The following is a 72,089-nucleotide window of genomic DNA, read 5'->3' as shown; positions in this document are numbered from 1 at the left end:
AGGCACAGGGTCAGACTGATTTGCATATAGCCATGTCTGAACTGGGGTGGCAGAGTGGGCTAAAGAACGGTGATGGATCAAACCCAGATCTTTTGACTGGGTGTGAGTGTTTGATTGGTTCAGATGCTCCATCCATCACCACCCCCTTTTGTACCGCTTTGGCCGCCATAAGTGTGGCAGGGTATGCTCAGACGTGAGTCCCTTGCTCACTTTGCCACTGGGTTCAAGCAAGCCGGGCTGAAGACGGCTGTAATGCCAGAAACCGGTCCTCGGAAGCTTGTTTCCGGTCCAGGGAAGGCATGGCTTGGCAGTTCGGGCTGGACTGTTCCCATGAGGCACAGGGTCAGACTGATTTGCATATAGCCATGTCTGAACTGGGGTGGCAGAGTGGGCTAAAGAACGGTGATGGATCAAACCCAGATCTTTTGACTGGGTGTGAGTGTTTGATTGGATCAGATGCTCCGTCCAACACCACCCCCTTTTGTACCGCTTTGGCCGCCATAAGTGTGACAGGGTATGCTCAGACGTGAGTCCCTTGCTCACTTTGCCACTGGATTCAAGCAAGCCGGGCTGAAGACGGCTGTAATGCGAGAAACTGGTCCTTGGAAGCTTGTTTCCGGTCCAGGGAAGGCATGGCTTGGCAGTTTGGGATGGACTGTTCCCATGAGGCACAGGGTCAGACTGATTTGCATATAGCCATGTCTGAACTGGGGTGGCAGAGTGGGCTAAAGAACGGTGATGGATCCAACCCAGATCTTTTGACTGGGTGTGAGTGTTTGATTGGTTCAGATGCTCCGTCCATCACCACCCCCTTTTGTACCGCTTTGGCCGCCATAAGTGTGGCAGGGTATGCTCAGACGCGAGTCCCTTGCTCACTTTGCCACTGGATTCAAGCAAGCCGGGCTGAAGACGGCTGTAATGCCAGAAAACGGTCCTCGGAAGCTTATTTCCGGTCCAGGGAAGGTATGGCTTGGCAGTTCGGGCTGGACTGTTCCCATGAGGCACAGGGTCAGACTGATTTGCATATAGCCATGTCTGAACTGGAGTGGCAGAGTGGGCTAAAGAACGGTGATGGATCAAACCCAGATCTTTTGACTGGGTGTGAGTGTTTGATTGGTTCAGATGCTCCGTCCATCACCACCCCCTTTTGTACCGCTTTGGCCGCCATAAGTGTGGCAGGGTATGCTCAGACATGAGTCCCTTGCTCACTTTGCCACTGGATTCAAGCAAGCCGGGCTGAAGACGGCTGTAATGCCAGAAACCGGTCCTTGGAAGCTTGTTTCCGGTCCAGGGAAGGCATGGCTTGGCAGTTCGGGCTGGACTGTTCCCATGAGGCACAGGGTCAGACTGATTTGCATATAGCCATGTCTGAACTGGGGTGGCAGAGTGGGCTAAAGAACGGTGATGGATCAAACCCAGATCTTTTGACTGGGTGTGAGTGTTTGATTCGTTCAGATGCTCCGTCCATCACCACCCCCTTTTGTACCGCTTTGGCCACCATAAGTGTGGCAGGGTATGCTCAGACGAGAGTCCCTTGCTCACTTTGCCACTGGATACAAGGAAGCCGGGCTGAAGACGGCTGTAATGCCAGAAACCGGTCCTCGGAAGTTTGTTTCTGGTCCAGGGAAGGCATGGCTTGGCAGTTTGGGCTGGACTGTTCCCATGAGGCACAGGGTCAGACTGATTTGCATATAGCCATGTCTGAACTGGGGTGGCAGAGTGGGCTAAAGAACGGTGATGGATCCAACCCAGATCTTTTGACTGGGTGTTAGTGTTTGATTGGTTCAGATGCTCCGTCCATCACCACCCCCTTTTGTACTGCTTTGGCCGCCATAAGTGTGGCAGGGTATGCTCAGACGTGAGTCCCTTGCTCACTTTGCCACTGGATTCAAGCAAGCCGGGCTGAAGACGGCTGTAATGCCAGAAACCGGTCCTCGGAAGCTTATTTCCGGTCCAGGGAAGGCATGGCTTGGCAGTTCGGGCTGGACTGTTCCCATGAGGCACAGGGTCAGACTGATTTGCATATAGCCATGTCTGAACTGGGGTGGCAGAGTGGGCTAAAGAACGGTGATAGATCAAACCCAGATCTTTTGACTGGGTGTGAGTGTTTGATTGGTTCAGATGCTCCGTCCATCACCACCCCCTTTTGTACCGCTTTGGCCGCCCTTAGTGTGGCAGGGTATGCTCAGACGTGAGTCCCTTGCTCACTTTGCCACTGGATTCAAGCAAGCCGGGCTGAAGACGGCTGTATTGCCAGAAACCGGTCCTCGGAAGCTTGTTTCCGGTCCAGGGAAGGCATGGCTAGGCAGTTCGGGCAGGACTGTTCCCATGAGGCACAGGGTCAGACTGATTTGCATATAGCCATGTCTGAACTGGGGTGGCAGAGTGGGCTAAAGAACGGTGATGGATCAAACCCAGATCTTTTGACTGGGTGTGAGTGTTTGGTTGGTTCAGATGCTCCGTCCATCACCACCCCCTTTTGTACCGCTTTGGCCGCTATAAGTGTGGCAGGGTATGCTCAGACGTGAGTCCCTTGCTCACTTTGCCACTGGATTCAAGCAAGCCGGGCTGAAGACGGCTGTAATGCCAGAAACCGGTCCTCGGAAGCTTGGTTCCGGTCCAGGGAAGGCATGGCTTGGCAGTTTGGGCTGGACTGTTCCCATGAGGCACAGGGTCAGACTGATTTGCATATAGCCATGTCTGAACTGGGGTGGCAGAGTGGGCTAAAGAACGGTGATGGATCCAACCCAGATCTTTTGACTGGGTGTGAGTGTTTGATTGGTTCAGATGCTCCGTCCATCACCACCCCCTTTTGTACCGCTTTGGCCGCCATAAGTGTGGCAGGGTATGCTCAGACGCGAGTCCCTTGCTCACTTTGCCACTGGATTCAAGCAAGCCGGGTTGAAGACGGCTGTAATGCCAGAAAACGGTCCTCGGAAGCTTATTTCCGGTCCAGGGAAGGCATGGCTTGGCAGTTCGGGCTGGACTGTTCCCATGAGGCACAGGGTCAGACTGATTTGCATATAGCCATGTCTGAACTGGAGTGGCAGAGTGGGCTAAAGAACGGTGATGGATCAAACCCAGATCTTTTGACTGGGTGTGAGTGTTTGATTGGTTCAGATGCTCCGTCCATCACCACCCCCTTTTGTACCGCTTTGGCCACCATAAGTGTGGCAGGGTATGCTCAGACATGAGTCCCTTGCTCACTTTGCCACTGGATTCAAGCAAGCCGGGCTGAAGACGGCTGTAATGCCAGAAACCGGTCCTCGGAAGCTTGGTTCCGGTCCAGGGAAGGCATGGCTTGGCAGTTTGGGCTGGACTGTTCCCATGAGGCACAGGGTAAGTCTGATTTGCATATAGCCATGTCTGAACTGGGGTGGCAGAGTGGGCTAAAGAACGGTGATGGATCCAACCCAGATCTTTTGACTGGGTGTGAGTGTTTGATTGGTTCAGATGCTCCGTCCATCACCACCCCCTTTTGTACCGCTTTGGCCGCCATAAGTGTGGCAGGGTATGCTCAGACGCGAGTCCCTTGCTCACTTTGCCACTGGATTCAAGCAAGCCGGGTTGAAGACGGCTGTAATGCCAGAAAACGGTCCTCGGAAGCTTATTTCCGGTCCAGGGAAGGCATGGCTTGGCAGTTCGGGCTGGACTGTTCCCATGAGGCACAGGGTCAGACTGATTTGCATATAGCCATGTCTGAACTGGAGTGGCAGAGTGGGCTAAAGAACGGTGATGGATCAAACCCAGATCTTTTGACTGGGTGTGAGTGTTTGATTGGTTCAGATGCTCCTTCCATCACCATCCCCTTTTGTACCGCTTTGGCCGCCATAAGTGTGGCAGGGTATGCTCAGACGTGAGTCCCTTGCTCACTTTGCCACTGGATTCAAGCAAGCCGGGCTGAAGACGGCTGTAATGCCAGAAACCGGTCCTCGGAAGCTTGTTTCCGGTCCAGGGAAGGCATGGCTTGGCAGTTTGGGCTGGACTGTTCCCATGAGGCACAGGGTCAGACTGATTTGCATATAGCCATGTCTGAACTGGGGTGGCAGAGTGGACTAAAGAACGGTGATGGATCCAACCCAGATCTTTTGACTGGGTGTGAGTGTTTGATTGGTTCAGATGCTCCGTCCATCACCACCCCCTTTTGTACCGCTTTGGCCGCCATAAGTGTGGCAGGGTATGCTCAGACGTGAGTCCCTTGCTCACTTTGCCACTGGATTCAAGCAAGCCGGGCTGAAGACGGCTGTTATGCCAGAAACCGGTCCTCGGAAGCTTGTTTCCGGTCCAGGGAAGGCATGGCTTGGCAGTTCGGGCTGGACTGTTCCCATGAGGCACAGGGTCAGACTGATTTGCATATAGCCATGTCTGAACTGGGGTGGCAGAGTGGGCTAAAGAACGGTGATGGATCAAACCCAGATCTTTTGACTGGGTGTGAGTGTTTGATTGGTTCAGATGCTCCGTCCAACACCACCCCCTTTTGTACCGCTTTGGCCGCCATAAGTGTGGCAGGGTATGCTCAGACGTGAGTCTCTTGCTCACTTTGCCACTGGATTCAAGCAAGCCGGGCTGAAGACGGCTGTAATGCGAGAAACCGGTCCTCGGAAGCTTGTTTCCGGTCCAGGGAAGGCATGGCTTGGCAGTTTGGGCTGGACTGTTCCCATGAGGCACAGGGTCAGACTGATTTGCATATAGCCATGTCTGAACTGGGGTGGCAGAGTGGGCTAAAGAACGGTGATGGATCCAACCCAGATCTTTTGACTGGGTGTGAGTGTTTGATTGGTTCAGATGCTCCGTCCATCACCACCCCCTTTTGTACCGCTTTGGCCGCCATAAGTGTGGCAGGGTATGCTCAGACGCGAGTCCCTTGCTCACTTTGCCACTGGATTCAAGCAAGCCGGGCTGAAGACGGCTGTAATGCCAGAAAACGGTCCTCGGAAGCTTATTTCCGGTCCAGGGAAGGTATGGCTTGGCAGTTCGGGCTGGACTGTTCCCATGAGGCACAGGGTCAGACTGATTTGCATATAGCCATGTCTGAACTGGAGTGGCAGAGTGGGCTAAAGAACGGTGATGGATCAAACCCAGATCTTTTGACTGGGTGTGAGTGTTTGATTGGTTCAGATGCTCCGTCCATCACCACCCCCTTTTGTACCGCTTTGGCCGCCATAAGTGTGGCAGGGTATGCTCAGACATGAGTCCCTTGCTCACTTTGCCACTGGATTCAAGCAAGCCGGGCTGAAGACGGCTGTAATGCCAGAAACCGGTCCTTGGAAGCTTGTTTCCGGTCCAGGGAAGGCATGGCTTGGCAGTTCGGGCTGGACTGTTCCCATGAGGCACAGGGTCAGACTGATTTGCATATAGCCATGTCTGAACTGGGGTGGCAGAGTGGGCTAAAGAACGGTGATGGATCAAACCCAGATCTTTTGACTGGGTGTGAGTGTTTGATTCGTTCAGATGCTCCGTCCATCACCACCCCCTTTTGTACCGCTTTGGCCACCATAAGTGTGGCAGGGTATGCTCAGACGAGAGTCCCTTGCTCACTTTGCCACTGGATACAAGGAAGCCGGGCTGAAGACGGCTGTAATGCCAGAAACCGGTCCTCGGAAGTTTGTTTCTGGTCCAGGGAAGGCATGGCTTGGCAGTTTGGGCTGGACTGTTCCCATGAGGCACAGGGTCAGACTGATTTGCATATAGCCATGTCTGAACTGGGGTGGCAGAGTGGGCTAAAGAACGGTGATGGATCCAACCCAGATCTTTGGACTGGGTGTGAGTGTTTGATTGGTTCAGATGCTCCGTCCATCACCACCCCCTTTTGTACCGCTTTGGCCGCCATAAGTGTGGCAGGGTATGCTCAGACGTGAGTCCCTTGCTCACTTTGCCACTGGATTCAAGCAAGCCGGGCTGAAGACGGCTGTAATGCCAGAAACCGGTCCTCGGAAGCTTATTTCCGGTCCAGGGAAGGCATGGCTTGGCAGTTCGGGCTGGACTGTTCCCATGAGGCACAGGGTCAGACTGATTTGCATATAGCCATGTCTGAACTGGGGTGGCAGAGTGGGCTAAAGAACGGTGATGGATCAAACCCAGATCTTTTGACTGGGTGTGAGTGTTTGATTGGTTCAGATGCTCCGTCCATCACCACCCCCTTTTGTACCGCTTTGGCCGCCCTTAGTGTGGCAGGGTATGCTCAGACGTGAGTCCCTTGCTCACTTTGCCACTGGATTCAAGCAAGCCGGGCTGAAAACGGCTGTAATGCCAGAAACCGGTCCTCGGAAGCTTGTTTCCGGTCCAGGGAAGGCATGGCTAGGCAGTTCGGGCAGGACTGTTCCCATGAGGCACAGGGTCAGACTGATTTGCATATAGCCATGTCTGAACTGGGGTGGCAGAGTGGGCTAAAGAACGGTGATGGATCAAACCCAGATCTTTTGACTGGGTGTGAGTGTTTGATTGGTTCAGATGCTCCATCCATCACCACCCCCTTTTGTACCGCTTTGGCCGCCATAAGTGTGGCAGGGTATGCTCAGACGTGAGTCCCTTGCTCACTTTGCCACTGGGTTCAAGCAAGCCGGGCTGAAGACGGCTGTAATGCCAGAAACCGGTCCTCGGAAGCTTGTTTCCGGTCCAGGGAAGGCATGGCTTGGCAGTTCGGGCTGGACTGTTCCCATGAGGCACAGGGTCAGACTGATTTGCATATAGCCATGTCTGAACTGGGGTGGCAGAGTGGGCTAAAGAACGGTGATGGATCAAACCCAGATCTTTTGACTGGGTGTGAGTGTTTGATTGGATCAGATGCTCCGTCCAACACCACCCCCTTTTGTACCGCTTTGGCCGCCATAAGTGTGACAGGGTATGCTCAGACGTGAGTCCCTTGCTCACTTTGCCACTGGATTCAAGCAAGCCGGGCTGAAGACGGCTGTAATGCGAGAAACTGGTCCTTGGAAGCTTGTTTCCGGTCCAGGGAAGGCATGGCTTGGCAGTTTGGGATGGACTGTTCCCATGAGGCACAGGGTCAGACTGATTTGCATATAGCCATGTCTGAACTGGGGTGGCAGAGTGGGCTAAAGAACGGTGATGGATCCAACCCAGATCTTTTGACTGGGTGTGAGTGTTTGATTGGTTCAGATGCTCCGTCCATCACCACCCCCTTTTGTACCGCTTTGGCCGCCATAAGTGTGGCAGGGTATGCTCAGACGCGAGTCCCTTGCTCACTTTGCCACTGGATTCAAGCAAGCCGGGCTGAAGACGGCTGTAATGCCAGAAAACGGTCCTCGGAAGCTTATTTCCGGTCCAGGGAAGGTATGGCTTGGCAGTTCGGGCTGGACTGTTCCCATGAGGCACAGGGTCAGACTGATTTGCATATAGCCATGTCTGAACTGGAGTGGCAGAGTGGGCTAAAGAACGGTGATGGATCAAACCCAGATCTTTTGACTGGGTGTGAGTGTTTGATTGGTTCAGATGCTCCGTCCATCACCACCCCCTTTTGTACCGCTTTGGCCGCCATAAGTGTGGCAGGGTATGCTCAGACATGAGTCCCTTGCTCACTTTGCCACTGGATTCAAGCAAGCCGGGCTGAAGACGGCTGTAATGCCAGAAACCGGTCCTTGGAAGCTTGTTTCCGGTCCAGGGAAGGCATGGCTTGGCAGTTCGGGCTGGACTGTTCCCATGAGGCACAGGGTCAGACTGATTTGCATATAGCCATGTCTGAACTGGGGTGGCAGAGTGGGCTAAAGAACGGTGATGGATCAAACCCAGATCTTTTGACTGGGTGTGAGTGTTTGATTCGTTCAGATGCTCCGTCCATCACCACCCCCTTTTGTACCGCTTTGGCCACCATAAGTGTGGCAGGGTATGCTCAGACGAGAGTCCCTTGCTCACTTTGCCACTGGATACAAGGAAGCCGGGCTGAAGACGGCTGTAATGCCAGAAACCGGTCCTCGGAAGTTTGTTTCTGGTCCAGGGAAGGCATGGCTTGGCAGTTTGGGCTGGACTGTTCCCATGAGGCACAGGGTCAGACTGATTTGCATATAGCCATGTCTGAACTGGGGTGGCAGAGTGGGCTAAAGAACGGTGATGGATCCAACCCAGATCTTTTGACTGGGTGTTAGTGTTTGATTGGTTCAGATGCTCCGTCCATCACCACCCCCTTTTGTACTGCTTTGGCCGCCATAAGTGTGGCAGGGTATGCTCAGACGTGAGTCCCTTGCTCACTTTGCCACTGGATTCAAGCAAGCCGGGCTGAAGACGGCTGTAATGCCAGAAACCGGTCCTCGGAAGCTTATTTCCGGTCCAGGGAAGGCATGGCTTGGCAGTTCGGGCTGGACTGTTCCCATGAGGCACAGGGTCAGACTGATTTGCATATAGCCATGTCTGAACTGGGGTGGCAGAGTGGGCTAAAGAACGGTGATAGATCAAACCCAGATCTTTTGACTGGGTGTGAGTGTTTGATTGGTTCAGATGCTCCGTCCATCACCACCCCCTTTTGTACCGCTTTGGCCGCCCTTAGTGTGGCAGGGTATGCTCAGACGTGAGTCCCTTGCTCACTTTGCCACTGGATTCAAGCAAGCCGGGCTGAAGACGGCTGTATTGCCAGAAACCGGTCCTCGGAAGCTTGTTTCCGGTCCAGGGAAGGCATGGCTAGGCAGTTCGGGCAGGACTGTTCCCATGAGGCACAGGGTCAGACTGATTTGCATATAGCCATGTCTGAACTGGGGTGGCAGAGTGGGCTAAAGAACGGTGATGGATCAAACCCAGATCTTTTGACTGGGTGTGAGTGTTTGGTTGGTTCAGATGCTCCGTCCATCACCACCCCCTTTTGTACCGCTTTGGCCGCTATAAGTGTGGCAGGGTATGCTCAGACGTGAGTCCCTTGCTCACTTTGCCACTGGATTCAAGCAAGCCGGGCTGAAGACGGCTGTAATGCCAGAAACCGGTCCTCGGAAGCTTGGTTCCGGTCCAGGGAAGGCATGGCTTGGCAGTTTGGGCTGGACTGTTCCCATGAGGCACAGGGTCAGACTGATTTGCATATAGCCATGTCTGAACTGGGGTGGCAGAGTGGGCTAAAGAACGGTGATGGATCCAACCCAGATCTTTTGACTGGGTGTGAGTGTTTGATTGGTTCAGATGCTCCGTCCATCACCACCCCCTTTTGTACCGCTTTGGCCGCCATAAGTGTGGCAGGGTATGCTCAGACGCGAGTCCCTTGCTCACTTTGCCACTGGATTCAAGCAAGCCGGGTTGAAGACGGCTGTAATGCCAGAAAACGGTCCTCGGAAGCTTATTTCCGGTCCAGGGAAGGCATGGCTTGGCAGTTCGGGCTGGACTGTTCCCATGAGGCACAGGGTCAGACTGATTTGCATATAGCCATGTCTGAACTGGAGTGGCAGAGTGGGCTAAAGAACGGTGATGGATCAAACCCAGATCTTTTGACTGGGTGTGAGTGTTTGATTGGTTCAGATGCTCCGTCCATCACCACCCCCTTTTGTACCGCTTTGGCCACCATAAGTGTGGCAGGGTATGCTCAGACATGAGTCCCTTGCTCACTTTGCCACTGGATTCAAGCAAGCCGGGCTGAAGACGGCTGTAATGCCAGAAACCGGTCCTCGGAAGCTTGGTTCCGGTCCAGGGAAGGCATGGCTTGGCAGTTTGGGCTGGACTGTTCCCATGAGGCACAGGGTAAGTCTGATTTGCATATAGCCATGTCTGAACTGGGGTGGCAGAGTGGGCTAAAGAACGGTGATGGATCCAACCCAGATCTTTTGACTGGGTGTGAGTGTTTGATTGGTTCAGATGCTCCGTCCATCACCACCCCCTTTTGTACCGCTTTGGCCGCCATAAGTGTGGCAGGGTATGCTCAGACGCGAGTCCCTTGCTCACTTTGCCACTGGATTCAAGCAAGCCGGGTTGAAGACGGCTGTAATGCCAGAAAACGGTCCTCGGAAGCTTATTTCCGGTCCAGGGAAGGCATGGCTTGGCAGTTCGGGCTGGACTGTTCCCATGAGGCACAGGGTCAGACTGATTTGCATATAGCCATGTCTGAACTGGAGTGGCAGAGTGGGCTAAAGAACGGTGATGGATCAAACCCAGATCTTTTGACTGGGTGTGAGTGTTTGATTGGTTCAGATGCTCCGTCCATCACCACCCCCTTTTGTACCGCTTTGGCCACCATAAGTGTGGCAGGGTATGCTCAGACATGAGTCCCTTGCTCACTTTGCCACTGGATTCAAGCAAGCCGGGCTGAAGACGGCTGTAATGCCAGAAACTGGTCCTTGGAAGCTTGTTTCCGGTCCAGGGAAGGCATGGCTTGGCAGTTCGGGCTGGACTGTTCCCATGAGGCACAGGGTCAGACTGATTTGCATATAGCCATGTCTGAACTGGGGTGGCAGAGTGGGCTAAAGAACGGTGATGGATCAAACCCAGATCTTTTGACTGGGTGTGAGTGTTTGATTGGTTCAGATGCTCCGTCCATCACCACCCCCTTTTGTACCGCTTTGGCCGCCATAAGTGTGGCAGGGTATGCTCAGACGTGAGTCCCTTGCTCACTTTGCCACTGGATTCAAGCAAGCCGGGCTGAAGACGGCTGTAATGCCAGAAACCGGTCCTCGGAAGCTTGTTTCCGGTCCAGGGAAGGCATGGCTTGGCAGTTCGGGCTGGACTGTTCCCATGAGGCACAGGGTCAGACTGATTTGCATATAGCCATGTCTGAACTGGGGTGGCAGAGTGGGCTAAAGAACGGTGATGGATCAAACCCAGATCTTTTGACTGGGTGTGAGTGTTTGATTGGTTCAGATGCTCCGTCCATCACCACCCCCTTTTGTACCTCTTTGGCCGCCATAAGTGTGGCAGGGTATGCTCAGACATGAGTCCCTTGCTCACTTTGCCACTGGATTCAAGCAAGCCGGGCTGAAGACGGCTGTAATGCCAGAAACCGGTCCTCGGAAGCTTGTTTCCGGTCCAGGGAAGGCATGGCTTGGCAGTTTGGGCTGGACTGTTCCCATGAGGCACAGGGTCAGACTGATTTGCATATAGCCATGTCTGAACTGGGGTGGCAGAGTGGACTAAAGAACGGTGATGGATCCAACCCAGATCTTTTGACTGGGTGTGAGTGTTTGATTGGTTCAGATGCTCCGTCCATCACCACCCCCTTTTGTACCGCTTTGGCCGCCATAAGTGTGGCAGGGTATGCTCAGACGTGAGTCCCTTGCTCACTTTGCCACTGGATTCAAGCAAGCCGGGCTGAAGACGGCTGTTATGCCAGAAACCGGTCCTCGGAAGCTTGTTTCCGGTCCAGGGAAGGCATGGCTTGGCAGTTCGGGCTGGACTGTTCCCATGAGGCACAGGGTCAGACTGATTTGCATATAGCCATGTCTGAACTGGGGTGGCAGAGTGGGCTAAAGAACGGTGATGGATCAAACCCAGATCTTTTGACTGGGTGTGAGTGTTTGATTGGTTCAGATGCTCCGTCCATCACCACCCCCTTTTGTACCGCTTTGGCCGCCCTTAGTGTGGCAGGGTATGCTCAGACGTGAGTCCCATGCTCACTTTGCCACTGGATTCAAGCAAGCCGGGCTGAAGACGGCTGTAATGCCAGAAACCGGTCCTTGGAAGCTTGTTTCCGGTCCAGGGAAGGCATGGCTTGGCAGTTCGGGCTGGACTGTTCCCATGAGGCACAGGGTCAGACTGATTTGCATATAGCCATGTCTGAACTGGGGTGGCAGAGTGGGCTAAAGAACGGTGATGGATCAAACCCAGATCTTTTGACTGGGTGTGAGTGTTTGATTGGATCAGATGCTCCGTCCAACACCACCCACTTTTGTACCGCTTTGGCCGCCATAAGTGTGGCAGGGTATGCTCAGACGTGAGTCCCTTGCTCACTTTGCCACTGGATTCAAGCAAGCCGGGCTGAAGACGGCTGTAATGCGAGAAACTGGTCCTTGGAAGCTTGTTTCCGGTCCAGGGAAGGCATGGCTTGGCAGTTTGGGATGGACTGTTCCCATGAGGCACAGGGTCAGACTGATTTGCATATAGCCATGTCTGAACTGGGGTGGCAGAGTGGGCTAAAGAACGGTGATGGATCCAACCCAGATCTTTTGACTGGGTGTGAGTGTTTGATTGGTTCAGATGCTCCGTCCATCACCACCCCCTTTTGTACCGCTTTGGCCGCCATAAGTGTGGCAGGGTATGCTCAGACGCGAGTCCCTTGCTCACTTTGCCACTGGATTCAAGCAAGCCGGGCTGAAGACGGCTGTAATGCCAGAAAACGGTCCTCGGAAGCTTATTTCCGGTCCAGGGAAGGTATGGCTTGGCAGTTCGGGCTGGACTGTTCCCATGAGGCACAGGGTCAGACTGATTTGCATATAGCCATGTCTGAACTGGAGTGGCAGAGTGGGCTAAAGAACGGTGATGGATCAAACCCAGATCTTTTGACTGGGTGTGAGTGTTTGATTGGTTCAGATGCTCCGTCCATCACCACCCCCTTTTGTACCGCTTTGGCCGCCATAAGTGTGGCAGGGTATGCTCAGACATGAGTCCCTTGCTCACTTTGCCACTGGATTCAACAAGCCGGGCTGAAGACGGCTGTAATGCCAGAAACCGGTCCTTGGAAGCTTGTTTCCGGTCCAGGGAAGGCATGGCTTGGCAGTTCGGGCTGGACTGTTCCCATGAGGCACAGGGTCAGACTGATTTGCATATAGCCATGTCTGAACTGGGGTGGCAGAGTGGGCTAAAGAACGGTGATGGATCCAACCCAGATCTTTTGACTGGGTGTTAGTGTTTGATTGGTTCAGATGCTCCGTCCATCACCACCCCCTTTTGTACCGCTTTGGCCACCATAAGTGTGGCAGGGTATGCTCAGACGAGAGTCCCTTGCTCACTTTGCCACTGGATACAAGGAAGCCGGGCTGAAGACGGCTGTAATGCCAGAAACCGGTCCTCGGAAGTTTGTTTCTGGTCCAGGGAAGGCATGGCTTGGCAGTTCGGGCTGGACTGTTCCCATGAGGCACAGGGTCAGACTGATTTGCATATAGCCATGTCTGAACTGGGGTGGCAGAGTGGGCTAAAGAACGGTGATGGATCCAACCCAGATCTTTTGACTGGGTGTTAGTGTTTGATTGGTTCAGATGCTCCGTCCATCACCACCCCCTTTTGTACTGCTTTGGCCGCCATAAGTGTGGCAGGGTATGCTCAGACGTGAGTCCCTTGCTCACTTTGCCACTGGATTCAAGCAAGCCGGGCTGAAGACGGCTGTAATGCCAGAAACCGGTCCTCGGAAGCTTATTTCCGGTCCAGGGAAGGCATGGCTTGGCAGTTCGGGCTGGACTGTTCCCATGAGGCACAGGGTCAGACTGATTTGCATATAGCCATGTCTGAACTGGGGTGGCAGAGTGGGCTAAAGAACGGTGATAGATCAAACCCAGATCTTTTGACTGGGTGTGAGTGTTTGATTGGTTCAGATGCTCCGTCCATCACCACCCCCTTTTGTACCGCTTTGGCCGCCCTTAGTGTGGCAGGGTATGCTCAGACGTGAGTCCCTTGCTCACTTTGCCACTGGATTCAAGCAAGCCGGGCTGAAGACGGCTGTAATGCCAGAAACCGGTCCTCGGAAGCTTGTTTCCGGTCCAGGGAAGGCATGGCTAGGCAGTTCGGGCAGGACTGTTCCCATGAGGCACAGGGTCAGACTGATTTGCATATAGCCATGTCTGAACTGGGGTGGCAGAGTGGGCTAAAGAACGGTGATGGATCAAACCCAGATCTTTTGACTGGGTGTGAGTGTTTGATTGGTTCAGATGCTCCGTCCATCACCACCCCCTTTTGTACCGCTTTGGCCGCTATAAGTGTGGCAGGGTATGCTCAGACGTGAGTCCCTTGCTCACTTTGCCACTGGATTCAAGCAAGCCGGGCTGAAGACGGCTGTAATGCCAGAAACCGGTCCTCGGAAGCTTGGTTCCGGTCCAGGGAAGGCATGGCTTGGCAGTTTGGGCTGGACTGTTCCCATGAGGCACAGGGTCAGACTGATTTGCATATAGCCATGTCTGAACTGGGGTGGCAGAGTGGGCTAAAGAACGGTGATGGATCCAACCCAGATCTTTTGACTGGGTGTGAGTGTTTGATTGGTTCAGATGCTCCGTCCATCACCACCCCCTTTTGTACCGCTTTGGCCGCCATAAGTGTGGCAGGGTATGCTCAGACGCGAGTCCCTTGCTCACTTTGCCACTGGATTCAAGCAAGCCGGGTTGAAGACGGCTGTAATGCCAGAAAACGGTCCTTGGAAGCTTATTTCCGGTCCAGGGAAGGCATGGCTTGGCAGTTCGGGCTGGACTGTTCCCATGAGGCACAGGGTCAGACTGATTTGCATATAGCCATGTCTGAACTGGAGTGGCAGAGTGGGCTAAAGAACGGTGATGGATCAAACCCAGATCTTTTGACTGGGTGTGAGTGTTTGATTGGTTCAGATGCTCCGTCCATCACCACCCCCTTTTGTACCGCTTTGGCCACCATAAGTGTGGCAGGGTATGCTCAGACATGAGTCCCTTGCTCACTTTGCCACTGGATTCAAGCAAGCCGGGCTGAAGACGGCTGTAATGCCAGAAACCGGTCCTCGGAAGCTTGGTTCCGGTCCAGGGAAGGCATGGCTTGGCAGTTTGGGCTGGACTGTTCCCATGAGGCACAGGGTAAGACTGATTTGCATATAGCCATGTCTGAACTGGGGTGGCAGAGTGGGCTAAAGAACGGTGATGGATCCAACCCAGATCTTTTGACTGGGTGTGAGTGTTTGATTGGTTCAGATGCTCCGTCCATCACCACCCCCTTTTGTACCGCTTTGGCCGCCATAAGTGTGGCAGGGTATGCTCAGACGCGAGTCCCTTGCTCACTTTGCCACTGGATTCAAGCAAGCCGGGTTGAAGACGGCTGTAATGCCAGAAAACGGTCCTCGGAAGCTTATTTCCGGTCCAGGGAAGGCATGGCTTGGCAGTTCGGGCTGGACTGTTCCCATGAGGCACAGGGTCAGACTGATTTGCATATAGCCATGTCTGAACTGGAGTGGCAGAGTGGGCTAAAGAACGGTGATGGATCAAACCCAGATCTTTTGACTGGGTGTGAGTGTTTGATTGGTTCAGATGCTCCGTCCATCACCACCCCCTTTTGTACCGCTTTGGCCACCATAAGTGTGGCAGGGTATGCTCAGACATGAGTCCCTTGCTCACTTTGCCACTGGATTCAAGCAAGCCGGGCTGAAGACGGCTGTAATGCCAGAAACTGGTCCTTGGAAGCTTGTTTCCGGTCCAGGGAAGGCATGGCTTGGCAGTTCGGGCTGGACTGTTCCCATGAGGCACAGGGTCAGACTGATTTGCATATAGCCATGTCTGAACTGGGGTGGCAGAGTGGGCTAAAGAACGGTGATGGATCAAACCCAGATCTTTTGACTGGGTGTGAGTGTTTGATTGGTTCAGATGCTCCGTCCATCACCACCCCCTTTTGTACCGCTTTGGCCGCCATAAGTGTGGCAGGGTATGCTCAGACGTGAGTCCCTTGCTCACTTTGCCACTGGATTCAAGCAAGCCGGGCTGAAGACGGCTGTAATGCCAGAAACCGGTCCTCGGAAGCTTGTTTCCGGTCCAGGGAAGGCATGGCTTGGCAGTTCGGGCTGGACTGTTCCCATGAGGCACAGGGTCAGACTGATTTGCATATAGCCATGTCTGAACTGGGGTGGCAGAGTGGGCTAAAGAACGGTGATGGATCAAACCCAGATCTTTTGACTGGGTGTGAGTGTTTGATTGGTTCAGATGCTCCGTCCATCACCACCCCCTTTTGTACCTCTTTGGCCGCCATAAGTGTGGCAGGGTATGCTCAGACATGAGTCCCTTGCTCACTTTGCCACTGGATTCAAGCAAGCCGGGCTGAAGACGGCTGTAATGCCAGAAACCGGTCCTCGGAAGCTTGTTTCCGGTCCAGGGAAGGCATGGCTTGGCAGTTTGGGCTGGACTGTTCCCATGAGGCACAGGGTCAGACTGATTTGCATATAGCCATGTCTGAACTGGGGTGGCAGAGTGGACTAAAGAACGGTGATGGATCCAACCCAGATCTTTTGACTGGGTGTGAGTGTTTGATTGGTTCAGATGCTCCGTCCATCACCACCCCCTTTTGTACCGCTTTGGCCGCCATAAGTGTGGCAGGGTATGCTCAGACGTGAGTCCCTTGCTCACTTTGCCACTGGATTCAAGCAAGCCGGGCTGAAGACGGCTGTTATGCCAGAAACCGGTCCTCGGAAGCTTGTTTCCGGTCCAGGGAAGGCATGGCTTGGCAGTTCGGGCTGGACTGTTCCCATGAGGCACAGGGTCAGACTGATTTGCATATAGCCATGTCTGAACTGGGGTGGCAGAGTGGGCTAAAGAACGGTGATGGATCAAACCCAGATCTTTTGACTGGGTGTGAGTGTTTGATTGGTTCAGATGCTCCGTCCATCACCACCCCCTTTTGTACCGCTTTGGCCGCCCTTAGTGTGGCAGGGTATGCTCAGACGTGAGTCCCATGCTCACTTTGCCACTGGATTCAAGCAAGCCGGGCTGAAGACGGCTGTAATGCCAGAAACCGGTCCTTGGAAGCTTGTTTCCGGTCCAGGGAAGGCATGGCTTGGCAGTTCGGGCTGGACTGTTCCCATGAGGCACAGGGTCAGACTGATTTGCATATAGCCATGTCTGAACTGGGGTGGCAGAGTGGGCTAAAGAACGGTGATGGATCAAACCCAGATCTTTTGACTGGGTGTGAGTGTTTGATTGGATCAGATGCTCCGTCCAACACCACCCACTTTTGTACCGCTTTGGCCGCCATAAGTGTGGCAGGGTATGCTCAGACGTGAGTCCCTTGCTCACTTTGCCACTGGATTCAAGCAAGCCGGGCTGAAGACGGCTGTAATGCGAGAAACTGGTCCTTGGAAGCTTGTTTCCGGTCCAGGGAAGGCATGGCTTGGCAGTTTGGGATGGACTGTTCCCATGAGGCACAGGGTCAGACTGATTTGCATATAGCCATGTCTGAACTGGGGTGGCAGAGTGGGCTAAAGAACGGTGATGGATCCAACCCAGATCTTTTGACTGGGTGTGAGTGTTTGATTGGTTCAGATGCTCCGTCCATCACCACCCCCTTTTGTACCGCTTTGGCCGCCATAAGTGTGGCAGGGTATGCTCAGACGCGAGTCCCTTGCTCACTTTGCCACTGGATTCAAGCAAGCCGGGCTGAAGACGGCTGTAATGCCAGAAAACGGTCCTCGGAAGCTTATTTCCGGTCCAGGGAAGGTATGGCTTGGCAGTTCGGGCTGGACTGTTCCCATGAGGCACAGGGTCAGACTGATTTGCATATAGCCATGTCTGAACTGGAGTGGCAGAGTGGGCTAAAGAACGGTGATGGATCAAACCCAGATCTTTTGACTGGGTGTGAGTGTTTGATTGGTTCAGATGCTCCGTCCATCACCACCCCCTTTTGTACCGCTTTGGCCGCCATAAGTGTGGCAGGGTATGCTCAGACGTGAGTCCCTTGCTCACTTTGCCACTGGATTCAAGCAAGCCGGGCTGAAGACGGCTGTAATGCCAGAAACCGGTCCTTGGAAGCTTGTTTCCGGTCCAGGGAAGGCATGGCTTGGCAGTTCGGGCTGGACTGTTCCCATGAGGCACAGGGTCAGACTGATTTGCATATAGCCATGTCTGAACTGGGGTGGCAGAGTGGGCTAAAGAACGGTGATGGATCCAACCCAGATCTTTTGACTGGGTGTGAGTGTTTGATTGGTTCAGATGCTCCGTCCATCACCACCCCCTTTTGTACCGCTTTGGCCGCCATAAGTGTGGCAGGGTATGCTCAGACGTGAGTCCCTTGCTCACTTTGCCACTGGATTCAAGCAAGCCGGGCTGAAGACGGCTGTAATGCCAGAAACCGGTCCTCGGAAGCTTGTTTCCGGTCCAGGGAAGGCATGGCTTGGCAGTTTGGGCTGGACTGTTCCCATGAGGCACAGGGTCAGACTGATTTGCATATAGCCATGTCTGAACTGGGGTGGCAGAGTGGGCTAAAGAACGGTGATGGATCCAACCCAGATCTTTTGACTGGGTGTGAGTGTTTGATTGGTTCAGATGCTCCGTCCATCACCACCCCCTTTTGTACCGCTTTGGCCGCCCTTAGTGTGGCAGGGTATGCTCAGACGTGAGTCCCTTGCTCACTTTGCCACTGGATTTAAGCAAGCCGGGCTGAAGACGGCTGTAATGCCAGAAACCGGTCCTCGGAAGCTTATTTCCGGTCCAGGGAAGGCATGGCTTGGCAGTTCGGGCTGGACTGTTCCCATGAGGCACAGGGTCAGACTGATTTGCATATAGCCATGTCTGAACTGGGGTGGCAGAGTGGGCTAAAGAACGGTGATGGATCAAACCCAGATCTTTTGACTGGGTGTGAGTGTTTGATTGGATCAGATGCTCCGTCCAACACCACCCACTTTTGTACCGCTTTGGCCGCCATAAGTGTGGCAGGGTATGCTCAGACGTGAGTCCCTTGCTCACTTTGCCACTGGATTCAAGCAAGCCGGGCTGAAGACGGCTGTAATGCGAGAAACCGGTCCTCGGAAGCTTGTTTCCGGTCCAGGGAAGGCATGGCTAGGCAGTTCGGGCAGGACTGTTCCCATGAGGCACAGGGTCAGACTGATTTGCATATAGCCATGTCTGAACTGGGGTGGCAGAGTGGGCTAAAGAACGGTGATGGATCAAACCCAGATCTTTTGACTGGGTGTGAGTGTTTGATTGGTTCAGATGCTCCGTCCATCACCACCCCCTTTTGTACCGCTTTGGCCGCTATAAGTGTGGCAGGGTATGCTCAGACGTGAGTCCCTTGCTCACTTTGCCACTGGATTCAAGCAAGCCGGGCTGAAGACGGCTGTAATGCCAGAAACCGGTCCTCGGAAGCTTGGTTCCGGTCCAGGGAAGGCATGGCTTGGCAGTTTGGGCTGGACTGTTCCCATGAGGCACAGGGTCAGACTGATTTGCATATAGCCATGTCTGAACTGGGGTGGCAGAGTGGGCTAAAGAATGGTGATGGATCCAACCCAGATCTTTTGACTGGGTGTGAGTGTTTGATTGGTTCAGATGCTCCGTCCATCACCACCCCCTTTTGTACCGCTTTGGCCGCCATAAGTGTGGCAGGGTATGCTCAGACGCGAGTCCCTTGCTCACTTTGCCACTGGATTCAAGCAAGCCGGGTTGAAGACGGCTGTAATGCCAGAAAACGGTCCTCGGAAGCTTATTTCCGGTCCAGGGAAGGCATGGCTTGGCAGTTCGGGCTGGACTGTTCCCATGAGGCACAGGGTCAGACTGATTTGCATATAGCCATGTCTGAACTGGAGTGGCAGAGTGGGCTAAAGAACGGTGATGGATCAAACCCAGATCTTTTGACTGGGTGTGAGTGTTTGATTGGTTCAGATGCTCCGTCCATCACCACCCCCTTTTGTACCGCTTTGGCCACCATAAGTGTGGCAGGGTATGCTCAGACGCGAGTCCCTTGCTCACTTTGCCACTGGATTCAAGCAAGCCGGGCTGAAGACGGCTGTAATGCCAGAAACCGGTCCTCGGAAGCTTGTTTCCGGTCCAGGGAAGGCATGGCTTGGCAGTTCGGGCTGGACTGTTCCCATGAGGCACAGGGTCAGACTGATTTGCATATAGCCATGTCTGAACTGGGGTGGCAGAGTGGGCTAAAGAACGGTGATGGATCAAACCCAGATCTTTTGACTGGGTGTGAGTGTTTGATTGGTTCAGATGCTCCGTCCATCACCACCCCCTTTTGTACCGCTTTGGCCGCCATAAGTGTGGCAGGGTATGCTCAGACGTGAGTCCCTTGCTCACTTTGCCACTGGATTCAAGCAAGCCGGGCTGAAGACGGCTGTAATGCCAGAAACCGGTCCTCGGAAGCTTGTTTCCGGTCCAGGGAAGGCATGGCTTGGCAGTTTGGGCTGGACTGTTCCCATGAGGCACAGGGTCAGACTGATTTGCATATAGCCATGTCTGAACTGGGGTGGCAGAGTGGACTAAAGAACGGTGATGGATCCAACCCAGATCTTTTGACTGGGTGTGAGTGTTTGATTGGTTCAGATGCTCCGTCCATCACCACCCCCTTTTGTACCGCTTTGGCCGCCATAAGTGTGGCAGGGTATGCTCAGACGTGAGTCCCTTGCTCACTTTGCCACTGGATTCAAGCAAGCCGGGCTGAAGACGGCTGTTATGCCAGAAACCGGTCCTCGGAAGCTTGTTTCCGGTCCAGGGAAGGCATGGCTTGGCAGTTCGGGCTGGACTGTTCCCATGAGGCACAGGGTCAGACTGATTTGCATATAGCCATGTCTGAACTGGGGTGGCAGAGTGGGCTAAAGAACGGTGATGGATCAAACCCAGATCTTTTGACTGGGTGTGAGTGTTTGATTGGTTCAGATGCTCCGTCCATCACCACCCCCTTTTGTACCGCTTTGGCCGCCATAAGTGTGGCAGGGTATGCTCAGACGTGAGTCCCTTGCTCACTTTGCCACTGGATTCAAGCAAGCCGGGCTGAAGACGGCTGTAATGCCAGAAACCGGTCCTCGGAAGCTTGTTTCCGGTCCAGGGATGGCATGGCTTGGCAGTTCGTGCTGGACTGTTCCCATGAGGCACAGGGTCAGACTGATTTGCATATAGCCATGTCTGAACTGGGGTGGCAGAGTGGGCTAAAGAACGGTGATGGATCCAACCCAGATCTTTTGACTGGGTGTGAGTGTTTGATTGGTTCAGATGCTCCGTCCATCACCACCCCCTTTTGTACCGCTTTGGCCGCCATAAGTGTGGCAGGGTATGCTCAGACGTGAGTCCCTTGCTCACTTTGCCACTGGATTCAAGCAAGCCGGGCTGAAGACGGCTGTAATGCCAGAAACCGGTCCTCGGAAGCTTGTTTCCGGTCCAGGGAAGGCATGGCTTGGCAGTTTGGGCTGGACTGTTCCCATGAGGCACAGGGTCAGACTGATTTGCATATAGCCATGTCTGAACTGGGGTGGCAGAGTGGGCTAAAGAACGGTGATGGATACAACCCAGATCTTTTGACTGGGTGTGAGTGTTTGATTGGTTCAGATGCTCCGTCCATCACCACCCCCTTTTGTACCGCTTTGGCCGCCATAAGTGTGGCAGGGTATGCTCAGACGCGAGTCCCTTGCTCACTTTGCCACTGGATTCAAGCAAGCCGGGCTGAAGACGACTGTAATGCCAGAAAACGGTCCTCGGAAGCTTATTTCTGGTCCAGGGAAGGCATGGCTTGGCAGTTCGGGCTGGACTGTTCCCATGAGGCACAGGGTCAGACTGATTTAAATATAGCCATGTCTGAACTGGAGTGGCAGAGTGGGCTAAAGAACGGTGATGGATCAAACCCAGATCTTTTGACTGGGTGTGAGTGTTTGATTGGTTCAGATGCTCCGTCCATCACCACCCCCTTTTGTACCGCTTTGGCCGCCATAAGTGTGGCAGGGTATGCTCAGACATGAGTCCCTTGCTCACTTTGCCACTGGATTCAAGCAAGCCGGGCTGAAGACGGCTGTAATGCCAGAAACCGGTCCTCGGAAGCTTGTTTCCGGTCCAGGGAAGGCATGGCTTGGCAGTTCGGGCTGGACTGTTCCCATGAGGCACAGGGTCAGACTGATTTGCATATAGCCATGTCTGAACTGGGGTGGCAGAGTGGGCTAAAGAACGGTGATGGATCAAACCCAGATCTTTTGACTGGGTGTGAGTGTTTGATTGGTTCAGATGCTCTGTCCATCACCACCCCCTTTTGTACCCCTATATGAGAGCCGATTCAGAAAAGGGGGTGGTGATGAACAGAGTATCTGAATTAAGCAGACCACTCTTACCCAGTCCAAAGATCAGGGCTTGATCCATCACCGTTATTTAGCTCACTGCCCCATCCCAGCTCAGAACCTGGCTATATGCAAATTAGTCTGTCCCTGGCCCAGTGCATCATGGGAACAGGGCAGACTAAACTACCAAGCCAATTCTTCACCAGAAAGGAGACAAGCTACCGGGGACCGGTTTCTGGCATTTCAGCCTCGTCGGCCCGGCTTGCTTGAATCCTGATGGAGCAGTGAGCAAGGGACTCATGTCTGAGTATACCCTGCCACACCTATAGTGGCCAAAAACGATTCAGAAAAGGGGGTGGTGATGAACAGAGTATCTGAATTAAGCAGACCACTCTTACCCAGTCCAAAGATCAGGGCTTGATCCATCACCGTTATTTAGCTCACTGCCCCATCCCAGCTCAGAACCTGGCTATATGCAAATTAGTCTGTCCCTGGCCCAGTGCATCATGGGAACAGGGCAGACTAAACTACCAAGCCAATTCTTCACCAGAAAGGAGACAAGCTACCGGGGACCGGTTTCTGGCATTTCAGCCTCGTCGGCCCGGCTTGCTTGAATCCTGATGGAGCAGTGAGCAAGGGACTCATGTCTGAGTATACCCTGCCACACCTATAGTGGCCAAAAACGATTCAGAAAAGGGGGTGGTGATGAACAGAGTATCTGAATTAAGCAGACCACTCTTACCCAGTCCAAAGATCAGGGCTTGATCCATCACCGTTATTTAGCTCACTGCCCCATCCCAGCTCAGAACCTGGCTATATGCAAATTAGTCTGTCCCTGGCCCAGTGCATCATGGGAACAGGGCAGACTAAACTACCAAGCCAATTCTTCACCAGAAAGGAGACAAGCTACCGGGGACCGGTTTCTGGCATTTCAGCCTCGTCGGCCCGGCTTGCTTGAATCCTGATGGAGCAGTGAGCAAGGGACTCATGTCTGAGTATACCCTGCCACACCTATAGTGGCCAAAAACGATTCAGAAAAGGGGGTGGTGATGAACAGAGTATCTGAATTAAGCAGACCACTCTTACCCAGTCCAAAGATCAGGGCTTGATCCATCACCGTTATTTAGCTCACTGCCCCATCCCAGCTCAGAACCTGGCTATATGCAAATTAGTCTGTCCCTTCAGGATTCAAGCAAGCCGGGCCGAAGACGGCTGTAATGCCAGAAACCGGTCCCCGGAAGCTTGTTTCCTTTCTGGTAAAGAATTGGCTTGGTAGTTTGGTCTGCCCTGTTCCCATGATGCACTGGGCCAGGGACAGACTAATTTGCATATAGCCAGGTTCTGAACTGGGATGGTGCAGTGAGCTAAAAAACGGTGATGGATCAAGCCCTGATCTGTGGACTGGGTAGGAGTGTTCTGCTTAATTCAGAATACTCTGTCCATCACCACCCCCTTTGTAAATAATTTTGGCCACCATAAGCGTGGAAGGGTATGCTCGGATGCGAGTCCCTTGCTCACTGCACCATCAGGATTCAAGCAAGCCGGGCCGAAGACGGCTGTAATGCCAGAAACCGGTCCCCGGAAGCTTGTTTCCTTTCTGGTAAAGAATTGGCTTGGTAGTTTGGTCTGCCCTGTTCCCATGATGCACTGGGCCAGGGACAGACTAATTTGCATATAGCCAGGTTCTGAACTGGGATGGTGCAGTGAGCTAAAAAACGGTGATGGATCAAGCCCTGATCTGTGGACTGGGTAGGAGTGTTCTGCTTAATTCAGAATACTCTGTCCATCACCACCCCCTTTGTAAATAATTTTGGCCACCATAAGCGTGGAAGGGTATGCTCGGATGCGAGTCCCTTGCTCACTGCACCATCAGGATTCAAGCAAGCCGGGCCGAAGACGGCTGTAATGCCAGAAACCGGTCCCCGGAAGCTTGTTTCCTTTCTGGTAAAGAATTGGCTTGGTAGTTTGGTCTGCCCTGTTCCCATGATGCACTGGGCCAGGGACAGACTAATTTGCATATAGCCAGGTTCTGAACTGGGATGGTGCAGTGAGCTAAAAAACGGTGATGGATCAAGCCCTGATCTGTGGACTGGGTAGGAGTGTTCTGCTTAATTCAGAATACTCTGTCCATCACCACCCCCTTTGTAAATAATTTTGGCCACCATAAGCGTGGAAGGGTATGCTCGGATGCGAGTCCCTTGCTCACTGCACCATCAGGATTCAAGCAAGCCGGGCCGAAGACGGCTGTAATGCCAGAAACCGGTCCCCGGAAGCTTGTTTCCTTTCTGGTAAAGAATTGGCTTGGTAGTTTGGTCTGCCCTGTTCCCATGATGCACTGGGCCAGGGACAGACTAATTTGCATATAGCCAGGTTCTGAACTGGGATGGTGCAGTGAGCTAAAAAACGGTGATGGATCAAGCCCTGATCTGTGGACTGGGTAGGAGTGTTCTGCTTAATTCAGAATACTCTGTCCATCACCACCCCCTTTGTAAATAATTTTGGCCACCATAAGCGTGGAAGGGTATGCTCGGATGCGAGTCCCTTGCTCACTGCACCATCAGGATTCAAGCAAGCCGGGCCGAAGACGGCTGTAATGCCAGAAACCGGTCCCCGGAAGCTTGTTTCCTTTCTGGTAAAGAATTGGCTTGGTAGTTTGGTCTGCCCTGTTCCCATGATGCACTGGGCCAGGGACAGACTAATTTGCATATAGCCAGGTTCTGAACTGGGATGGTGCAGTGAGCTAAAAAACGGTGATGGATCAAGCCCTGATCTGTGGACTGGGTAGGAGTGTTCTGCTTAATTCAGAATACTCTGTCCATCACCACCCCCTTTGTAAATAATTTTGGCCACCATAAGCGTGGAAGGGTATGCTCGGATGCGAGTCCCTTGCTCACTGCACCATCAGGATTCAAGCAAGCCGGGCCGAAGACGGCTGTAATGCCAGAAACCGGTCCCCGGAAGCTTGTTTCCTTTCTGGTAAAGAATTGGCTTGGTAGTTTGGTCTGCCCTGTTCCCATGATGCACTGGGCCAGGGACAGACTAATTTGCATATAGCCAGGTTCTGAACTGGGATGGTGCAGTGAGCTAAAAAACGGTGATGGATCAAGCCCTGATCTGTGGACTGGGTAGGAGTGTTCTGCTTAATTCAGAATACTCTGTCCATCACCACCCCCTTTGTAAATAATTTTGGCCACCATAAGCGTGGAAGGGTATGCTCGGATGCGAGTCCCTTGCTCACTGCACCATCAGGATTCAAGCAAGCCGGGCCGAAGACGGCTGTAATGCCAGAAACCGGTCCCCGGAAGCTTGTTTCCTTTCTGGTAAAGAATTGGCTTGGTAGTTTGGTCTGCCCTGTTCCCATGATGCACTGGGCCAGGGACAGACTAATTTGCATATAGCCAGGTTCTGAACTGGGATGGTGCAGTGAGCTAAAAAACGGTGATGGATCAAGCCCTGATCTGTGGACTGGGTAGGAGTGTTCTGCTTAATTCAGAATACTCTGTCCATCACCACCCCCTTTGTAAATAATTTTGGCCACCATAAGCGTGGAAGGGTATGCTCGGATGCGAGTCCCTTGCTCACTGCACCATCAGGATTCAAGCAAGCCGGGCCGAAGACGGCTGTAATGCCAGAAACCGGTCCCCGGAAGCTTGTTTCCTTTCTGGTAAAGAATTGGCTTGGTAGTTTGGTCTGCCCTGTTCCCATGATGCACTGGGCCAGGGACAGACTAATTTGCATATAGCCAGGTTCTGAACTGGGATGGTGCAGTGAGCTAAAAAACGGTGATGGATCAAGCCCTGATCTGTGGACTGGGTAGGAGTGTTCTGCTTAATTCAGAATACTCTGTCCATCACCACCCCCTTTGTAAATAATTTTGGCCACCATAAGCGTGGAAGGGTATGCTCGGATGCGAGTCCCTTGCTCACTGCACCATCAGGATTCAAGCAAGCCGGGCCGAAGACGGCTGTAATGCCAGAAACCGGTCCCCGGAAGCTTGTTTCCTTTCTGGTAAAGAATTGGCTTGGTAGTTTGGTCTGCCCTGTTCCCATGATGCACTGGGCCAGGGACAGACTAATTTGCATATAGCCAGGTTCTGAACTGGGATGGTGCAGTGAGCTAAAAAACGGTGATGGATCAAGCCCTGATCTGTGGACTGGGTAGGAGTGTTCTGCTTAATTCAGAATACTCTGTCCATCACCACCCCCTTTGTAAATAATTTTGGCCACCATAAGCGTGGAAGGGTATGCTCGGATGCGAGTCCCTTGCTCACTGCACCATCAGGATTCAAGCAAGCCGGGCCGAAGACGGCTGTAATGCCAGAAACCGGTCCCCGGAAGCTTGTTTCCTTTCTGGTAAAGAATTGGCTTGGTAGTTTGGTCTGCCCTGTTCCCATGATGCACTGGGCCAGGGACAGACTAATTTGCATATAGCCAGGTTCTGAACTGGGATGGTGCAGTGAGCTAAAAAACGGTGATGGATCAAGCCCTGATCTGTGGACTGGGTAGGAGTGTTCTGCTTAATTCAGAATACTCTGTCCATCACCACCCCCTTTGTAAATAATTTTGGCCACCATAAGCGTGGAAGGGTATGCTCGGATGCGAGTCCCTTACTCACTGCACCATCAGGATTCAAGCAAGCCGGGCCGAAGACGGCTGTAATGCCAGAAACCGGTCCCCGGAAGCTTGTTTCCTTTCTGGTAAAGAATTGGCTTGTTAGTGTGGTCTGCCCTGTTCCCATGATGCACTGGGCCAGGGACAGACTAATTTGCATATAGCCAGGTTCTGAACTGGGATGGTGCAGTGAGCTAAAAAACGGTGATGGATCAAGCCCTGATCTGTGGACTGGGTAGGAGTGTTCTGCTTAATTCAGAATACTCTGTCCATCACCACCCCCTTTGTAAATAATTTTGGCCACCATAAGCGTGGAAGGGTATGCTCGGATGCGAGTCCCTTGCTCACTGCACCATCAGGATTCAAGCAAGCCGGGCCGAAGACGGCTGTAATGCCAGAAACCGGTCCCCGGAAGCTTGTTTCCTTTCTGGTAAAGAATTGGCTTGGTAGTTTGGTCTGCCCTGTTCCCATGATGCACTGGGCCAGGGACAGACTAATTTGCATATAGCCAGGTTCTGAACTGGGATGGTGCAGTGAGCTAAAAAACGGTGATGGATCAAGCCCTGATCTGTGGACTGGGTAGGAGTGTTCTGCTTAATTCAGAATACTCTGTCCATCACCACCCCCTTTGTAAATAATTTTGGCCACCATAAGCGTGGAAGGGTATGCTCGGATGCGAGTCCCTTGCTCACTGCACCATCAGGATTCAAGCAAGCCGGGCCAAAGACGGCTGTAATGCCAGAAACCGGTCCCCGGAAGCTTGTTTCCTTTCTGGTAAAGAATTGGCTTGGTAGTTTGGTCTGCCCTGTTCCCATGATGCACTGGGCCAGGGACAGACTAATTTGCATATAGCCAGGTTCTGAACTGGGATGGTGCAGTGAGCTAAAAAACGGTGATGGATCAAGCCCTGATCTGTGGACTGGGTAGGAGTGTTCTGCTTAATTCAGAATACTCTGTCCATCACCACCCCCTTTGTAAATAATTTTGGCCACCATAAGCGTGGAAGGGTATGCTCGGATGCGAGTCCCTTGCTCACTGCACCATCAGGATTCAAGCAAGCCGGGCCGAAGACGGCTGTAATGCCAGAAACCGGTCCCCGGAAGCTTGTTTCCTTTCTGGTAAAGAATTGGCTTGGTAGTTTGGTCTGCCCTGTTCCCATGATGCACTGGGCCAGGGACAGACTAATTTGCATATAGCCAGGTTCTGAACTGGGATGGTGCAGTGAGCTAAAAAACGGTGATGGATCAAGCCCTGATCTGTGGACTGGGTAGGAGTGTTCTGCTTAATTCAGAATACTCTGTCCATCACCACCCCCTTTGTAAATAATTTTGGCCACCATAAGCGTGGAAGGGTATGCTCGGATGCGAGTCCCTTGCTCACTGCACCATCAGGATTCAAGCAAGCCGGGCCGAAGACGGCTGTAATGCCAGAAACCGGTCCCCGGAAGCTTGTTTCCTTTCTGGTAAAGAATTGGCTTGGTAGTTTGGTCTGCCCTGTTCCCATGATGCACTGGGCCAGGGACAGACTAATTTGCATATAGCCAGGTTCTGAACTGGGATGGTGCAGTGAGCTAAAAAACGGTGATGGATCAAGCCCTGATCTGTGGACTGGGTAGGAGTGTTCTGCTTAATTCAGAATACTCTGTCCATCACCACCCCCTTTGTAAATAATTTTGGCCACCATAAGCGTGGAAGGGTATGCTCGGATGCGAGTCCCTTGCTCACTGCACCATCAGGATTCAAGCAAGCCGGGCCGAAGACGGCTGTAATGCCAGAAACCGGTCCCCGGAAGCTTGTTTCCTTTCTGGTAAAGAATTGGCTTGGTAGTTTGGTCTGCCCTGTTCCCATGATGCACTGGGCCAGGGACAGACTAATTTGCATATAGCCAGGTTCTGAACTGGGATGGTGCAGTGAGCTAAAAAACGGTGATGGATCAAGCCCTGATCTGTGGACTGGGTAGGAGTGTTCTGTTTAATTCAGAATACTCTGTCCATCACCACCCCCTTTGTGAATAATTTTGGCCACCATAAGCGTGGAAGGGTATGCTCGGATGCGAGTCCCTTGCTCACTGCACCATCAGGATTCAAGCAAGCCGGGCCGAAGACGGCTGTAATGCCAGAAACCGGTCCCCGGAAGCTTGTTTCCTTTCTGGTAAAGAATTGGCTTGGTAGTTTGGTCTGCCCTGTTCCCATGATGCACTGGGCCAGGGACAGACTAATTTGCATATAGCCAGGTTCTGAACTGGGATGGTGCAGTGAGCTAAAAAACGGTGATGGATCAAGCCCTGATCTGTGGACTGGGTAGGAGTGTTCTGCTTAATTCAGAATACTCTGTCCATCACCACCCCCTTTGCAAATAATTTTGGCCACCATAAGCGTGGAAGGGTATGCTCGGATGCGAGTCCCTTGCTCACTGCACCATCAGGATTCAAGCAAGCCGGGCCGAAGACGGCTGTAATGCCAGAAACCGGTCCCCGGAAGCTTGTTTCCTTTCTGGTAAAGAATTGGCTTGGTAGTTTGGTCTGCCCTGTTCCCATGATGCACTGGGCCAGGGACAGACTAATTTGCATATAGCCAGGTTCTGAACTGGGATGGTGCAGTGAGCTAAAAAACGGTGATGGATCAAGCCCTGATCTGTGGACTGGGTAGGAGTGTTCTGCTTAATTCAGAATACTCTGTCCATCACCACCCCCTTTGTAAATAATTTTGGCCACCATAAGCGTGGAAGGGTATGCTCGGATGCGAGTCCCTTGCTCACTGCACCATCAGGATTCAAGCAAGCCGGGCCGAAGACGGCTGTAATGCCAGAAACCGGTCCCCGGAAGCTTGTTTCCTTTCTGGTAAAGAATTGGCTTGGTAGTTTGGTCTGCCCTGTTCCCATGATGCACTGGGCCAGGGACAGACTAATTTGCATATAGCCAGGTTCTGAACTGGGATGGTGCAGTGAGCTAAAAAACGGTGATGGATCAAGCCCTGATCTGTGGACTGGGTAGGAGTGTTCTGCTTAATTCAGAATACTCTGTCCATCACCACCCCCTTTGTAAATAATTTTGGCCACCATAAGCGTGGAAGGGTATGCTCGGATGCGAGTCCCTTGCTCACTGCACCATCAGGATTCAAGCAAGCCGGGCCGAAGACGGCTGTAATGCCAGAAACCGGTCCCCGGAAGCTTGTTTCCTTTCTGGTAAAGAATTGGCTTGGTAGTTTGGTCTGCCCTGTTCCCATGATGCACTGGGCCAGGGACAGACTAATTTGCATATAGCCAGGTTCTGAACTGGGATGGTGCAGTGAGCTAAAAAACGGTGATGGATCAAGCCCTGATCTGTGGACTGGGTAGGAGTGTTCTGCTTAATTCAGAATACTCTGTCCATCACCACCCCCTTTGTAAATAATTTTGGCCACCATAAGCGTGGAAGGGTATGCTCGGATGCGAGTCCCTTGCTCACTGCACCATCAGGATTCAAGCAAGCCGGGCCGAAGACGGCTGTAATGCCAGAAACCGGTCCCCGGAAGCTTGTTTCCTTTCTGGTAAAGAATTGGCTTGGTAGTTCGGGCTGGACTGTTCCCATGAGGCACAGGGTCAGACTAATTTGCATATAGCCAGGTTCTGAACTGGGATGGTGCAGTGAGCTAAAAAACGGTGATGGATCAAGCCCTGATCTGTGGACTGGGTAGGAGTGTTCTGCTTAATTCAGAATACTCTGTCCATCACCACCCCCTTTGTAAATAATTTTGGCCACCATAAGCGTGGAAGGGTATGCTCGGATGCGAGTCCCTTGCTCACTGCACCATCAGGATTCAAGCAAGCCGGGCCGAAGACGGCTGTAATGCCAGAAACCGGTCCCCGGAAGCTTGTTTCCTTTCTGGTAAAGAATTGGCTTGGTAGTTTGGTCTGCCCTGTTCCCATGATGCACTGGGCCAGGGACAGACTAATTTGCATATAGCCAGGTTCTGAACTGGGATGGTGCAGTGAGCTAAAAAACGGTGATGGATCAAGCCCTGATCTGTGGACTGGGTAGGAGTGTTCTGCTTAATTCAGAATACTCTGTCCATCACCACCCCCTTTGTAAATAATTTTGGCCACCATAAGCGTGGAAGGGTATGCTCGGATGCGAGTCCCTTGCTCACTGCACCATCAGGATTCAAGCAAGCCGGGCCGAAGACGGCTGTAATGCCAGAAACCGGTCCCCGGAAGCTTGTTTCCTTTCTGGTAAAGAATTGGCTTGGTAGTTTGGTCTGCCCTGTTCCCATGATGCACTGGGCCAGGGACAGACTAATTTGCATATAGCCAGGTTCTGAACTGGGATGGTGCAGTGAGCTAAAAAACGGTGATGGATCAAGCCCTGATCTGTGGACTGGGTAGGAGTGTTCTGCTTAATTCAGAATACTCTGTCCATCACCACCCCCTTTGTAAATAATTTTGGCCACCATAAGCGTGGAAGGGTATGCTCGGATGCGAGTCCCTTGCTCACTGCACCATCAGGATTCAAGCAAGCCGGGCCGAAGACGGCTGTAATGCCAGAAACCGGTCCCCGGAAGCTTGTTTCCTTTCTGGTAAAGAATTGGCTTGGTAGTTTGGTCTGCCCTGTTCCCATGATGCACTGGGCCAGGGACAGACTAATTTGCATATAGCCAGGTTCTGAACTGGGATGGTGCAGTGAGCTAAAAAACGGTGATGGATCAAGCCCTGATCTGTGGACTGGGTAGGAGTGTTCTGCTTAATTCAGAATACTCTGTCCATCACCACCCCCTTTGTAAATAATTTTGGCCACCATAAGCGTGGAAGGGTATGCTCGGATGCGAGTCCCTTGCTCACTGCACCATCAGGATTCAAGCAAGCCGGGCCGAAGACGGCTGTAATGCCAGAAACCGGTCCCCGGAAGCTTGTTTCCTTTCTGGTAAAGAATTGGCTTGGTAGTTTGGTCTGCCCTGTTCCCATGATGCACTGGGCCAGGGACAGACTAATTTGCATATAGCCAGGTTCTGAACTGGGATGGTGCAGTGAGCTAAAAAACGGTGATGGATCAAGCCCTGATCTGTGGACTGGGTAGGAGTGTTCTGCTTAATTCAGAATACTCTGTCCATCACCACCCCCTTTGTAAATAATTTTGGCCACCATAAGCGTGGAAGGGTATGCTCGGATGCGAGTCCCTTGCTCACTGCACCATCAGGATTCAAGCAAGCCGGGCCGAAGACGGCTGTAATGCCAGAAACCGGTCCCCGGAAGCTTGTTTCCTTTCTGGTAAAGAATTGGCTTGGTAGTTTGGTCTGCCCTGTTCCCATGATGCACTGGGCCAGGGACAGACTAATTTGCATATAGCCAGGTTCTGAACTGGGATGGTGCAGTGAGCTAAAAAACGGTGATGGATCAAGCCCTGATCTGTGGACTGGGTAGGAGTGTTCTGCTTAATTCAGAATACTCTGTCCATCACCACCCCCTTTGTAAATAATTTTGGCCACCATAAGCGTGGAAGGGTATGCTCGGATGCGAGTCCCTTGCTCACTGCACCATCAGGATTCAAGCAAGCCGGGCCGAAGACGGCTGTAATGCCAGAAACCGGTCCCCGGAAGCTTGTTTCCTTTCTGGTAAAGAATTGGCTTGGTAGTTTGGTCTGCCCTGTTCCCATGATGCACTGGGCCAGGGACAGACTAATTTGCATATAGCCAGGTTCTGAACTGGGATGGTGCAGTGAGCTAAAAAACGGTGATGGATCAAGCCCTGATCTGTGGACTGGGTAGGAGTGTTCTGCTTAATTCAGAATACTCTGTCCATCACCACCCCCTTTGTAAATAATTTTGGCCACCATAAGCGTGGAAGGGTATGCTCGGATGCGAGTCCCTTGCTCACTGCACCATCAGGATTCAAGCAAGCCGGGCCGAAGACGGCTGTAATGCCAGAAACCGGTCCCCGGAAGCTTGTTTCCTTTCTGGTAAAGAATTGGCTTGTTAGTGTGGTCTGCCCTGTTCCCATGATGCACTGGGCCAGGGACAGACTAATTTGCATATAGCCAGGTTCTGAACTGGGATGGTGCAGTGAGCTAAAAAACGGTGATGGATCAAGCCCTGATCTGTGGACTGGGTAGGAGTGTTCTGCTTAATTCAGAATACTCTGTCCATCACCACCCCCTTTGTAAATAATTTTGGCCACCATAAGCGTGGAAGGGTATGCTCGGATGCGAGTCCCTTGCTCACTGCACCATCAGGATTCAAGCAAGCCGGGCCGAAGACGGCTGTAATGCCAGAAACCGGTCCCCGGAAGCTTGTTTCCTTTCTGGTAAAGAATTGGCTTGGTAGTTTGGTCTGCCCTGTTCCCATGATGCACTGGGCCAGGGACAGACTAATTTGCATATAGCCAGGTTCTGAACTGGGATGGTGCAGTGAGCTAAAAAACGGTGATGGATCAAGCCCTGATCTGTGGACTGGGTAGGAGTGTTCTGCTTAATTCAGAATACTCTGTCCATCACCACCCCCTTTGTAAATAATTTTGGCCACCATAAGCGTGGAAGGGTATGCTCGGATGCGAGTCCCTTGCTCACTGCACCATCAGGATTCAAGCAAGCCGGGCCGAAGACGGCTGTAATGCCAGAAACCGGTCCCCGGAAGCTTGTTTCCTTTCTGGTAAAGAATTGGCTTGGTAGTTTGGTCTGCCCTGTTCCCATGATGCACTGGGCCAGGGACAGACTAATTTGCATATAGCCAGGTTCTGAACTGGGATGGTGCAGTGAGCTAAAAAACGGTGATGGATCAAGCCCTGATCTGTGGACTGGGTAGGAGTGTTCTGCTTAATTCAGAATACTCTGTCCATCACCACCCCCTTTGTAAATAATTTTGGCCACCATAAGCGTGGAAGGGTATGCTCGGATGCGAGTCCCTTGCTCACTGCACCATCAGGATTCAAGCAAGCCGGGCCGAAGACGGCTGTAATGCCAGAAACCGGTCCCCGGAAGCTTGTTTCCTTTCTGGTAAAGAATTGGCTTGGTAGTTTGGTCTGCCCTGTTCCCATGATGCACTGGGCCAGGGACAGACTAATTTGCATATAGCCAGGTTCTGAACTGGGATGGTGCAGTGAGCTAAAAAACGGTGATGGATCAAGCCCTGATCTGTGGACTGGGTAGGAGTGTTCTGCTTAATTCAGAATACTCTGTCCATCACCACCCCCTTTGTAAATAATTTTGGCCACCATAAGCGTGGAAGGGTATGCTCGGATGCGAGTCCCTTGCTCACTGCACCATCAGGATTCAAGCAAGCCGGGCCGAAGACGGCTGTAATGCCAGAAACCGGTCCCCGGAAGCTTGTTTCCTTTCTGGTAAAGAATTGGCTTGGTAGTTTGGTCTGCCCTGTTCCCATGATGCACTGGGCCAGGGACAGACTAATTTGCATATAGCCAGGTTCTGAACTGGGATGGTGCAGTGAGCTAAAAAACGGTGATGGATCAAGCCCTGATCTGTGGACTGGGTAGGAGTGTTCTGCTTAATTCAGAATACTCTGTCCATCACCACCCCCTTTGTAAATAATTTTGGCCACCATAAGCGTGGAAGGGTATGCTCGGATGCGAGTCCCTTGCTCACTGCACCATCAGGATTCAAGCAAGCCGGGCCGAAGACGGCTGTAATGCCAGAAACCGGTCCCCGGAAGCTTGTTTCCTTTCTGGTAAAGAATTGGCTTGGTAGTTTGGTCTGCCCTGTTCCCATGATGCACTGGGCCAGGGACAGACTAATTTGCATATAGCCAGGTTCTGAACTGGGATGGTGCAGTGAGCTAAAAAACGGTGATGGATCAAGCCCTGATCTGTGGACTGGGTAGGAGTGTTCTGTTTAATTCAGAATACTCTGTCCATCACCACCCCCTTTGTGAATAATTTTGGCCACCATAAGCGTGGAAGGGTATGCTCGGATGCGAGTCCCTTGCTCACTGCACCATCAGGATTCAAGCAAGCCGGGCCGAAGACGGCTGTAATGCCAGAAACCGGTCCCCGGAAGCTTGTTTCCTTTCTGGTAAAGAATTGGCTTGGTAGTTTGGTCTGCCCTGTTCCCATGATGCACTGGGCCAGGGACAGACTAATTTGCATATAGCCAGGTTCTGAACTGGGATGGTGCAGTGAGCTAAAAAACGGTGATGGATCAAGCCCTGATCTGTGGACTGGGTAGGAGTGTTCTGCTTAATTCAGAATACTCTGTCCATCACCACCCCCTTTGCAAATAATTTTGGCCACCATAAGCGTGGAAGGGTATGCTCGGATGCGAGTCCCTTGCTCACTGCACCATCAGGATTCAAGCAAGCCGGGCCGAAGACGGCTGTAATGCCAGAAACCGGTCCCCGGAAGCTTGTTTCCTTTCTGGTAAAGAATTGGCTTGGTAGTTTGGTCTGCCCTGTTCCCATGATGCACTGGGCCAGGGACAGACTAATTTGCATATAGCCAGGTTCTGAACTGGGATGGTGCAGTGAGCTAAAAAACGGTGATGGATCAAGCCCTGATCTGTGGACTGGGTAGGAGTGTTCTGCTTAATTCAGAATACTCTGTCCATCACCACCCCCTTTGTAAATAATTTTGGCCACCATAAGCGTGGAAGGGTATGCTCGGATGCGAGTCCCTTGCTCACTGCACCATCAGGATTCAAGCAAGCCGGGCCGAAGACGGCTGTAATGCCAGAAACCGGTCCCCGGAAGCTTGTTTCCTTTCTGGTAAAGAATTGGCTTGGTAGTTTGGTCTGCCCTGTTCCCATGATGCACTGGGCCAGGGACAGACTAATTTGCATATAGCCAGGTTCTGAACTGGGATGGTGCAGTGAGCTAAAAAACGGTGATGGATCAAGCCCTGATCTGTGGACTGGGTAGGAGTGTTCTGCTTAATTCAGAATACTCTGTCCATCACCACCCCCTTTGTAAATAATTTTGGCCACCATAAGCGTGGAAGGGTATGCTCGGATGCGAGTCCCTTGCTCACTGCACCATCAGGATTCAAGCAAGCCGGGCCGAAGACGGCTGTAATGCCAGAAACCGGTCCCCGGAAGCTTGTTTCCTTTCTGGTAAAGAATTGGCTTGGTAGTTTGGTCTGCCCTGTTCCCATGATGCACTGGGCCAGGGACAGACTAATTTGCATATAGCCAGGTTCTGAACTGGGATGGTGCAGTGAGCTAAAAAACGGTGATGGATCAAGCCCTGATCTGTGGACTGGGTAGGAGTGTTCTGCTTAATTCAGAATACTCTGTCCATCACCACCCCCTTTGTAAATAATTTTGGCCACCATAAGCGTGGAAGGGTATGCTCGGATGCGAGTCCCTTGCTCACTGCACCATCAGGATTCAAGCAAGCCGGGCCGAAGACGGCTGTAATGCCAGAAACCGGTCCCCGGAAGCTTGTTTCCTTTCTGGTAAAGAATTGGCTTGGTAGTTCGGGCTGGACTGTTCCCATGAGGCACAGGGTCAGACTAATTTGCATATAGCCAGGTTCTGAACTGGGATGGTGCAGTGAGCTAAAAAACGGTGATGGATCAAGCCCTGATCTGTGGACTGGGTAGGAGTGTTCTGCTTAATTCAGAATACTCTGTCCATCACCACCCCCTTTGTAAATAATTTTGGCCACCATAAGCGTGGAAGGGTATGCTCGGATGCGAGTCCCTTGCTCACTGCACCATCAGGATTCAAGCAAGCCGGGCCGAAGACGGCTGTAATGCCAGAAACCGGTCCCCGGAAGCTTGTTTCCTTTCTGGTAAAGAATTGGCTTGGTAGTTTGGTCTGCCCTGTTCCCATGATGCACTGGGCCAGGGACAGACTAATTTGCATATAGCCAGGTTCTGAACTGGGATGGTGCAGTGAGCTAAAAAACGGTGATGGATCAAGCCCTGATCTGTGGACTGGGTAGGAGTGTTCTGCTTAATTCAGAATACTCTGTCCATCACCACCCCCTTTGTAAATAACCTATATGAGAGCCAACATCCTAAATCTCTAAGGGACAATTTGCCCTATGGGCAATTTCTACGAGTGCGGCGGAATTGTTCAACACCTACTACTTTTCAAAAACACGCCGAAGGGCTATCCCGACAACTCCAGGCACGACATTACCCAAAAAAACTGATCACACGCTCATGGAAATGGGCGGCCAACAATCATCGTGACGCCCTGTTAGAGGTCTCAACAGAAAAACCACCTCTTGACCGACTAACATTAGTGACCACCTACAACACCAAATCAAATCAGTTTCAACGGATTGTGAGACATAATTGGAAAATTCTCAATTTCGGCAATGATAAAATTGAACCCCCTCTCTTTGTCTTCAAAAGGTCCACCAATCTAAGGGATCGGCTGATACATACTCGTCCCAGAGATCCTCCCAAAAGACCTATTGGGACTCTATGGAACTCTGCGGCTGTTACCGGGCATCATCCGTGCGGTAATTGTACCGTTTGTCCACAAACATCGAAAGTTACCCAAATCGAGATAGGCACAGACCGCCCCTGGATCCTGAAAAACTTTACTAATTGTAATAGTTCACAGGTAATCTACCTACTCACATGCCCCTGCCGTGAACAATATGTAGGGATGACTACCAGAAAGGTGCGGACGAGGATGCTAGAGCACAAAAGTGCTTTTCGGTGCAAAAAGAGTGTCTCTAAACTTACGAAACACTTCATCGAGCGTAATCATAGTGAGACCGATTTTACCTGGACAGTCCTGGAAAAGCCCTTCATACCATCACACATTGGGGACACAGCAAGATACCTATTCGTCAAGGAACAAAAATGGATATTCAGATTGTCTACAGATTCCCGGGGCTTAAATGACGAAATTCCCTGGACCATGCTTTGACCTGGTGTCTAAAATTTCCCTGCTGAGGTGATCTGTTATTCAATCTTTATACAATCCTGATTTTTCTAGTTATATACTAATGAAAAATCTTTGTTCATTGTTTAGGTTCTGTATTATACGTGACCACCTCGCTATAAAGTATACCCACGAAGTGAGGTTTTTGCAACAGTACCTTGCTAAGCAGTAGATTGGCAACCTCTAAATTATAAATTGGCCACGAACCTGAATCCACGCACGAGGTCTGGTTAACCCTAAAAACTAATTATGTTACGTTGAAAATCGTGGTACATTTTCCTATAAAAGTTTATTCACACACAATGAAGTACATATGTATCCACATAAAATAAGGCTGACCATACTGTCCCTAATGGATGACCTGTTGGAATTAGCTTAGAAAAGGACAGAATCCTGGTCCATTCAAGCATACAAACTACAATTCCCATTTGCTCGAATGACACGATAGCTCTGTACTGGCTCGTGTATCCACCTCCTGTCGGGCTGAAGGAGATTACAGTACATCGATAAAAAATAAAAAAATACACACGGAGTGCTATATATCTGTATTTCTGCCTTTGGTCCCGATTATAAAAGTAAGATCTAGGTACTGACATGACATATATCTATTATAACCGATATTATATTTGGACACCTAACCTGGTGGACTACATTTCCCACGTTCTGTTAGTCATTTAGAGACCTCGCGAGAACACGCTACTAAACATGCTAGACACCTAACGTGGTGGACTACATCTCCCACGTTCTGGTAGTTCTTTAGAGATCTCGCGATAACACGCTAGTAAACATGCTAACAGCGATCCTACGCGGAGCCGAGAGGTATCCTCTCTATCGACCGCGTTCGTTTCTTAAACCAATTCACTAAGCTTATTCGTAGTAAATCGCCGAAATTAGTGCAAACCATCTCTTGCCTTCCCACACACGCGGCGCTCCACCTCCGCCATGATAGGATGATTCAAGAGGAGTGGCACCTACATATGACGTTCTCTTTCTTCGAGCGTTGCCTCCCCCAACCTCAGACATAGTTCGGGGCAACGACGGAGAGGTGAGTGTAGCCACCAGGTCGTGGTTTCTAATTTCTGCAATTATGAGCTTATGTCATTGTAGTGAAACTTTTAGGCACAACTTCCCATACTTTGTAGTTGTAGAGCCTGTGGGTGAGCAAAGTTGGGGAAGGGTGTAGAGAATGTTCTTCTAAGATAAGACACTCATTAGGGACTCCCGTTAGATAGAAAGGAATAGTTCCTTTTCTTTGTCTGACTTTGGGTTTCCCCTTCTTTTCTTATCTCTAGAGCGTGGCCTCCCTTACTCTGAGTTTGGTCCAGGTGAGGTGAGGTAATTTCCCCTGTCAAGAAGGGTGAGTAAGGAACTGTAGTGGTCCTTTTCCAAACAGATTTATATTGTTGAATATCCAATGTATTTATACCACTTTGCATTTTTGTTTTAGGTGATTGATACACCAGCTGACATGGAGGAATAGGAATATATATCCTTTAAGATGTCACTGTATTTGTTTTCTTTATTACTTTGAGTGTATGTTGCACTAGCAGTAGCAAAAGTTTTTAAGAACAGAGGCCCTGAGGAAAGCCAAGGGAGTAATTCCCCTACCTGGCAGAAACATGTCGGCCCCTAAGCAGTCATTTGTTTATACTGCGTTGTTGCGCTGTTCTGGTTTTTAAACAGAAAGAGGCTTACAGCTATTAAAGTTGTCTTACTGTGAGTTCTCTATTCCTTTTTAACTTCACTTTCCCTACACTTTCACACTTTGCACTGCACTTGGTTCCATTTAGTGATCCCACGCATGGTCAACAAGTGATTGTGGGTTTGACCCCAGTCCTGCAAGTTGGATCCGAAAAAGTCTCAATGATCTAGAGACACTCCGGTCCTGCACTGTGGATGACCAGATGAGAAAATAAGATCACTAACAAGATTTTGATGGTAATCCATCTCTGGATCTTGGGTCTCACCTACTTTTGCTGGTGGTCATATGCGTTGGATTAGTAAACTCTATAAGAAGACCATTTAGTTATTTGAATCGGTACTTTGATGACTAAATAATCTGTATAGTCTTTTGAGCACACTTGCCTCTTCTGCGATTTCAGACCCCCAGGTTTTTTTGTATTTATATAGAGTTCAGTGGCACAGAGTGGAATAGAGTGGCATAGACTGCAGTGGCATAGAGCAGATTGTTTCAGAGTAGAGTGAAGTAGCGTAGAGATTAGTGGTATAGAGTAGAATGACTAGAATGCAGTGTTGCAGAGTAGATTACAGTGGTTTAGAATGGGTTGGTGTAGAGTGCAGTGGCCTAGAGTGGAGCGATGTAGAGTTCAGTGACTTTGAGTTCAGTGGCATAGAGTTCAGTGGCATAAAGTAGAGTGACATAAAACAGAGTGGCAGAGAATGCAGTGTTGTGAAGTATACTGTCATAGAATTCAGTGGTGTTTAGTAGAGTGGCGTGGAGTGCATTTGCTTACAGTGTATTGGCACAGAGTAGAGTGGCATAGAGTGCAGTGGCGTAGAGTAGAGTGTCATTGAGTGCAGTGACATAGTGTAGAATAGAGAGGCATAGAGTGCAGAGACAGAGTACAATGGTGGACAGTGCAGTGGTGTAAAGTATAGTGGCATGGAGTGCAGTGGTGCAGAGTGGATTGGCATAGAGTACATTGGTTTTGTGTAAAGTGGTGTAGAGTGCATTGGCATAGAGTGGTGATGAATAGAGTGGAGTGGGTGCTGAGTGCAGTGACAAAGTGAAGTGGCATAGAGTAGATTGCTTCAGAGTAGAGTGCAGTGGTGCAGAGTAGATTAGAGTGGCATAGAGGGGAGTTGGCATATAGTGCATTGGCATATGGTGGATTGCTACAGAGTAGAGTGCATTGGCAGAGTGCAGTGGCATAGAGTACAGTGTTGGGGAGTGGTGTAGAGTGCAGTGATGAAGAGTGCAGTGATGCATAGTAGAGTAGTGTGGAGTTGAGTGCATTAGCATAGAGTGGAGTGGAGTGGTGTAGAGTAGAGCAGCGTAGAGTGGAGTGGTACGGAGAAGAGTGCTGTGGCACTGTTTGGTGTGGAGTGGCATAGTGTGGAGTGGTGCAGAGTAGAGTGCAGTGGCATGGAGTAGTAAAGAGTAGAGTGCAGTGGTGTAACGTGGAGTATACATGGTATGCTAGCATGCTGCCATTACAGACAATACATCTTCAATTGAAATGACAGTTACACTTGCACTCGCATAAAGTTTCACTGCTAAAAGTATACAGCACACAAACAATATTGTGTGGAAATCACCCAATGTATTGATTTAATCATCAGCACAGTTCATTTACAGACATTTAAATGTTGTTATGTGCCAGAAAAAACATTGTACAGCCTTTCTCAAGCAGACCCCCAGAAGCCAGTATAATTGTCACATAAATCCTCTCACTTTGAAGTCATAAAAAGAAAAATATACACCAAGCTTCCTCAGGAAGACAGAGCCTGACATTTGACCTCTGCCTTTAAATGCCAAGTAATTATGACAAGATAAGGACAAGATTAAAAGGCTGGTGTACAGAAAATGAGGTCATGAACAATACTGTAAACAAGATTTGGGCAACGGGAGGGATTAACTTGAGCTAGACAGCCCAAAGCATATAAAGCCATCAAATAGCCAGAAAATGTGAGTTACAAACCACAAAGCCAATGGTAAGCAACGGGCGGAATGCATCCATAGGTCAACTTTCTGAATGTCCCTAAGATGTCTTTCGCAAACCGTGGTAGACTACGACTTAAACACTGATGCCAGCCAGAAGGGCGTGTTGCCCTCAGGCACAGGAAGCATTCTCACCTACTCCCTGCCATGCCCAGCCACTTAAAAGGCTGTTTGTCTGCATTCTTGGCAGGGTGGAGAGGGTATGTACCTTGCTGGAACTCATTGTGGGATTCCAGAAAGATGGCAGGAATGAAAGAGGAAGACAGAAGCAAAAGGTCTGACGAGTTCTCCAAGTGGCACTAAGTAGGAACCTTGTACTGAAATGTTATGCTCCAGGGTAGTGAGATGGAAGCTGTCTCTCTCACACGTCCATGCCAACTAGGGAAGGAAGCTACTTGGGATTATAGGGTTAGCGGTTTTAGCTTTAGCTCCTTCAGTGCAACAGTTGTAAAGTGGTAAGGTACTCTCTGGAGCTATATTCAGAAGCATGGGATGTGGGTTGGAGGGAATGGGGGTGTGTGTCGTTGCCTCACTCAGTTCAGTACAGAGACTTCAGGCCTGTTTGGAGAGTACTGCATTGTTATTGAAGTCAGACAGTGGGGGTGTGGTGCAATGTTTTATCTATAAGTATGCAGACCTATATTTTGAGAAATAGAGTGGAACCTATAGGCAATGAGCACACAATACATGGCACGTGCTTGGGCGATAAGTTTATGTGTAGTGACACCCACAAAAGTTTTGGTGCTCCAATATGCTAAAGTTGCATTTTTTATATAAAACTCGAGCGTGACATGCGTCTGATGCAAAAGAAATGGGTAACAATAGTGGATGGGAGAGCACAGTCGCAATTGGATGCCCTTCTGCCTTCTCGAAACACCCCCAAATACTTTTATTTCTCATTGTTTTTTTATCTTTCTATGTGTGCTGCATTCTAGAAGGAGCTAAACACCATTAATGATTGATTTTGTGCAGGAAGTCCTACCTTCCTGCACAACAACCATCCCTGCAACGCAGGCACCATTACACCATAGCGCAAGTGTATCTGCATTGGCGCATGGCTGCTGTTTGTGCACGGGTGCAGGGGAGAAGGACAGGAATGCACCATATCTTGTACATACCACTCATTCCTGCCCCTTTAATTTGACAGATGGCAGTGCAGCAGGAAGACTCGCTGGTCTGCCGTACGTCAAAATATAGTAAATGAGGCCAAATCACTGATGGGCGGTATATTGGGGTTGAATATGTATTTTGCTTGCATCCTAAGTTTAGAATTATTTTATAGTTCTTCCCTATTGAATATATAACTTAGAACTCATAGGAATATCCAATTCGCCTCCTTAGATACTGATTCAGGTCTGAGTTGACTTTACCCACTAAAGCTATTTCTCTCCTGGTAACTGGTTGCAGAATATTTGGGACAGTGTGCTATTTGAGGTCATCGTCGAATTAGTCATGTGGGCTCTCCCTGTTTTCTTCAGTAGTGAAAGTAGATGTAGGTGTGGTTGTGGCATTATGGTCAGAGCTGCTGACTTTGAAACTCGGGAACCAGTTAATCTCTCCATGTCTACCAAATGAATGTGACATTGTGTAATGAAACTGGTCCTCAGGAAAAGAGCTCCAATGACCTTGGACCGAGTTCACACTATATAAAACTGCAATATCTATTCGCTGACTTTCTGCTAGACTTACATTGTAATAAATGAAGAGTGCTGCTCCCTCCAGAAGAGTGAATAGCACAAGAGCATTCTTGGATTTCGTCCCCAGAAAGAGGAGCTGCTCTGAGGTATAGCAGTTTGTTTTGACATCAGTAGTGAGATTTGGTGATCTGTGATGTTTTTTTAAGTGAAATAATAAGGTATTTGATGCCAGATGAGTGTTGTGTGATGGTCTCGATGGAAAGGTAGTGAGGTTCTCGAAAGCTCCAGCGGGAAAAAATAATGTTCTGCGATGCCCATCAGTGAGACTAGTGGCCTGATTACAAGCTGGTTGATGTGGTCTAACCCCTTGTAAAATCCCTGTTTATGCACTGGTCGGAATTAAGAGTTTGGTTTTATTTGACACGTCCGATGATTATCGAATTTCTTAAATAACTCAAGCTTCGTTAAATTTCAGGAGGTCAAACCTGCCAACATTTCATGGCAGAAAAGCATATGGTAGTTTCCAAAACAGGCCAAATTTGGGGGCATATTACCAAGCAATAGCGATAATTATCGCTATTGCTTGGTTAGAGACAAAATTTTACCGCTGAGCTGCGGCGATTTTTACCGCAGATAAACCTTGGTATTACCAAGGTTTATCGCAAATGCGATAAAAAACGGCCGCAATGCATGAATATCGCTGAAAAGTCAGCGATATTCATGCATTACCGAGCTAATGCTCTTAGCCATGTTATCCACCTCCCATTGGATAACATGGCTAAGAACTGCTCAGGGCAGGTGTTAGCTTTTGGAGATATTCGAACTTAGCGCGAATATCTCCAAAAGTTGGTAATAGGAGATAGCGATGTTAGCGACTGTTTCAGTCGCTAACATCTTGCCACGCCCACTTTGCATGTCATTAGTGATAAATATCACTGACATGCAAAGTGGGGCCCAAGATGGTCGCTATCTCCTACTAGCTGTCGCTAACTGGTGTTAGCGACAGCTAGGTATTTTTTTTTTTAAATCTGTTTATTAGCATAGTAATTGGAGCAGTTACATACATACTCGGGCATAGCAATAATCAGTACGTCATAATCATATGCCTGCTCAACATTCACAAGCGTGTAGTAACCTTGATTTTCCATTTTCGTCTGAAATCACAGCAACTGAACAGTCCCCTAACATACCCACTCCCTCCCCCACCCGTTAAATCCCTCCCGGCACTCCCCTCATATGCGAGTAAATGTGACATTTACATCCTGGTCACCTGTTGCTCCGTAAAGTACAATAAGTCTGACTATTCCTCCTTTCGCCCCACACACAGTGGCCGGCGGCCATAGCATTGTCAATGGTACAGGGTTCCCGGTACCCCAGCATAGTGCACCTCACTTCATGAATGTCCCACGGGGCCGGACCCTAACATCCCGCTTGTATCGAGTCATCTGTGTCCTCCCCTTCCCCCACCCCCCCAGTTTCGAAGGCCCCCAGCACCGTGTACCAGTCCAGGGAGATCAGTGTTTTCCTGAGACCTCTGTGTTCTTCTCGTTGTAAAGCCTCGCCCTCTGCCTTGCCCCATCTAATCACCTCTGTTTTCCATAAATCCGGGTCAGGGGGTCTGGGGGACTTCCACCTCATCGTGATTGCTCGTTTTGCTAGCAGTAAGGCCAGGTCTGTGAAACGTGCCGCCACGGTCCTTGTGCGTGTCGACGGACCCAACCCCAGGAGTGTGTGTTCTATAGTGAGCGATCGGAACAGGGTTCCGGCACTCTCAAGCGAGTCAGCTATGGTGGCCCAGTAATGACCCAACTTGGGGCACTGCCAGAGCATGTGTATTAGTGATGCATCGTCAGCGTCGCATCGGGGGCAGTTGCTGCTTGTGTCGGGGAACATCATATGCAGGCGATGTGGGGTCAGGTAGGCCCTATGTAGCAGCATCAGCTGAATAAACTTGTATTTGGGGTTTCTGGCTACCTTCTTGGGGAACTGGAGGATGCGTTCCCATTCTTTGTCCCTCAGTGGCCTACCTATGTCGCCTTCCCATGCTGACCTGAGAGTTGTTAGAGGGACCGCCCTCCCTGCCTTTATGCTAGCAGTGAGCCATTTGGTTAGGTGGCTGCCCGTGCCCATGAGGTAATGCATCGTTATCAGGGGGTTGGTAGCTGGCTCCCGTCCCTCAGGCGCCCAGGTGCGTGTTATATAGTGTCTAAGGCCTGCATGTAATAGGAATGAGCCTCTGGGGACGTTATGCACAGCCCTGCAGTCTGTAAAGGACAGTAGGCGTCCCTCTGCGAACAGGTCTCCCACATGGGTCACCCCCGCGTCCTGCCATTGCGTCAGTCTGTTCGTTGTCAGTGTACCCGAGCCCAGTGGAATGCCCAGAAGCGGGATCGTGGGGGCATAAGATGTTTTGGGGGAAGTGTATTTCACTGCCTTCCGCCAGTATGACACCGCTAGCCGGAGGAGTGGCGGGGCATGTCTCGGTATGTCCGAATGGGGTAGGAGCAACTTGTGTATGTCCACCCTTGCATGTTCCCTCTCTGACATATTGAGCTCGTGGAGGTTGCGGCCCGCCACCCAGTAGGCCAGCCATTGTAGTTGGCACGCATAGTTATACGCCCTAAAGTCTGGGAGGCCCATACCACCGGAAGTTGAGGGGAGCTGCAGTTTGGCGAGACCTATACGTCGGCGCCCGTGTCCCCACACAAGTTCCGTGAGCAGTGTGTCGAGATGTTGAAACGTCGCGGCGGGGATCAGGAATGGCAGGTTGGTGAAGTGGTAAACTAGGTGAGGGAGCATTACCATCTTGGAGATGGCCACTCTGCCAGCAACAGAGAGGGGCAGTGTCAGCCAGAACTGAATTTGCGCTTTCAGTGCTCTCATGGCTCTGCCAAGGTTGCCGTCAATCATCATGTCAGCTTCCCTGTAGATGTGTATCCCTAGATATCGGAAGGTGGTACCCGATATCTGGAATTCGTGTGGAGCGAAGGGTAGGGGAGTGGAAGAGTCTGTATTCCTGAAAGTGTACCCATATGACTTGGGTTCACTTATAGCAAGGCCTGAGATCTCCTTGAAGTCCTCAAACAATTGGGGTATAGGGCCCATATCTCCCCGTATGTCTCGAAGGTACAGTATGATGTCGTCGGCATAGGCGGACACAATGTGCGTCGTCCCATGTCTCTGGATGCCATAGCGGGGGGCCCTCGCCCTGAGGCTGCACAGCAAAGGTTCGAGGGCAAGGATAAATAGGAGAGGGGAAAGCGGGCAGCCCTGTCGGGTGCCCCTTGCTATAGCTATAGGACCCGAAATATGTCTAGAAGTGCGCACTCTCGCTGTAGGGAGAGTGTACAGAAGCCTGACCCAGGCAACGAATTCGGGCGGTATCCCGAATCTCAAGAGTGTGGCAAACATGTAGTCCCATCTAAGGGAGTCGAACGCCTGTCTCAGGTCTAGTGTGATGCAGCCCTCCTGGCTCGCCCCCCCCGTGTCTCCCAACATCAGTTGGGCCAAGCGTCTGAGATTCATGGCCGTGCTCCGGCCCGGCACAAAACCACATTGGTCCGGATGGATCAACAGGGGAATACATTGAATTAGTCTCGTCGCCAGCACTTTACTCAAGATCTTCGAGTCAGTGTTCAGGAGGGACAGGGGTCTGTAGTCGGCCAGCTGGAGCCCTTCTTTACCTGGTTTTAAGAGAGATGTGATCAATGCCTGCATGGACGATTGCGGCAGGGAGGCAGTTCGTAAGGCTTCCATATAGAGAGTATGTAAACGTGGGGCCAATCGATCTATGAACGTTGTGTAGAATTCGGCCGGGAGGCCGTCGGTCCCTGGGACCTTATTCCTAGGGAGGGCTCGTATCGCTTGTCTGATTTCCGCTAGTGTGATGTTGCGCTGTAGGGCTTTGCTTTGTATGTCGGTAAGCCGGGGCAGGACCAGGTCCCCCATAAAGGCCTCATAAGCGAACTCCGCTTGGGGCGGGGGGGGGGGGGCTATATAGCGTGGTGTAATAGTCCCTGAACGCCGTATTAATCCCTATTTGTGTGGTAGCAGGAGTGCCTGTTTGGTCCATAATTTCTAAGATTGGGTGGCATGGTGGGGAATCCCGTAGTATCCGGGCCAGAAGGGTACCAGCCCGGTCTGCCTGCGTATGCTGCCTATTTGTGTGTTCTCTGTAATCCAGGAGCCTCAGGTCCTCTAGAAGCTCTGCGTGTCTGATGTGGGCCTCCTGTAGTGGGGTGAAATGTGCATTAGTGCCCGCTGCCTCACTCTCCAGGGACGCTAGGGAACCCTCCACTTCCTTCAATTGATTGATGACCTCTTTCTTTCTGCCCACTCGCGCGGCCATCGCCTCTCCCCTTAGACAGACCTTAAATGCGTCCCATTCGATCTGACGGGTGCTGGCTGTGTTCGCGTTCGTGGTGAAGTATGTGTCTATAGTGTCGGAAAGGGACGATCTAAAAACTGTGTCTTCAAGTAGGTCAGGGGGTAGGCGCCATGTCGGGATTGGGGGCGTCAACCTGCCCCAATGCCAGGTGAGTTCAACTGGGTTGTGGTCTGACAGGGTTTTAGCGACAGCTAGGTAATAGGGAGATAATTTTATCTCCGCTTTATTGGCATTTAAAGCCAAAAAAGCGGAGATAAACCCCCTTGATAATATGCCCCTTGGCGCGTTAAACACCAAAGTCTACATGTTATTCCCCACAAACTTGTAATAGGTGCTATTTATTGCACCTGATAGATAACGTACCCTGTGGTATCGTTGTTTGTCAGGGGGGCGCTAAAAGCACCTATGCTAGTAATCAGTTACTGGTGTTCTCTATGCGGCCTTCTGAAGTGGTAAGAGGCCCGACCGATAGCTTGCCTTCTCCTGTAATCTGCGTTTATCCTTTTATCACAGGCAATGGGGAGGTAATGAAATGAGGTATAATTTAACATTTGGCACCGCTAGGTTCAAGTTTAGGGCGTTTTCTGCATTTACATATTATATATTTCGACGGAGGATTGTGGACAGTGTCTTTCGGGATTTAGTTGCCAAGTTGCCTGAAGAGCAGTTTAATTGTGATGAATTCACATACATCTGGCAGGAGAGGGAGCGTATATAGAGCGTCGCATCATTTTATAGTCTACATCTGAAACATGGCATTCTATGGCCGGCAATAGCCTTGCCTCATGCCCTTGTCGGTGATGGCGTCAGGTCGTGTGACATTCAGTTCACTGCCCTTAAAAGGAGGTCGGTTGTGCTGCAGGGTGATGCAGCTAACATAAATGTGGGTCGTTTGAAGTGCTCTTGTCTCCCTATAAATTGTTGAAGCCAAGTCTATTGTTTGCTCAGTAGACAGTGGGTTTCCCTTTCATAACCCAGAAATATGCAGACAGGGATCTCTACCCCACCACTGCACATTAAAGACGAGTCAGTTCAATTTGGAACATCTTTGCAGCTAGGCTGGATGGTTAAGTCAACCTGTCTCCTGTGTCCCAAACAGCTGATGATTTGACACAGGTTGCAAGCAGATCAAACCACAATAAATCACTGCGTTAACCAGGGCTGGATTGGGAACGCAAACCGGTCCAGGCAGTGGGACCCGCGGGGGGTGGCGGGCCTGCGGTGGGAGGTGCTCGTGGTAGACACTGCAACCGCTTTGGTTATAGGGGGCCGATATTGCACCTATCCTGCAAAACCACCCTCTGCTGCTTAATATGGTTTATCTATAAGTTGAGGAGTTTTACATATGGTTACAGGTGGTAGGTATCTTTTCCTCTTAAGGTGGCCTATCATCATTGCCAATGTTCCATTTATATAGCTGCTGCATTTCATCCCATTGTGATAGGCATCATCCTCAATCCCCTATTTCCTCCCTATTAAGTGCTCTACTTTGTGTCTCGGCCCACTGTATCACGGCTTGTGGCCAGTCTTCTACTGCAGGAGGCCAGTGTGCCTTCCACCTACCTCATTCTGATTGCTTGCTTAGCCAACAACAACGCTAGATCTGCAAATTTTGTAGGTACCTTATTTCTGTGGTGTATTCCTAGTACATTACATTCATTATTTCCCATTCCACGTCTTCCTGTGGTGTAGTATTTTTCCTTTATTTACTAAATGTTATTTTTCATTTGCAATATCCTGCTAGTGTTTTCTGCAAGTGCTCCGTAGCTGCAAGCACGATTCAAGTCCCAGCAGAACGGGGTGACCGCTGCCTTCAGCTCACTAAGAGGGGGCATGTAGAGGCCATCACAGGAGGCGCTCTACCATGTTCAAAATAGCATACACAGCAAGTCTACACCCGCGTTTCAACAACTGGCCCTCACGCACGCCCCCAGCTGCAGACAATGTCCTGCGTGGCTAAATACTTATAAGGCCCCAAAGGCGAGACCGATTGCATAGCAAATGCTTGTTAGGTTTTTCCTGCACAGTGCTTGCGATGTGCTTGCAAATTCTCGTAATAAAAAAAAGAATAAATAAAAATTAATGGGGTTTGCAGCCTGTCCATTACTTGCCATTGGTTGGCTGCGCGGTCTCTCCCATTTTCTTGCTTCTGGTTAGTCAGCAGCATCAGAGTAATGTCATCAGTTTCACTTCCTTTTTAGGTCTTGTCCTGCGAAAGACTGCTCACATGCGCGCTCGAGCTGGCGAGACTTAATGACATAGAGGGATTTTCACTAGCAAGGTTAAGCCCCGCCCCTCTTTTCCATTGGCTGGCGTCACCGTTCATGGAAACCGGTGGACAGCCATTGGAGAAGAGGTCCTAGTGACGTTCTTCTTTCTCTGTAAGCCCCGTCCTTTTCAGACTGGCTTACTTGACTTACTGCTGGCGTAAAAGCTTTCTTATCTTCTTTATGGTGCCAAATGGTCCCATAAATAACATAGGGAACCTTTTATACCAGCAGGAAGTCATGCACTAGTCGGGCGCTTTTTCTTTCCTTTTCGTATAATTGCGGCACCCGCATTTGGGAAATGCGTTAAGTATTTTAATATGCTCATATACAGTGTCTCAATAAGTGCGGGGCGAGGGGTGGGGGCAAATCAGGCAACATCCTTCTCTTTCCGCCCCGTGACATTTACAAATACATATTTAGGTATTTATTAATGTTGCATTTCTCCAAATCGTTCCCAGACATGGCAATTGGATTTTTTTTCTGCTCCAGAGAAGGAATTATGAAGAATAATCAGAATATATCCATTTCTGTCTTAGGGCCTTTCAGGCATCTTTCATTATTATAATGTTAGCGTGTCCGGGCGGGATGGGATTTGAATCGATTTCTTTTAGGCATGCACCGAGATGCCAAGCTCCTCGATGTTTCTGAATATGTCTGGGAGCAGGGACAGCGTTAGCAAAGTTCGGCCCCATTTTGCGGTGTGGACAAATGCCCTCGCCTTTCCTGGACGACTTCGGATCATTGCACTGACGGGGCAGAGGCCCCAACAATTTGTAAAAATAGATAAATATGTATGTATAAAAAACTGAAAGTTGACAAACCTAACCTTCTCTGCCGAGAGACTCGGGGAAATGGGACCTTCTGGTGATTTGATAAATATAAACCCATTAAAAAATAAGGATTTGGAGCGCTTGCCGAAGCAAATGCAAATTTAATAATTTATTTTGGACCTCTCTAGCGGTTGAGGCATTTTAGTAGAATTGAGTACTCTCGCTTAGATCATCAGAGACTTTTATAAATGATCTTACCACCCTATTTGTACTATCGTACCACGTTTTCTGTTTATTTTTTTAAGACGAAGGTATTGCAAAAAAACAAAGAAAACTGGTCAATCGGGCATGGAAATGTTTGCAGCACTTTCACTTATTTTCTGTTGATGATTCTCCGCGGGCACTGTCTCTTCTGCTCGGGTACTCCGGTAAAATATACCTGCGCTTCTATTTCCCAATGTCAAGCACTAAGGGACTATTGTCATTTCTATATCTTCTGACCAAAATGGTTCGGTGAGGCAGGAAAGCAAAGTCAGTATGTATCGGAGTGGGAGACAGCGTGAATTAGCCTCAGGAAGAGAGAGCAGAGGACCCTTGTTTTCTGGTATTCTTGGGGGTGGAGGAGTTAAGTTCCATTCCGCCTTTATTTCTTCACGCCCCCGCCCAGTTCTCACTGTTTAAGATGGGTTGTAAAGCTCACCGTCCAGTTTCACACATATTCCCTCCCCCGCCACTTCCCGCAGCTTTCCTTCGCCCACTGGGCAGACAGATACAATCGAGGATGCAGGCATGTTGATTAGCCCTTTGGGGTGACCTGCCAGCCATTCCAGTGCGGGCTCGGGACACAGAAACAAAGCCCCATTCATGACAAGGACAGGGTGCGGGGGGGATCAAATGATATTCTCCCTTCAGCACAGGCAGGCTCGCGCTCAGTTGTGGCGCTCGCGACATCACCCACAACATACTGTAAAGGACTGCCAAATGTTTTCACTTAATAAAAACAAACAACAAAAACATGACAACTCATGGCCAGTACTTCAGTACTAATTAATTTCTTTATTATTGTCTTTCCACTGCTCAAAATAGGTAATAACACACTTTTTTTCCTTCTTCCCCTGTTGTGGGAACTGCGAAAGAATGTAAAACAAAAGATCATTTGAAATACTCATGTCACCCATGAAATGACCGCTAGCTCTGTGTGTGGCTCTGTGTGTGTGCGTGTGGCTCTGTGTGTATGTGTGTGGCTCTGTGTGTGTGTGTGGCTCTGTGTGTGTGTGGCTCTGTGTGTGTGTGTGGCTCTGTGTGTGTGGCTCGGTGTGTCTGTGTGGCTCTGTGTGTGTGTGTGGCTCTATGTGTGTGGCTCTGTGTGTGTGGCTCTGTGTATGTGTCTCTGTGTGTGTGTGTGGCTCTGTGTGTGTGTGGCTCTGTGTGTGTGTGGATCTGTGTGTGTGTGGGTGTGCAAATGCAATAGGTACTACTCTCACTACTCACTACTACTCACTCTACTACGTACTCTACAACTCTCTAATACTCCCTACTCAGTCTACTACTCACACTCTACTACTCTCTACTACTCACTCTATTACTCTACTCACTTTCTACTAAAAACTATACTCACTACCACTCACTCTAGTACTCTCTACAAATCTCTACTACTCACTACTACTCATTCTCTATTAATAACTATTACTCTCTAGTACTCACTCTACTACTCTACTACACACTCTCTACTCCTCTACTACGCACTCTCTACTACCCACTCTCTACTTCTCACAATTACTCACTCTACTACTCACTCTCTACTACTCACTTTCTACTACTCTCTACTCTACTCACACTTTACTAATCACTATCTACTACTCACTCTCTACAACTCTACTAACTTTATACTACTCACTCTACTACTCTCTAATACTCTACTCACTACTACTCATTCTCTACTACTCACTCTCTACTACTCTCTACTTTCAAATCACTATACTACTCACTCTCTACTACTAACTCTATTACAACTCTATACTAGTCACTCTATACTACTCTCTACTACTCACTCATTACTACTCACTCTAATACTCTCTATGACTCACTCTACTACTCTCTAGTACACTTTACTAACTACTACTCACTCTCTACTACTACTCTCTGCTACTCACACTCTACTCATCTCTACTCACTCTCTACTACTCTCTATTCACTCTCTACTACTCACTCTCTTCTACTCACTCTCTATTACACACTCTAACTACTCTCTACTACTCACACTACTAACAACTCACTCAATTACTCTCTCCACTATCTGCTACTCACTCTATACTACTCTACTACTTTCTACTACACTCTAGTACTCTCTAGTACTCACTAACTACTGCTCTCTAATCTCTACTCAATTTTACTACTCATTCTCAACTACTCACTCTACCAAATCTATCTACTACTCACTCTACTACCTTCTATTACTATCTAGTACTCTTCATTACTCTCTACTACTCACTCTCTACTACTCGCTATCTCCTACACACTATCTCCTACTCACTCTATACCACTCTCCACTAATCTATACAACTCACTCTCTATTACTGCCTACAACTCACTACTACTCTACTCTCTACAACTGTACTCTCTATTAGGCTACTACTTAATGTCTACTAACTACTACTCACTACTACTACTCTCTACCACTCTCTACTGCTCAGCTATTGCCATTGAAAATGACAATGCCATTTATTTATCTTTTTTCAAAACCAACACATAAATAAAAAAATTGTCATTTACAATGCCAATAGCTCTAACTTTTGCAAAGGCGAGACCGTTGCATTGTAAATGCTTGTTCTTCTTCCTAACTTTGGCTGTTCCCAGGAGCTTGGACCAAGTTCAGTTTCCGGTCAGCAGCTAGTGTCCTTCCACTGTTTACATGTTCTTGAGGTACTTTTTTTTCAGTTAGGTTAGCACTCCATAGGAGTGCACGTGTTTTCTGACTGTCTTCCCTCCGAAGCACTTCTTCTGCATTGTTCCTTGCTCCCAGAGCCCCATCCCCATGTCGTTGCTTGCAGCGTCTCCCACTCAAGCTCGTAAGCACTAAACAAACATTGGTAAATCTGGAAACCATGCAGCGGCAGTAAGTAAATAGCAGGCAGAAAAGGAATCACCCTGGTAAGTCCTAAAAGCTTTAATCTGCAGCCAAGCTCTGTTTCTAAGAAAGCATGTCCCCATTCCTCACATATTTTATGCTGTTTTAAACGTCTCAGCTGTTAAACTTCACAGTTATGAGCTAGATCCCATGTTGTGATGTGAGGAGAACCTCACATAATGTGATAATAATTCCAGTGACACTATAATTAGGTTATGTTGTGGAATTGAAAACATTCTTTTATTTGCGTATCGAAATGTTGGTAAGCATGAAATGGCAACGCTCTTTGTGATGTCACTGGGCACTTAACTGATTATTCCGTGGCTTATTTTTCAGGACTCGTGTCCCATTGTGCTTCCTCCGTTTCCCAACCCATCCGCTCACTCCATAACCAGTCAGCGCATAACTTTCTCGCGCCCTATGAATCACCGTTTGACTGGCCTCTTCTCATTGAAGAGCTGTTCAGTCGTCTTACCACTAGCAGAATCTGGCAACCCGCAGACAAATGAAGTCCGCCAATACTCTATTCCCTCGCCCATATATACACACGAGCCTGACACATGGGAGCAGCCATCTTGGCAAAGCAGATGTTCGGATGCCACCATTTTGGAGAATTTATAAAAAGAGAAATGCTGGCCCTGCGATTTTTGATAGCTATATTTTGAGCAACAAACCAAATCCTTGTTATGATTTGTATGGTCGAATTTATTTAAACCATTTACTTTTTCATATAAATCTCATTAAGTTAAAGCATTGATTGCATGAGAAAAACACTACGTACATACAATTTATACAAAAACATTTGACAAAGAATTTTAACAAAAATACATAAATACATATGACAAAATGACATCCAATCATTTAGTGTACATAAATATACAAATACGGTCATACGAGAAGCATCAGTCGTTATGTAGTATTAAGCAATGAAGCTATTTGCAGTAAGGAAAAGAAAACAAAATGAATTGTAACAAATACAAATTTTAAATTGTCTGATAAATAAACTTGAATTCTTTCTGCTATTGCCAATTCCTTTCTGCTATTGCCGACGCGTTTCGAACTCGCTCTGGCATTTGGCAAGTTCTCATCAGGGCTTTCTCGTATTATTCTTCTGAAAATTATGTACAAAGAAAATGAGTGAGATTTTGCAATCCTCATTTTCGTCCCCTATATACATTGCCCCCTACCAAGACTTTCTAGAAAACGTGTACCTTTATTTTCAAGTTGGCAGCGGGTTTTCAATTTTCAAGAGATCTTATTCAATCAATGTAGATTCGGTTCTAGAAAATTACAACGAACCAAATTACAATATAGTAATGGTCAGGACAGCCTGCGCCTAGATGGCCAGAGGACAATCTTGGAAAATTACCTTCAAACCAGTAGTCTGCACTTCTGTTTGGTAAATATTTGAAACAGCCGTGCGTGGGACAAAAATCAGCTCCCACCCGCCAGCCGGCGGTGGACACGTCTTATTGCACCTACAAGGAGAGTTTAAAGTCACTCAACTATTCCAATCGGTTTTACAAACAGCGGTTAGAACGAGTAGAACGGGTAACAGAACCGGGTGCCTACCTTATTGTTGGCGCTTGGGCTGTTTAAATGCAGTTCCCCTGTTTTTCTAACTTCTAGCCGGTTTCAGTTCGTTTTTATGTTCGTTTTTATGTTCTAAAATGACAAACACGGACAGTGTGAGCCCGCTCCTGTGTCATGCGCGGTATCACTAAGCGTTACCTATCTTTGTGCTTACCTAAATGTTGGTGATCTTGAAGAAACACACGCTCCCAAGTGCACTCCAAACCAATCCAGGGAGTCACTCGTTTGACTAAGTCGCCATCTTAAAAAGCAGACATGTGATCGTCAATGCGTGTCACATGACTGTCACATGACTGTCAGGGCTATCCGGGCTTTATGGGAGTTGGAGTCCCATTTTGCATTCTGATGTTTTCCTAAGTAAAAGTCTACATAAAAGGTTCCACTTGAGCACTGTATTATATCAAAGCGGATTACAATCGTGAAATCTCAGACATCGAATTTAGTCCAGTTTGTAAACTATTGAAGCGCAGGATTAAATACGCTTCTTTCCTCAATAAGACATCGTCCACATCCTTAATACATTGGGCTCGAGTCACTGTGTACAAAACCGTCCACGTGAAATCTGTTTCAGTGTGTCCAGTGTCAACAAAATGTTGTACCATTGGAGCGGTTAGCACTTTTGTTTTTATTCGTGACCTATGCTGTGTTATTCGGGTATTAACCTGCTGGTTAGTCTTTCCTATATACAATTTTCCGCATCCGCAGACAATTGCATACACGACATTCCGTGTTTTGCAGTTTGAAAACCCTTGGTTCTTCCACCTGACATTTTTGTGTGTGAATTCACTTCCCTCGATTGTTGTGTCACAAGAGACACAGTTGCCGCATCTATGGTGTCCCTCGACCGGCTTGAATCCCCACATTGACAATAAGTCATGTTTAGGTTTTTCAATGGTGACGTCCGCACGCACCAGTTGCTGTCCAATGCTGCGTTTTTTTTTAAAAGCAAAAATCGGTTTGGGAAAGGGGCATTCTAAGCCCTCCAGCAGATGCCAATTTTTAAGTATGGTCTGTCGAATTTTATGGGTATGTGGACCAAATGTTGTTACACAAACCAATTTGTCCATTTCGGGTTTCACTTTACTTTGTAATAGACATTCTCTCGGGGTATAGCGTGCTCGTTTGAAAGCATGTTTCAGCAGCTTCCTAGGGTAGCCCCTGCTTTTCATATCCTCACAAAATCTTCCTCCGTGGAAGTCATAGTCTGTGACATCAGAGCAGTTCCTTCTGATGCGGAGTAGCTGCCCGTAGGGTAAATTTGTTTTTAAATTGCGTGGATGCGCACTCCTATGGTGGAGAATAGTGTTTTTGTCCGTCTTTTTTCTAAAAAGAGATGACTTTAAACGACCGTCAATGCAGCTAACTTCCACATCTAGGAATGTCATTTTCAAATTGCTTTGTTCCATAGAGAATTTAATGTCACCGTGTTTGTTGTTTAGCCATTGATGAAATTCCATCAATTCGGTGTGGCTCCCCTGCCACAGGAGCCACACGTCATCAATGTATCTTAGCCATTGTTTTATACATTTCTTGTAGGGGTTGTTATTTGCCACAAATTTCTCTTCATACTGTGCCATAAATAATATGGCCATCTCCGGCGCATAGGGACATCCCATGGCTGTCCCCTTGATTTGAAAAAAGAACTCGCCATTGAAGCAAAAGTAGTTCTTTTTTAGGGTTAGTTCAGCCAACTGCAGAACAAATCTGGTGGGCACTCCAGAGAAGAAGCATATAAGAACAGAGCTTCACGGGCATTTTTTGCTGAGACATCTCAGGGGAGGCACAATCCCCTGGGGGCTTCAAGTCAAAAATATTCCCGTTATTTTTACAGAGGATGCCGATTACAAAAAGGGTTTTAGCTGTATAAATACCAAGTGCAGCAGGGACCTTATGGTCCACACAATTGAGACGGCACATATTATTTATGGCACAGTATGAAGAGAAATTTGTGGCAAATAACAACCCCTACAAGAAATGTATAAAACAATGGCTAAGATACATTGATGACGTGTGGCTCCTGTGGCAGGGGAGCCACACCGAATTGATGGAATTTCATCAATGGCTAAACAACAAACACGGCGACATTAAATTCTCTATGGAACAAAGCAATTTGAAAATGACATTCCTAGATGTGGAAGTTAGCTGCATTGACGGTCGTTTAAAGTCATCTCTTTTTAGAAAAAAGACGGACAAAAACACTATTCTCCACCATAGGAGTGCGCATCCACGCAATTTAAAAACAAATTTACCCTACGGGCAGCTACTCCGCATCAGAAGGAACTGCTCTGATGTCACAGACTATGACTTACACGGAGGAAGATTTTGTGAGGATATGAAAAGCAGGGGCTACCCTAGGAAGCTGCTGAAACATGCTTTCAAACGAGCACGCTATACCCCGAGAGAATGTCTATTACAAAGTAAAGTGAAACCCGAAATGGACAAATTGGTTTGTGTAACAACATTTGGTCCACATACCCATAAAATTCGACAGACCATACTTAAAAATTGGCATCTGCTGGAGGGCTTAGAATGCCCCTTTCCCAAACCGATTTTTGCTTTTAAAAAAAACCGCAGCATTGGACAGCAACTGGTGCGTGCGGACGTCACCATTGAAAAACCTAAACATGACTTATTGTCAATGTGGGGATTCAAGCCGGTCGAGGGACACCATAGATGCGGCAACTGTGTCTCTTGTGACACAACAATCGAGGGAAGTGAATTCACACACAAAAATGTCAGGTGGAAGAACCAAGGGTTTTCAAACTGCAAAACACGGAATGTCGTGTATGCAATTGTCTGCGGATGCGGAAAATTGTATATAGGAAAGACTAACCAGCAGGTTAATACCCGAATAACACAGCATAGGTCATGAATAAAAACAAAAGTGCTAACCGCTCCAATGGTACAACATTTTGTTGACACTGGACACACTGAAACAGATTTCACGTGGACGGTTTTGTACACAGTGACTCGAGCCCAATGTATTAAGGATGTGGACGATGTCTTATTGAGGAAAGTAGCGTATTTAATCCTGCGCTTCAATAGTTTACAAACTGGACTAAATTCGATGTCTGAGATTTCACGATTGTAATCCGCTTTGATATAATACAGTGCTCAAGTGGAACCTTTTATGTAGACTTTTACTTAGGAAAACATCAGAATGCAAAATGGGACTCCAACTCCCATAAAGCCCGGATAACCCTGACAGTCATGTGACAGTCATGTGACACGCATTGACGATCACATGTCTGCTTTTTAAGATGGCGACTTAGTCAAACGAGTGACTCCCTGGATTGGTTTGGAGTGCACTTGGGAGCGTGTGTTTCTTCAAGATCACCAACATTTAGGTAAGCACAAAGATAGGTAACGCTTAGTGATACCGCGCATGACACAGGAGCGGGCTCACACTGTCCGTGTTTGTCATTTTAGAACATAAAAACGAACATAAAAACGAACTGAAACCGGCTAGAAGTTAGAAAAACAGGGGAACTGCATTTAAACAGCCCAAGCGCCAACAATAAGGTAGGCACCCGGTTCTGTTACCCGTTCTACTCGTTCTAACCGCTGTTTGTAAAACCGATTGGAATAGTTGAGTGACTTTAAACTCTCCTTGTAGGTGCAATAAGACGTGTCCACCGCCGGCTGGCGGGTGGGAGCTGATTTTTGTCCCACGCATGGCTGTTTCAAATATTTACCAAACAGAAGTGCAGACTACTGGTTTGAAGGTAATTTTCCAAGATTGTCCTCTGGCCATCTAGGCGCAGGCTGTCCTGACCATTACTATATTGTAATTTGGTTCGTTGTAATTTTCTAGAACCGAATCTACATTGATTGAATAAGATCTCTTGAAAATTGAAAACCCGCTGCCAACTTGAAAATAAAGGTACACGTTTTCTAGAAAGTCTTGGTAGGGGGCAATGTATATAGGGGACGAAAATGAGGATTGCAAAATCTCACTCATTTTCTTTGTACATAATTTTCAGAAGAATAATACGAGAAAGCCCTGATGAGAACTTGCCAAATGCCAGAGCGAGTTCGAAACGCGTCGGCAATAGCAGAAAGGAATTGGCAATAGCAGAAAGAATTCAAGTTTATTTATCAGACAATTGAAAATTTGTATTTGTTACAATTCATTTTGTTTTCTTTTCCTTACTGCAAATAGCTTCATTGCTTAATACTACATAACGACTGATGCTTCTCGTATGACCGTATTTGTATATTTATGTACACTAAATGATTGGATGTCATTTTGTCATATGTATTTATGTATTTTTGTTAAAATTCTTTGTCAAATGTTTTTGTATAAATTGTATGTACGTAGTGTTTTTCTCATGCAATCAATGCTTTAACTTAATGAGATTTATATGAAAAAGTAAATGGTTTAAATAAATTCGACCATACAAATCATAACAAGGATTTGGTTTGTTGCTCAAAATATAGCTATCAAAAATCGCAGGACCAGCATTTCTCTTTTTATAAATTATTCTATGGTCCAGCTGACCCTGTGTCCCGGGACCTAACTCCTTATTTTCTGCAACCATTTTGGAGAAGGCAGAAGTGAAAGAAAGTCAATGAACTGAAAGGTAGACAGCACAGTTGCCATTGTAAAATGGTGACGAGTCTAAGTCAGTAGATTGGAAACAAGTCTCTGATTGCATTGCATAGAGAAACACACGTTTTTGGAGTTCTGGAAAGTTATCTACCATGGCTTCTGCTCTTTCCTTTCGTGTGAGTACCTTCAGTATGGTGCTGCCATGTTAAGATGGCTCCATGTCAAAAAGGTCACCGTACAGTGCTTTTACTTAATTTTACAACTAACTGCATTTTGGGTGTTTTAGTCTCGGTTTGACTCAAGCCAATTTTCTGATACAAGCTATGGTATGTTCATAATAGGAAAAACAGACTGAACAAAGTGCCCCTGTCCAGCTGAATAAAAAACATTTTTAGGTCTAGCATTATCCAAGACCATTTGATTTTACTAAAGTTCTATGCATTACTGATATGTTTTCAGATTGCTTATGGGTGGCATTTTTATGGTTTCAGTGTGGGTGTGAGTAACATTCTACTGCCAAATGAGTGACGCTTTTTTTGTCAGTAAATCAAAGCAGTGATTATAACTGGGCTGCCTCTCTGCTCTTCTTGGATTTCGCCTGCATAGTGCTTGCGAAATCTCTTGTTATTAAAATAAAAACAGTCTTAAAGGAGGCTTACAGCCTATGGTGGCTGCATCATAGCACTTTTTGTACTTTAAGCCATGTTGCACAGTAGCTCAATTTCTGTGCAACATGTAAAAAGAAATTGACAAACAAGCACCAGCAGTTCCGGACCCCAAAATGGCAGCCGCCAGGCTCCGGGTTTGACACTCGCACCAGTGTTGCGGTCGCGGACCCGGTGTACTATCAATAGACCCACCCCATCTGTCTTTACACCGCCGCGTTTGCACGCATGCGCATAATTATGCGCAGCCGCACTTCTGTCCATGTCTTGGCCGCATGTATTTTTAAGCTACCCACTCTTCTGCCTGTTTAGTGTGCATGCATGTGATTGCACGCATGCGGTTTCAAGATCCAGCGGCGAACACTACCACTGCTTGAGCAGCGTTAACCACCGTTCACCAGGGAGAGGTTCCGGCAGCCAAAGGGCCCGGACGAGGCTCAAAGGCGAGGAGGCTGCGGGGAGCGAGGGGTGCTTTTTCAAGCTCCCCCGCCGCCAAAGAAAGGCGCCCATTCACTGCTTGCAGATGCAGCTCGGCCCCCCGCCTTTGTTTCACAGTGCGCTGCCCCAGGGGTGCAGCTGAAGGAATCCCATTCATTCCATTACACTCACATCCCATGCTGCGATTATAAATTGGCCCACGTCAGGTGTGTTTTCTTGTATAGCACTCCCTGAAAATCCAATCGTCTTTAGGCGCTCCAAATTTTCTTCAGATAATGGAACACGCCAATTGAGAGTTTATGATTGTTCCTGCACATCACAGAGCAAAAAAAATGTTTTTATTGAACGCTTTCTGCTACAGTTCTGCCGATTCTAAGTACTGTAAATAACAGATGCTACTATTACAACTACCGGCTCTCAATCTACTCACTCTATTCGGACTACCAGCCTCGGATCCCGGAACATCACCCACGGAGCTTGACGGAACATCGCGCACGCATGAGCCTGGACCTAGAGTTCCGCTGTGCATCTCTCCGAATTTGCATGGAATTCCAGCTGGAGGCAGGAGCAACCGGGGCGGGTCGCGTCCACCGCCCGTCCACTTCAGAGGCCCGATTGCGGAAATAAGAGGACACCCGCGAGGCTGCATTGAACACCCTAGGTGGCTGCAAGGGACTGGCCCCATCTTCCTACTCGATTGCCCGTCCTCTCGGCTTTCGGTAAGCCCTTCCTCACCACCTTGTAGCCTGGGATCTTTAACAAGCTGCATGGGACGTAATTAAGCCTGGGTGCCTGAATATATTCATCTTTGAGGGACTGAGAGGCGGCAAGGAGTTGTTGAAGCCGGGCGCCTGACTTTAAAATGGCGCCCGGTGGAGACGCTTCATAAAAACCAAGGCAACAACACACGCTCTGATGGCCCCCAGAGCAATGGTAACTGACAAAGGCACATTCAGCACGAACGTGGACTAGCCTGTAATCTGCTGAGACACAAGGGGAGAAAGTACAGGCACAAAAAAAAAAAACAGAACAAAAAGGAGTGACCAGGCGCTGGGAATGGATACTCCCTATCCATCCCCATCCGGCCTACCCATCAGGATACTGAATCTACGAACTTACCTCTGACCATGGAGACCTAGCTTTTTGACCGATGACTGGTAGAGCTACCTGATAGCTAAAGAGGGGATGGGCTGTAGACTTCCCCCTCGCCCGTCGCCTAATGAGCCGGACTTTGGGCAGACTTTCCTTCGTCTCTCCGTCGCATTCTCCCTCCTACCCCTTTACCCTACCCTGTTTTAACCCCTATGCTCCATCTATCTTGTCCCCTATGCTCTCTAAATGTTTTCCTGTTGAGACCTAGCTATTTGACCGATGACCGGTGGAGCTACCTGATAGTTATAGAGGAGATGGGCTGTGGACTTCCCCCTCGGCCGTCACCTACCCAGCCGGACTTTGGGCAGACTCTCCTTCGTCTCTCCGTCCTATTTCCCACCTACCCCTTTACCCTATACCCTTTCCCTTCTAAGCTCCACATATCTCGTCTTCTACGTTCGTGAAATGTTTTCTAGTAACTTGTAACTTATGTAATTTTGTAACTTTGTGGAACCTTATGTAAAGTGCTCTGATACCTCTGGGTCTAGCCAGCGCTATATAAAACTCAAATAAATAAATATATATTTCTCATAGGCAAAACCTATTGGCTTTGCCAGTGCTTGTTTCTTGGCTGCTGTGTATATGCCCACAAATTTGAGGGCCAGTAGGTCTACGTAGACAGCATACAATTCTACAAGTAGACCAAACCCTGGGCTTTTATCTTTGACCACTTCAGATATTTCCATTCTTATCTCCAAAGCAGTAAACCTTCCATGTACTTATATATCTTTATACCTGTTACTTTACTTTTAATTTAGCATCTCCAATGCACTACCCTATATCTCACCCTATACCTCTCTCAATATATCATCTACCTCCATTCTCTGACTCTTCACAAACCCCATTCTACTACTATAATCATAGAAAATTACCCTTTCTAAACACCTCCCTCCTCTACCCCTCCTTGCGTCATCTCAAGCTTCTCTTACTATTCAGACCTCCCAAATACGCCTAATAAACCCTTCCCTCTGACTCTTCCCCCTGCACCTCCCCTTTACTCATCCCAAACCTCCTCCTACTGCTATGATCTCCAAATAACACGTTCTAGACCCTTCCCTCTTCTATCACTCCACTATTCTTCTCAGTCCAGCTCACAGACTCGCATGTCTACCACTCAGATTAATTTCATATTTCCCTCTGCTAATTCCCCACTAATCCTGCTAGGGTTCGGAGTAGCGGGCTACCCGCTAAAAAGCACTTCAACACCTCATCAGGGGTAGCAAGCACTATATAAATGAATACCCTTCCCTGTTCTATCCCTCCACTATCCTTTTGCAATCCAGATAACAAACTGACATGTCCAAAGCTGAAATCAATTTCATATCACCCTATACTAATTCACCACCAATCCTTTTTGAGTTCTGGAGTAGCGTGCTAATCACCAAAAAGCAATTCAACACCTAGTCAGAGGTAGTAAGCGCTATATAAATGCAATCACAATTACAATATCCCTTCGAGTTCCAGAACACAAATATTGAGCAGCGGATGGCTAATCACATTTAGGAGCAATAATTATGGAGAAGATGATATTTCTTCTCAAAGAAATATTGCAAAATACAAAATATGTTTTTTACATAGTAATGAATATTGAATTTTATGGTGCATATTGCTGCTGCATGATTTAAAAATAACATTGATATTTGAGTAGATTTGACATTTTATGCTAAGGGCTTCAGACCGGAACTGAAAGATTGGTTATTGTTATTATAACTTGTGCTATTAAGAGGCATTAGAACATTGGAATGTTGGGAGCTCCATTGAAAACAATGGAGTTCTCTGGGCTTATAATGGCTGGTATAAGCCTGGAGCTCCAACATTCTAATGTTTCTTTGTTCACAGCTCTGGCTGTGAACAAAGGCTTCAGGGACCCTGAGGGGATTCCAATCCCCTCACGCTCCCATAAGGCTTTGTTCTTTTTTGTTAGACCATTATGCCTTCGAGTGGCAGAATGTTCTAATAGGCTTATATCCCTTCATAGTTGGGCTATACCGGCTATTAAAGTCCCCCTCCCTCCCTCTACGGCGGGCTATAAGGCTATATTAGAACATTGGAATGTTGGTAGCTCCATTGAAAACAATGGAGTGCTCCGGGCTTATAATGGCTGGTAAAAGCCCAGAGCTCCAACATTCCAATGTTTTTTGTTCACAGCTCTGGCTGTGAACAAAGGCTACAGGGAGCCTGAGGGGATTTCAATCCCCTCGCGCTCCCCGAAGGGTTTGTTTTATTTGTTAGAACATTCTGCCCTCTAGTGGCAGAATGTTCTAATAGCCTTATAGCCCTTCGTAGCAGGGCTATACCAGCTTTTAAAGTCCCTCTGCTTTGTTAAAGTCCTTCGCCTTTGGCTCGGGCCTTTAACGCTGCAGCGGGCCTTTAATAGCCGGTATAGCCCGCTATGGCGGGCTATAAGGCTATACTATGTCTGTGCCGGTCGGAGTGACCTCTTTGGAGGACATTACTCAATATAACAATTAGCCCTGCCTGGTTAGAGAAACCTTTCGCCCTAAGTGGGATGGATATGCCCAGACGTGGGTCCCTTGCTCACTGTGCCACTGGATTCAAGCTAGCCTGGCTGAAGAAGGGTGACATACCCTGAAATTGGTTCCAGGATGCTTGTTTCCGGTCCAGGGATGGCCTGGCCTGGAAGTTCGGTCTGGACTGTTCCCATGGGGCACTGGGTCAATGCTGATTTGGATATGTCTGGGTCCAAACTGTGGTGGGGTAGTGGGCAAAAGAACAATGGATTTAACCCAGGTCTTTTGACTGTGGGAGAATGTTTGCATTGTCAGCATTCCGTCCATCATTTGTTTGCCGTAACACATGGTTAGAGAAATAGGCAGGCTGAATAGGCCCTACGAGAGACACCAGGTAGATAACAATTACCAGTTTGCCATTGTAAAATTAAGAAAATTAGTTCACAAAGTTATGTTTTCTTTTGCACTAGTAACCTACTATACACTGATTGAGAGTGAAGATGCTTTTGACAGACCGGGGCTTAGTTTGACAGCAGAATACTGATTCACAAGCATTTTGCAGCTAAAATATACCCTTTGAAGAGGTAGGACACAGTAATGGAGTGCCTACCCAAGGGGAGTGCTGGTGTGCTTCCTCTGTATCCTCACCGTCCAGAGAAAAAATACACATGACGTACGAAAAGAAAATTCTAAATCTCCCTCACAATGCACTCAGACAAAATGATGCTGCTACTTTGTGCAGATGGACAAAATACTAATGGCCGTTTTGTGAGAGGGGGCACTCAGATGAATGTAATACAGACCCTGGTCTGGTGAGTCTATAAATAGACATCGCCCCTCCTGACATTAGGGCATAGTATTGGGCATTGCAGCCAATGCTGGACTGGGAACCCAAACCAGCCCAGGCAAATTTCCTGGACCAGCCCCTGCCTGGCCCCTAGAGACTGGAAATGCTTGTTTGCTGCTTTTGTTACTGGGAGGCGATATTGCAGCACTGCTGCAAAACTGGCCTCCACCCTTCCAGCCTCCCGGGGAAAACGCCCGATGCATGGTACGGCCAGTCCGGCCCTGCTTGCAGCTTCAAGTGATTAATGACTGGTGTTTCGCCACAGTGCCCTAGACAGCAAGAACAACAGAAAGGCGGCACAAGGGAATAGCCAGGCAGTCCCAACATCTATGTCACAAAGAGCAAAGGAACCACTTAATGGAACCAGCGAGGTCAACTTTAGGGGCATGAGAGAGTGCAACAAAAAGTGTGGGATGTCACAGGAAGTACCCCCCTACCCCGAGGGAGGTGAGGAAACCAACTGATTTTTAAACAGTGGGACCTCGTAGGCATCATCACACTCGGAGACACATTAGAAGGGGATGAAATGAAAACATTTGAGACAATAGAAATCGAATGTGAGTTGTCCTGCACTCAGCACCACAAATACTTGCAACTTTAGCATGATCTGACTCCGAGGGGTTGGATATACCGGACAGCAACCCTCTGACGTGTATAGTGTTGATTGGGGAAATATAGCACAAACTGTTTCGGCAAATTTTCCAAACCCTCGTAAACAACTAAATTGCAAAGATACCGAAATATGTGCCAGAGAGGCCTGAGACCCCTGGAGGATGTTGATTTGGGGACCGCCTGTTGCACCCCGGAGAGGTTGCAATCAAGGTACGATTATGCCTTATTCGACTAAAATGACTGCATAATATACTATAAGAGGAGAGGAGTAGATAGTAAAACAAATGGAGAGCGTCAACACCTGGGTGCAAGTAATTTTGTGAATTAAATGCTATTATGGGGAAGGTCACAGTCCCATGCACCCCTAGCTGGGGATTCTGGGGATTCTGGGATGTCAATCTCCCAAGAATTACATTACTTTTTTGCGTACTGGGTTTTGACGTAGCTAAAAGAGTTATATCCAAAATGTGGGGGCAACAAGCAGCCCTGGCGAAATCAATGCACTAAGCAGGTTTAAACACGTACATGGAGGCAGAGAGGGTGGGATACGAAGGGAGGGGTTGCCCTAGGAAATTGGATGAGAAACTGGGGCAAATGGAGATCATTTTATGGGATGGGGGAGATGTCATTGGATTGTCGGACAATGAATCATACTCATTTGACCCCCCTCTTCCTGACAGAGCTGAAAATATAATCATATGCTGAATAGAAAGATGTTGGCGGCCTGAGGAAGAGCTATTGGTCCAAAATACGCTATATGACGGGTGGTTCTTGTGGATACTGCATTGGAGACTTTCACATCATTGTTGCGGCATGTATGATGCTGCCAAATGTGCACTGCTGTGATGTCCTTTTTTATAAAACAAAGATAAAACAAATAAAGCAATGTTAAAAGTAAACCACTGCCCTTTGATTGTTTTGTAGCATTGCTGAGTATCAGGACACAACATTTGGGGCCTTGAGAGGAAAGATAGACACAGTAAGAAAGGGGTGTGCACACTGGTCAGTTTATTGTCCTGAAAGAACTATCAGCCTGATTCATCAAGCTGATTTGCGCTCGCAAAGGGCCAGATTCTGAGAATCTGGCCCTTTGCGAGTGCGATTTTTGCATTTGGGATTCATCATCCCAAATGCAAAAATCACTATTACCGAAATCTCATATTTGCGAGGAATTGGATTTAAGGAATCTCTAATAGAGATTCCTTAAATGCAATTCATCAACCAATTAGAAATAGCGAAATCGCAATATTTGGTCTCAATTTACCACCAAGTCTGACTTGGTGGTAAATTGCGAAAATAGTGTAAAAAGCACTTTAGTGCATTTTTTTCTTTTGCATGTTACACACACACATGTCCTTTGGACATGTGTGTGCGCAACACCTGTTCAAATGTGCATTTAAGGGGTGCTACAGGGTGTCCTTTGGACACCCCTGGCACCCTTAAAATCGCTATCTTATTTGCGAGTAGCAAATTGCTACTCGCAAATAAGGAATGTGTAGGAATCGCTATTTATTTAGCAATTCCTACATGAATACCGTTTTGCGAGTCCTCAATAGCGATTCGCTATGAATCGATATTAGGGGCTCGCAAAACGGCCCGTTGATGAATCAGGCTGTAAGAGTTCCTAGGAGAAATAAATGGGTATTTTTTATTCCCAAAAACTGTCAAGAGCATTGACAAAGCCCATAAAACTGGTATTGTCTGACAGCCTTTTGTGCTTTATCAGTGCTTGTTTTTGCCATGGTTTTTGAAAACCTTTATTGGTGGGGGAGCTACTATATATATATTTCTCAACTGCACAGTTATAGTTTGGTCAATTTCCATAAGAATATAGTTTTTAGACCTAGCTTGACAGTGATGATTCGCTGTTTCTGGGACAGGTATTGTTTACAGTAAAGGGCTTGAAGCCCTCGCTCTACCAAACATTTGTTTGCATCATCCTTGTAGCGTCCTCCAGAGCCTGGTAGCATACAAATGACCATGCCACACACAGAGTCCTGGAGTGCATGCCTTTATTCTTCAGAGTGTAACCATTCACTGTATGCACGGCGCCATGAACTTTATTAAGTACACCCAGACACATCCAAACGATTATGTCATTCTCCTACGGAGTCCATCATCGACCAGACGCATCCCACTATTCATTCTTATAAGACACTACATCTCCCCCTTTGTTAAATAAAAAGTACAAATGTTACATACATACATTATTGTTCCTCAATGAGTTGTCAAGGTGATTGAACTAGTCTTCCAGACCTAGTTGTGTGAGGTTGATGAGGTGGAGGAGCAGAGCCTATCATGGGCACTGGGGATGCAAAGGTGGGTGTAGGAGGTGGGCTCTTCAAACTTTCAGGTGGGCAGATATCCCTTCTGGCATCCGGGGCCAATGAACATCGAGGCAGGTGCTTGAAGTGTGATGAGTCTCTTGTGATAGGCTTTCTGGGACGTTGAGCAGTAACCATATGTCCTTTGCTCGTCACAACAGTCAGGGGTTCTTCAACAAATGGGGCATCAGACATGCGTTTCTATTTTTGCTTGACCAGAACCCAGTCTCCTTCCTTGAAAACCGTGTCCTGAGCACATCAGCATTTATCAGCATAGGTCTTTATCCTGGACTTGCGCAAGGAACCCTTCATATGGCTCTTGTCTGCATCTGTCAATCTATGAGTGGTCCGTTGTAGCAATTTGGTTCCCATGGCTCTCCCAAACATCAAAGTGGCAGTGATTTCACCTGTAGTGAAATGAGAAGTTGCTCTGTAAGCACAAAGGACTGAACATAGAGCCGACTTGAGATCACTTCCTTCTAGCGCTGCATGCTGAACTACTCTCTTAAGAGTGCCCATGATGTGTTCAACAACACTGCGGCCAATAGCCAGAGAGTGGTGCTTTTCTGATGTTTAACATTCAGGTTAGTGATAAAATCTTTAAACTCTCAGCTGTTGAATGGTGAGCCATTGTTGAACTTGAGAATGAAGGGGACACCCCATGTTGCAAAAAAGCCAAGCCTTCGGTGAGGGGAAATCGTAAGTACTCATCAACAACTACCATGAGAGGATGTCCATTGTTAAGGGTGTGGTTCTGAAAAATCTGGATTCATATAATAGTACTGGACTCGAGAATAAAAACTTCGTCGAAATAGGACGAATTTGGTATCAAAAGACCGAGAATGACGAGTACGTCAAGTACATGTATTTTCGGCATATTCGAGTGACGATTTCACCTCGAAATCGTCATTTACCTTCTGAACCCTTAGCTGCATGTTGCCCTTTTACATAGGCCTTAATCCAGTTGAATTTGATTCCACAAGGACACATACTCCTTAATCGACTTCTCCCTGACCCCAGTACAAGTTAGAACCATTGCCCCAGGCCGAGCTCGTTAGGTCAGTTCCCTCCCAGTGGCCGAGCAAGATAGCATCTAGGCTCAACCAGCCATAAAACCATTTCAGCGCGCACACCTGCCATATCTCGCTCACATCTTTCTCCACTCCTTTCCTTCACTTGCTTTATGATGGGGAGGTGACCGTTTTTAATAGGGGTCCAGCAATATCTGATGAAATGTTGGGTCTTGCCGGATGATTTGTTATGGGCAGCACGACGTGAAATATGTACATGTCATCATGACTCTGCTTTTCTTTTGTAAATCAGTAACCATAAATGAAATACCACGAATCCAAGGAATGTATTGCTCAAGGCTGAATATTAGGTATAAGAAGAGAAGCCTGACTTTGTGAAAGTGTGCAGTCTCCTGAATATACTGGTATTGTACTTCTAGGACCCTGTCACCTTGGTTGCAGCCAATAAACAAATCTTTGACTTCACCTGGAAGACTCTGAAGTTTCTGTAGGTCTGACTCAGGAGAACCCGAGGTCTCCGGTGTGTTGATCCCCTGGCACCGCTGGGTTACCGGTTCTGTACCGGTTCTTAAAAACCCAGTACCTCAGTTGGCGCCCAGCGTTTGGGGCGATTCCAGTGGTACCAATCAGCCTGAAGATCGTGAGGAGCTTCGTGTGAAAATTCCGGAGGAGGGCCCACCACCTCATCGACCCCTGCATGTCGACGTGGTCCGAAGGTCTTTACTGCGAGGTTCCCCGCTTCCCGACGGCTACAAGGACTGCTGCCCTGGCTATCACCCTGATGTTGGACCCTTGAAATTTTCGGTAGAGCGAAACGCTGAGACGAGTCTTCTGGTGAAGCCATCAATATTTTTCAGTTAAGTATAAGTGGAGCGTCTCCCAGTCCTTAGTTGGACTTACTTTGTGGTATCTTGGAGATACATAAAGGTTTTTATTGGTTCTTGCAAGCACCATAACCGAAGGACTCGTGTTTTCACGAGAAATATCGTAGTCGATAAATCCTTTGAAGTTTTGGAACTAGACTAGAGAGCGAGGATGCCTAGTCTTAGATTCGGGAATTGGTTTTGTCTTGGTAGTAATAATAGGGACTCCCGATTGGAGGACTCATGTCCGGTTCCTCCAGTTGGAACTCCGACTTACGAGCTGTACGTTAAACATGGGGTAGGCCCCGTCGTTTACAACGAGGTATGGATTAAATACACTAGGAAAGACGGTGTTTTAAAATGGCCCCAATTAGGTAGCTTTGATTCTGAAATCTTAGACAACCTTGAAGTTAAACTCTTCAAAAAGAAAGCCCGGCCGGCGATGTTTGACTCTTTCCGCATATGGCGCAAAGAAGCCAAACAAAAAGAAATTAAATTAGCTAAGAAAAATAAGAGAGAAGGGGGACTTTCAGTAATGCAAGCTGCCGTGCAGTTTAAAGATAATGAGGAAGAGCAGATAAATGAGCAGTTGCACAGGCAACGTAAAATGGCAATAGATAAGTGTTATCCAGTTTTGCTGTCTCTTCAGCAAGGGACAGCAAAAGAGCGTGAAAAAGACCAATTAATGTCGCAATTATTAACTTCGCCACCCCCCTATGCGCAGAATGCTACAGCACCCCTGCAACCTTTTGTTGCACAAGCTGCGCCTCTGGCTCTTCCACAGCACTCACCAGCTGTTCTTCAGCTGGCTCCTACTTCTTCGGTGCAGCCTCCTTCAGGCCCACCGACAACTTCTGTTTCTCCTGTGTTTTCTACGACTTTGCCTACTGTACTTCCTACATCTCCTAATGCCCCTCCTATGATTTTGCCTAGTACCACATCTATTATTCCTCATACCTCTTCTGCCATCTCTACTTCCGCCTTATCTCACCCCGTTTTTTCATCTGTTTGTCCTTCAGTTTCACCTTCCCTTCGGCAGAAAATGGCCAGCACTGTTACTAATCTTCTTTTACCCCTTTTTGGGTCGCCTGCTCCGACCCCTAACATAAGTAGAAGACAGTTGCGAAGTCAACTGCCTGATTATCAAGAGAGAGATTCCCTGAATGGTTTAGCTCGGAAATGGGTCATGGACACTGCAAAATATGATTTACAGTCTGTCATGGAAGTTTTCCATCAATGGGAAACAGCGACACAGAGATATGTGTTCGAACAAATGTGTGTTTTTCTTGGCGAGGATTTAGAAGACAATGATCAAGAATGCATCCCACAAGAAATGTGTCGTGTACGATTTAAGTTTGGAGAGGGTATGATTGTAGGTCCCGATGTAGAAAAAGCAGTTGAAATGCTATTATCATATCGAAGTAAGGGAAGCAGTTCTGGGTCACCATCGGAATTTAGTGCATCTAGTAGGAAAAAGGCACGACAATACCCTATGAGAGAAGTTCCCCCACAATGGAGAGAGGGTGACGCGACAGCTGTCCCACCTGTCCTGCCGCACTTTCACCGCGTATGGGTACATGTTCCATGGAAGCGAGCTGAAGTTTTAGCACTCAAACAAACACTACCAGATCCGCGTAAAAATCCTGCAGGGTACTATAAAGAATTGTCGCAAACTGCTGGGTCATGTATAATGAATTTGGCCGATATCGATATGTTATTCGGGAACGTTGTTCCACAGCCTTTATGGGGAAAAAATCGTCATGTAGATCATGACCAGGAATTAGGTGACACGTGGGCTAATATTACTGCTGCAGATGCACGACAAGTTGGTGGTGCCAAGCCTGAGCCTCTGATAGCGGAACTACCTGGTAGAATAGTAGATTACATGAAAACGATAATGCCTGCAATACGCGTAAATTGGGATAAGTTATCTGCATGCAAGCAAAAGAAAGAAGAAACTGTTTCAGACTTCTTCACCAGATTTGAAGAAACATTCATTGACCACAGCGGTCAAGATATGACCACAGAGGGTGGTCAGAGATTGTTTGTCGGTAAATTTGTGCACAATCTACTTCCAGACTTGTGTAGAAAATTGAAAGATTCGGAAAGTTCTTGGGCAGTCTCATCTTCAGCCCAGATATTAGCTACCGCACAGTACTACAAGAATAGAGACAAAGATGAGAAAGATAAAGCAGAGAAGAAAACTAGAGAACTCAAAACGAAGGTTTTGCTACAGCAAGCCTATCCTCCACGTGGTGGTGGTAATAAAAATAATAATGGTCAGAATAACTACCAGAACACTTTTCAGCAGCCTCAAAGAAACTTGCAGAGATTCGATTACAATCAAAACCGCGTAGGTCCCAACCAGTGTTTATACTGCAAACAAGAGGGTCATTACAAGTATGACTGTCCTGCCCTGCCAC

The sequence above is a fragment of the Lissotriton helveticus genome, chromosome 9 (assembly GCF_964261635.1).
Source record: "Lissotriton helveticus chromosome 9, aLisHel1.1, whole genome shotgun sequence".
NCBI classification, from domain to species: Eukaryota; Metazoa; Chordata; class Amphibia; order Caudata; family Salamandridae; genus Lissotriton; species Lissotriton helveticus.
This window is presented reverse-complemented; position numbering follows the sequence as displayed.